This window comes from Molothrus aeneus, chromosome 7 (assembly GCF_037042795.1).
Source record: "Molothrus aeneus isolate 106 chromosome 7, BPBGC_Maene_1.0, whole genome shotgun sequence".
NCBI lineage: Eukaryota > Metazoa > Chordata > Aves > Passeriformes > Icteridae > Molothrus > Molothrus aeneus.
Genome location: NC_089652.1, coordinates 7,210,791 through 7,282,879, shown reverse-complemented (window position 1 = coordinate 7,282,879; position 72,089 = coordinate 7,210,791). Strand labels below are relative to the sequence as shown.

The 72,089-nt window shown below is 41.5% G+C and overlaps 1 protein-coding gene across 1 annotated transcript; it reads right to left on the bottom strand.

Moving 5' to 3' along the window:
- Nucleotides 1-23,937: 23,937 nt before the first annotated feature.
- ITGAV (integrin subunit alpha V) lies at nt 23,938-71,468 on the bottom strand. Its single transcript, XM_066553702.1, has 30 exons — nt 71,302-71,468; nt 67,244-67,371; nt 55,048-55,139; nt 54,435-54,549; nt 53,139-53,200; nt 51,542-51,587; nt 49,974-50,099; nt 49,244-49,288; nt 49,017-49,060; nt 48,872-48,928; nt 48,425-48,477; nt 47,826-48,028; nt 44,260-44,451; nt 44,101-44,146; nt 43,444-43,545; nt 42,669-42,727; nt 41,489-41,643; nt 39,962-40,099; nt 39,404-39,471; nt 38,028-38,175; nt 37,609-37,701; nt 36,474-36,553; nt 34,569-34,649; nt 33,565-33,670; nt 32,786-32,944; nt 31,673-31,786; nt 31,244-31,357; nt 31,043-31,150; nt 29,901-30,023; nt 23,938-29,529 (listed from the first exon to the last, which is right to left on the bottom strand). Exons 1-30 carry the CDS (start codon nt 71,466-71,468, stop codon nt 29,434-29,436), a joined length of 3,120 nt encoding a protein of 1,039 aa, XP_066409799.1. The 3' UTR covers nt 23,938-29,433.
- Between the last annotated feature and the right edge of the window lie 621 nt (nt 71,469-72,089).

The window sequence follows — 72,089 nt, the reverse complement described above, 5'->3', positions numbered from 1 at the left end:
AAATGCCTGTTATAAACTGGCATTTTAACAGCTGGAGTCAAGTTAGGAGAAAAAGAGCCTAGTTTTAACAGCTGAAACCAGTCATAAAAAATTAAAACCTAAAATGTACTCAGGAAGACACATTCTTTCAATCATTTCATACTTCTAATGAGTATCTTCCATTTCCTGCTGACAAAAAGCCTAACAAGAAAACACAGGAGAGAGGGCAAATGCCACAGCCCTCCTGCAGCTGTTGGTAAATTCAGAGGTTGGTCTGTGTGCAAAACTATTTCATTTCTTCCTCTCATCTCCTTCAGTTACAGCCAGATTAAACCCCAATTTCTTAGAACCTTGAGGTTCCAAAAAAAAAAAATTAAAAAAAAAAAAAGAAAAAGAAAAAAAATAGCTGTGCTGTTTTCACTCTCTGATAGTGAACTGAAGAATATCATTGGCTGGTTTTAGCCATGCTGAACTTTAATTAGTTCTTTCTCCCATGGGTATAGGAATTGCCACAGCATTTCCCCAAAGTGATGCTCTGCCTGGAGGGGCATTGAGGAGATGCAGACATCAGGCTGGAAACGCAGATTGAAATCCCAGGGATTGAAATGCTGGGGGTTGCTGTGAGTGTCACACACAGGAGTGCTCACTTTGTGCCCCTCAACATCCAGACACAAATTAAAGGAGACCCAACCCCTGCTCTTGGTGCCTTTGGCCTTTTCTTTTGTGCTAACAAAGAATCTCCCTGACAAGAGGGAGTTGTGTCCTGCCTGCACTTGGATTTGCTAATATCAACTCTGCCAAAAAGCCACTTTAAACTGCCACACAATGGTTTGGGAGAGACTTTTGAAAATAATTATTCCTTGCACTCCTCGAGAGTAACAGCACAGGAGCCATGAGGACTCCTCATTGTGCCTCTCTCCAAATGCTTGTGAAACAGCAGCATGTGAAAAATCCACCTGAAAAAAAGCCAGAATCCAACAGTAACAATTTTCCACTCACAAAGCCACATTGACCACAGTTTTTCAGACCAGTTGTTGCAGCCCAGTGAAAAGCTCAGAGTTTGTATGCAGTTCTGGTCCTACTGCACTGATCATTGCTTTCCAACCATCACATCCCCTGACCAGCTCCCTCCTCACAAGCCCCACATCCATGTAATGTGCAAATTTATCACTAATTTAATGGCTTTCAGTTATTAACAATGTCACAGTAACATCCAAGACACTTAATTTGCAAAGAAAATACTGCCTTTGTTTTTCTTTTTATAAATGCCTTAATTTACAAGCCTTGAACAACAATTTTAAGTCTCAACTCTGATGGAAACTGCAGGAGGATATTTTAATCTCATATAAATATATAAAAGGAGACTCAGCCCCTTTTCTTTCATATAAGACTCAACCTCTTTATGTATCCTTTCAGTATATATAAAATACACTGAAAAACCAGTTCACATAAAAATAATGAACACTTGGCTAGCTTTTTAACAAAACCAAAGCTGAAAACTTAAACAATGGATGAACCTTGTGCTTTTTTCTGGTCACTGACATGTGCCAAACACAAGTGGGTCAGCTGTATCTCAGTATTAAACAGATTTGACAGAACTCCTACAATTAGAAGAAAGAACTCAGTCCTTGCTAATTTGATTTGTGCTGCCTCAGAGGAAGGGATTCCTCTCTTGGCAGGTCCACTGGAAATGCCAACTCCTACAGCATTATAAAATGTTTCTGATAAACCTTCATACAAATGCAGCAGTTATTCACACAGAGGGGAAAAAAGGCCTTCTACTACATTTAGCTACTTCAGTCCTGATCAGTAAAACTGATTTTACTGAATTTACACCTGATTTCTTTGAGAAGAAATATCTAATGCCTGGAATTTGGCTTCATATCACTGTCCTAACTCAGAAATCCTATCACAGAATTAAGTCCAAAAACCGCTTGGAATTGCAAGCTGGGTACAAATGTAACAGTGCAAAAAAAAAAAAAAACAAACCAAAAAAACAAACTCTTAATTATGGTGCATGTAATTTGTTCTTAATTCTGCAGACAAGCATGTCATCTGGTTACCATTTATGTGAGATTTAATTACCATGGTCAAGGCTAAGGCCCTCACAGGCACCAATATGTTCCAAACTCCACAAAACTGAGGTATGGGGGTGAAAACCCACACACAGGGCACTGCCCAGGGGGAATTCCTACACATCCTGCCAGCCCTAAACCCTTTTTTTCCTCTATTAATCACCAAGTTCCTACAGCCACAGAGGTTCTGCACCTGGAAGGAGGCAGCTACTCTTCTCAAACATACAGACAGCTACCCAGTTAACAATTATCTTATGGGATGAAAGGTAATTTAATCAAATTATTCCTTAGTTCCTTCCTTCAGAGAGGACTCCTCTCACCCTTGCCCAGAGGTGTTTAAACCCATGGCAGAAAATATGAGCTGATATGAGCTCTGTGGCTCCCTCCTAACCAGGCAGAGAAATCCCAGGCTGTGCCATTTCCTTGATCTTGGCTGAGTGAAGAACCCTTCTTCCATCCTTTACCTTCATAGAACACCACATTTTTTGGCTTAGCACAATTAGGGATATGAAGGGTGCACTGATCTGTAAGGGAACAATGTGTAATCAGAATAAAGGGTTTTACTACACATCCAATATTGCAATGGGGGGTGGAAATCAATGAATACACAATCCAGACAGGCAACACACATCTGGCTTCAGTAACAAAAAGGTCATGCCAAAGCCATCCCCCTGCCCACAAACACCAATTGCTACTTCTTAAAATTACCTTAAAACTAGTAAACTACTTCCCTTAAAACTACTAAAAGTAATAGCAGTGACAAGCTACAAAAGCTGGGGAAAAAAAGAGGAAAAATATGGGAAAATTAAAACAAAAGGGGGGGAAAGATAGGGAAAAAACAATGGGGGGGAAAACGATGGGGGGGGAAAATAAAGGTGGGGGAAAATAAGATGGGGGAAATGGGGGAAAAAGAAAGAAAGATGATGGGGAAAGTAGAAGCCCCCTTCAGTTCATGAAAAACCCATGCAGATGAGGGGCAGTTGTGCAGCCCCTGAGGGCTGGGGGTGACAGTGCAGGGCCAAGCACCCTCCCCACGGACCCCATCCCTCTGTGGGTACCTCTGTTCTGGAGTCACTGGCACAGGACTGAGCTTGCTGCCTTGCACAGTGCATGGAAATGACACAATAGGTGACCCCTAAACTCCCATAACTATTTTATGGGTGCCTTGTGAGAGTTATGGTCAGGCTGGGGTGAGCTCTCTGCCTGGTTTTCAATTATGCTTCTCATAGCTATCAAATAAGCTGCAAATCTAATTAATAACCACTACAGCCAAATGTGGGCTTCATTTGTTAGCTATCAGTGCTCTTTTATCCTGTCAGACTGCATGCAGTAATTTATAGGCCCTAGTACAAATGGGCATGTACATGTACAAAGATCCTTCTAACTCTGCACAAATCATTCTATCTGTTCCAAATTGGTATCAGAAGATCTCATTTAGAAACTAATTACGTGATTCTTGAGAAGGATGTTTTATGTGCTACTCCTCTGATTTAAAACAGAAGCAGAAAATAAATAGCAGAACATTATTTGTCCTTCCTAAAATGGAACAGGAACACTGCTAAAATAAAAAATACAGTACAAGTGTTTTGGCCTGTGCAATTTTCACTTTGTCTTTATTAATTAGTTGTAAGTACAATCTGCATATTTCATTTTCTACAATTTATGACTGAACTGAGAAGCAAAGAAGCTCACGCTGTTCACAAAAGGTCTGAGAAAATTCAGCAAATACCTAACCAGCTGTAAGAATCAGGAAAAGAGAACCTTAGATTTAGATAAAAACAACACATGCTTAGGATAACAAATACAATCGTTCCACCTGGCTGCAAAAAGAAAATACTTGAATGTTGACAACTACTGACAGGCTCACTCTGCACTAAGCAGGAGGCTAAATTTGTACCAACCCTCTCCAGAATCACTCTGGGAATTAAAAACTTTCCAGCCAGGGACTCAACACTAACCCCAAAGTGCTGGGTGAAGAACAGGGGTACATAAAGGCAGACATAGACTGCAGCAATTGCTAAAAATTGCCTTATTTAGGTGGATCTTTAGGCAAAGTGGCAGCATTGTGACTCTCATTTTAAAGCAAGTAGAGGCTGCACCTTGAAATGCTCTTTGGAGAAAAGATATTGATGTTTTCCTGCTTTTAAACAATACAGATACCATAAAAGATATTTTTAAACAAAGTGAAGCACAGAGGTGATCAGCATTTGCTGCATTTGTGTATGAACAGCCAACCCACATGATCTGTACAGCACAGTTCTGAAGCTCTGCACTCCCTTAAAATACTTTAATGCAAAGTCAGACTCTAGGATGTACATTTAAGAGAAGCTTTGGCAAACATCTTTTCAGGAACACAGAGCACATTACCAATTTCCAAGGACAAAGCAGCAAAACAGGGTCTGGGAAAGTAGGACACCACAGTATTCCCACTGCCCTATTTCTGGTCAAGCAATTTCCACAGAAGGCATCTACAAAATCTCAATTACGAGGGAGCAAAAGGTAGATCCTGGGGGGAACAGGCAGTCCCTTTTACACAGAGAAAAGCTGTTACAGTCATTTTTATTGTAGGAGGAAGTTTAACCCAATCTAGTCAGATCTAGCTGCTTCCACCAAGCTCTTGCTTCACAGTCAAGAAAAAGTGTAACAGATTAGAAATTAAAAAAAAAAAAAAAAGAAATTTAGCACACTGTTGGCCATGCTTTGTCATACATCAGGCTACTCAAGTGAGCTTTTGCTGGGAAAAAAAAATTACATTCTAACTCTGAGAGTTTTTCAAACAAATTCTTTTGTATTAGCTTCAAATAATGCTTTATTTCAGATACAGAGAAACACTTCCTTATTTCACCTTATTTCTCTGATGAGAATATCACAGCTATTCTGTGACAGGCATGTGCAGACCAAAGTGCCAGAATTGTCAGGCACCTGTATATGGGTTAGGAGGAAATGGAAATTATTTACTAGAAGCTCATTCATGTCAATACATGCATCATTTCAGCACACACTACAGTGTTCAGGTGGCCCTTCCTCCCACCTTATTAGGAAAATTAAAAATAGAGCCTAAGAACACCTTTCACACACTGTTCTGACTTCTGAGTGCCACACACCAAGGAGGGGCTGCATCTCTTGGAACAACTGGATGCTTTTGCTCTTGAGAGCTGAACAAAACAATGCAGGAAGAGATGTAAACCCAACAGCCTGCTGTCATCTCAAACAAAAACACACCTGCTTTCTGCTCTGAAAACTCCCTTTCCCACCTCCTATTTCCCCCTGCCTTTCATCACGTCCTCCTTCCTTTGCAGGGCTCTGCTCAGTCTCCTTCCTCCACATTTCAATCCATCCTGGAGCCATCTCTCTGATGAGGAGTCCCTGGAATATTTTAGCCAGGGAGATCACTGGTTATGAAAAAAGACTTTTCTAAAGATGAGGTTTTCTGCAAGCCTCACACTGAAAAGAGCGGTGAATTTATTACATGAAATGAAATGCATTGAATCAAAGCCGTCAGGGTGAGCACTTGAAAGGGACACTTCTAATCTAGCAGACTGAAAAACTGCCAGGGATTTGCCTCTGGGAAATTAGCATGATCCAGAGAAAACTTCAAGGTTCTCAGTAAATTAATAGGTCTAAGACTAATTATATATTTAGTTCAAAACAGACCCCCAATGCAGGTTCATATGATAATAAAACTGTGTCAGACAGTAAGAAGAAGCTGACTGCCTACTAACACACAGTTATATATTTTACAGAAAAGAACAAAGCCTTTTTTCCTTCTTAAAGGGATTTTGATGGGAAACAGAAGTAAATAAACAAAGAAAAAACCCCAACACACCAGTGAAATAGAATGTTTATCTGAGTCACACCTTGTCCATTTTTTCCCAGCCAAAGTATTCACAGACATGGCACCACTTTTACATAGAATTAACACTGCATTTTACTGATGTTTTCACAAAAAAAGTTGTTAGTTGCATTTATTTACTGACAACAATTTTGTTTCACTCCAGCAGAATAATTATTTTTTTTCACTTTAACAGAATTATTTTCCTTTTACATTTTCAGGGGTTTATGTTTTGTACGGAGTTGTGTGCATACATAAATACAAACCTTAAGCAAACAAGAGGAAAAGAAGATTTGCTTTTTGAAGAGAGAGGTAAAGAAAACTGCAAAACATTCTTACTAGAAATCTTGTCCTTGAATACTTGTTGAAAAATATTAATTTATGCCTCATTAGTACTTAGGCACTGAGAGGATTTCCAAGGTAGCCAATAGGCATTAGGTCAGTGTAAACCAATAAACTGCCCTCCACACAGCTTTTGCTATCAGTTCATCCAAATTCAAAAGCAACTGAAAGGCAAGATGAAATTTAGTCAGGACTAAATATGCCCAGTATTCATTCAACTCTGGCAAACTTGAGCTGCCACATTTTGATCTGATATTTGCCCAGTATAATTATGTCTGTACTTCCCAACAGACATTAAATTCCCATCCATCTCATTCCATGACACACTTGTGCAGGTACTGATTGCAGCACTGCCTTCAGTTCACATTAAAAAAAAAAAAAGACAAAAAACATTTTTAAAAATGCTAACTTTTAATGCTTGCAATTATTTTAATGGATTTGGATTACTTTATAATAGGAGTGGCCTCAGTATTCAAATTCTGTGTGATTGCATAGGCATATATAGCTTTTTCAGTCTGAAGATCTGCTGTATATATGAGGACTGATCTGATGACTTATTTGAATAAATAAACAAAAATAGCCATTTTCTACAACCAGATGTGTTCTGCCTTTAGAAGTGGTTACACTTCCACCCAAAGTCTCAGACCAGAGGCATAAAAAAGCTGCATAAGCACAATAATCATTCCACAAATGTTGACAGGAACCAAATATTAATGAAATTTAAGTCCTGCAAAATCAATAAAATAAGCCAGATGATCATAGGCAGTATCCCTGATGATTACTGCTGCATAATCAATGAACACCTTCCTGGAAGGATCCTGCTTGTAAGAAGTGCAGCAGAATGCCATCAGGCTAATCCATAAAGCTACTAACCACTCACTCTCCTCCTATCCAGTGGGAACAAGCCCCAAGCACTTTGAAGTGCTCTTGGTGAGAAATAGAAAATAGAAGGAAAATTCCCCTTGATATATTTTTATGGGCTACCTAAGCAAGAGCCATGAAATTCAGACAGGAAAGCAGCCATGAAGGTTAGATGGGATTTTTTTTTCCCCTGTATTCCTTCAACACTGCATGGCATTTATGCCATTTGAAAAATTCACTGGGATAATTTTAAGTGCACAGCATGTACTGCTGCAAGGTACTCATTTGGTGAGCAGTTGCAAGATGCTTTTTTCACCATTTGTGCCTTCTTCACAAATTAAAATCAGGCTGTGTCACCACCCAAGCCAGAACATGGGAACTCACAGGACACAATAAACCTATGAGAATTAAAATTACCATAGCAACTCTGCATTTTGATTTGCTGCTATTCTGTTGAATCAGCCAGCCTGGCTCTCAGAGCTGTGGTTACTATGGAAGACTGAAGCAGAAATTCACCTTCCTGGGGCAAGGGAGACAGACAGCAGACAAGATGAAATGCTGCAGTCTGCAGAGCTTCACTTATTTAGGAGTCATTTATTTTAAATATCGTCGTCTGTAATTTGATATAAGTGAGATAAATTATTAATATTACAAGAATAAAATCTTAAATAAAATCTACCTTTCAAATTGAGATAAATTTGCAAGTGAAAGCGATTAAAATGAGCAAGCAAATACTAGAAAGAGCTCCCAAAACCTACAAAATAAAACAGCTTTGCCCAGGCATTTCAGAGGCCATTATAAGGTTATTTTTTTCATTTCAGTTTACTCACTGGCTAATATTAAGCCTGTAATGCTGCTCTTTCATTTTTTTTTAAATCACTGCCAGTATCATTTTAGCTTGCACCAGAGCTGAGGGAATGAAAATATTAAAAATTCAGTTTGTTACAGAATATTGGGGGGAAAAGTACAAAGGGAATACTATGAAATCTTCATAATACTCTATTTTAAATATGGGGGTTTTATATAAACCCCACAATATATTATACAAGAATTATATTCAAGATATAATATACATACATTTATATTCAAGATATACATACATACATAAATCCCACAATATATATATACAATAATTATATTCAAGAAAAATGGGCAAGTGTCTATTAGAGGGTAAGCCAACAATGTGGATTTCCCACTGATGAACTTTACAATTAAACCTTCTGCATTTACACAGCAAAAATAAATCAGTGAGCAGCAGCATCCTGACAAAAATGTGACCATTTCTTGTAGAGAATTTTGAATGATTTGTCAAACCTACCCTCTAACAGCCAATATACTTGGACAGAAAGAATATTCCAGTACCCTTACAACATGAATCACCTTTATTTTTATTTTTTTTAGTCCTAATGAGTCAGGTACAGCATTTGTTTTGTGGAATTCCTAGTGGTGGCTTGTGAGTGGAATTTACAGAAAAAAAAACCCTGTACAATTTTAAACACACCCTCCATTTGACAGAAGGAGAGGAAGAAAAAAATCACAGGAAAACAAAGCAGCACCTGTTCAAACATGACATTTATTGCTGTGAAACCTTCAGACAGAGATGCATCCACAGACTCTGTGGCATAATACAGCCCACAAACCAGAAATTCAAACATCAGTGCACATCATTCACTAATTGCAAAGGACAACCACTGCTGCATTCAGAGATATTTTTCAATAACAACCTGGTCTCTACCCTTGTCTGAGAGTACTTTTCTTCCCCTAAAGCTGTAAAATCTCATACCACTCCTTCAAGAAAGATATTTCTAATGCTGCTGCAATGTCTGTCTTTCACCTGCAGGAAAAGATTCTCTAATCCCTTGGAAGAAGGCCAATGTATAAGGGCATATGTGGAGGAAATAGAATTTAAAGTTTGCAGGACAACATTCCCTAAGGGTAGCTCTGTACACGTGGAATGGGAATTTTTTATTACAAGAGTTAGGAAATCCATATGGCAGCAACAAAGCAAGAGCACCCAACAAGCTACAGTCTCTTTCATATAGAAATTTTCATTAAAGTGGAGTTTCATAAAGTGAATGATGAAAAAACACAACATAAAGAATACAGAGCACCAGGTATTAGAGAAATGATTGCAGATTCCTACTCATTTTAAATGAGTCTTATTGCTCAGAGCTTAAAAGGGTTTAAAAAAAGAGAAAGTTCTGTCACATCAGGCCACAGGCTGGAGCAAAACAACAAGAACTGCACTGGGCCAAGGGTGCCGTGCAGGAGGGTGTCAGAGCTGGGTGCACTCATGGCTCAGGCACTGCTGCTCAGAGTCACCCCTGCCTGCCTGCAGCTCAGCCCCACACCCAGTGCTCCAGAGCCAGCTGAAGGCCCCAGCTGTGCTGTCTCCTGCACAAGCACAAGTTCTCCCTTCCCAGCAGATGCCCCGAGTCCTGTAGGGAGCAATGGGAAAACGGTTTAGCTCCATGGAAACCTTTCCAGGAGGGTGGAAATGGTTTTGCTGACAGCCAGGCTAGAGAACGGGGCAGTAAGCAATTTCTTTCTTCCCCCCCCAAAATACTCAAGATTCATTCAGCACCTCTGAGATGGTGCCAGCTGGACTGGGGGGAAACAAATCCCCTTAAGTATTTCTGGGACAATCTGTGCCATGGAGCACTGAAGAATCCAGCAGGCAGACTTGTCAAGGGACAGGTTTTCTCCACTGGAAGTTCTTAAGAAAAAGCACCCCCAAAAAAAAAACCACAAGAGAGGGAGAAGGAAGCTGACAACTAATTAAGAGGCAAACAGCCATGACAGATTCTTTTGCACCCAAACTATGCAGGGTGTCACAAATGTTTCACTGGGTCTCATGCTGAATTTAATTAGAGGATTTTTCTCAACCTCAGTGGTCTGTAATCCAAAGAAACTCTCTACTGCAGCCCAGTGAGAGTAAGTTTTCTCCTTTGCTCCCAGAAACAATAGAATAAGCATCTGTGATGTTTATCACAAGCCATAATTCATGTTATTAACAGTTTTTATCATTCTAAACACATAATCTACCAAAATCCTGCATTTACCCAACATAAAACTACTCATTTCTCCTGTTCAGTCACTTAATGAAATGCTTCAAAACAGAGGAAAAATATTTTCCACAATTACATGAAGAAGCTTTTCTTAATTCCATTAGAGCCTATAATAGGTGGAGAGGGCAAGCACCTCCTTTTTCATCCCAGCAAAACAGACAATATTTTCAAATATCTTGACATCATTGACCTTCTCTCCAGTACAGCTCAGATTAGCACGTAGAAATTACCAACCAGATTTGCTACCTCACAGAAAATGACTTCCCTGAGAGTGTTCCAATCAGTTTCATTTGGGAGCCTTGCTCATGCAGAGTCATTAATAATAAATAGATTTGGTGTTTTGCCAAGATTCATAACCAGTATCCATTTCAGCAGACTGAGCCAACTGCATGCATCATACTTATGGAACAGCCCCAAATCTGCAGCAGAGGGTGTAACTCCACCTTGTCCCAGTTCTAGCATTAGGGGAAGGCACATGAAGGGCATGAGCCTTGGTTAACCTTGCACAGGGAAGGTTTTGGGGGCCCTAAACAACAGCCTTCCCTCTCCCAGGAATTTACCAGGGATAAAGGGCCAAGAGCTCTGTTGAGATGCATGGCAGGGCAGCAATTCCCAACTGCAGGCAAGGATCTGACTGGACAAGGGATTTGCTTCTCTCTCTAAGGACAAACAGCCGTGGGAATAGGTTGTCCAGAGAGGTTCCCCAATCCTGCAGCCTTCCATGGCCTGACAGGAAAGAGCTCCCAGGTGTGAGGTCAGTGCCAGCCCTGCTCTAAGAATGGCCCCTCCAGCCTAAACACCCAGCCAGACTCTCAGTTACTCTCAAATCACAGAAAATAAAACCAAGAAGTATCATCTTCACCTATTTCAGCTGCTAATTTGATTTTAATACATTCGGAAAATCTGTCTGGAAGTTTTACCTGGAGTACACCATCCTATGATAATTCAGGGCTCACAATCTGATGCAAGTTCCATGCTTCATTATGGAAAATGGGGTAAAACATATACTTTGTCTTGCATGGCATTACATGATAACTCTTGCAGTAAGTGAAAACAGTAATACCAACGATTCTGAAAGTAAAATCAGTTTGAGTAATGAAAGGGCTGCTCTGACATGAAACTAAACCTGAACCCTGAAAGCTACATGCACACACCAGTGGGAAAATTCAAGCATTAAATACAGGTAAAAGATTAATGAGAAATAAAGAAAATAAAAGTATGTGAAATACAAGAAGACATTTCAGAAAAGGCAGAGGTACTATTAAGGACCACACTGAAGCAAACAAACAAAACCCACCTAAATTCAGCAGCACCACAATGAGTCAGTGCTCCAGCTGATCTGCCTACAGCCACACTGTGTTTAGTGAAAGCACCCAAGCCAACACTCAGAGGCACAGGCTGGAGCCCTCATCAATCCCACAACACTCCACAGACCCCAGAGCACTTTTGGGGTGCAGTGCTCACATCAATAATGGCTTTCAACCAACCACAGCCTGCTGGGGACATGTTGAAGCAGCTCTGAGATTCTCTGTTCTTCTGTTTCATGAGCTCCTCATGCACATGGCTCAGTGCATGCCTCACACTCATCATAAGCACTGCAGCAGGTTCAACACACACAGAAAGCCCCCAAAATCCCCCACCACAGCTGGCATGCAGCTTAACTTGTGCAGCTGCCAGTGGCTCAGGTAAGGCCCACACCAAAACCAGCACATTTCTCAAAATGGGGCAAGGAAAAATCACAAGGTAGAGGGACAAAACTGGTTTTTGCTCTCTAATCCACCACAAGCCACAATTTATTCCATGTCATCTCAATGAAGGCCACCTCTTGCCTCTTCCCTTGGTAGAAGTGCAGTTTCTTATGTACCTGGCCCTGTCAACAGTAAATGCAGAATGCTGGAGAAAGGGTCATGTGGAAGTGCAGCAGGAGGAACTGACCCTGCAACTGCCTCATTTCCACCTTGTGACAATTGTGCCCTGAAGCCTGACTTCTTTCAGACAGCAGAGACTTTCTTTGAGTCCACAGGATAAAGCATAAACAGGGAAGAGAAAGGACAAGAAATTGAGGGGAAAGAAGGGTTCATGCCTGTCCTTGGTGAGACTTAGGGGGCTTATGCACACACAGACAGGCAAGAACATCACTGCCAGGCCTATCCACCCCAGCAGGGCACACAGATGGCTTCCAGGAGCTACATCAGACAGGGCCACACATCACCAGGGTGATGCCATGCAAGTGCCACGAGCTACAATGCACAACCTGCTTACAGCCAAAGGGCACACAGGATCTGGAAAGTCAGGGGAACTGGTCCACCTGAGACTGGAGGAGACCTTATCCACATCCTCTACAAACAGCTCACAGCTCCTTGTGAAGCTCACAGCAGATGTTTTTGTACTGGCCAGAAGTGCTGGGGGCACACACAGCCCTGCACGCTGGCTGAGAAGCTGTGCTAAGGCAGGAGGTGCTTTGGAGGGTCCTCCACACACAGGACTGCTCCAGAGCAAGAACCTGCTCACACAACAGTCCATGAGTGCCCTGCTGTATGGAAGATCCAAGAGTCATCCCTTCCTGACCTAAATCCCCCCAGATTCCAGGGCAGCAAGCTGCCCAAAGGCTGCCCTCTGTAACCTGGTGTAGATGTGAAAGGGAACCATGCTCCCTGCTGCAGGCTCAGAATTTGGAAGGACTGCCCTCTCCCTTTCCCAGGAACCCAGCTCTGCTGACAGGGTCTGGAATGCCTCTCCCAGCTGAGCACACCCTGAGTGAAACCTGCCCTACTAAACACCAGGCTTAGGGAGCTCTGCAAGATGAATGCATTCTCTTCTACTTTTCCAACCCCAAATTCCCTAGCACAGCTTCCCCCAGCAAATACCCTTCCCTAGTGCTGGTTGTAAAGCTGTGCACACTCATACATCCTCCCCTCAAGCCTGTGCTGGCAGGAAAATTGTTCTCAAACCTCGAGTTTTCTGCTACAAGCAGTGCCAGAGAAGCAAGGCAGGAAATGCAGCAGCTGCTTTGCAGCCCCCTGAATGCAACTCCTTGCAGCCATGTGTGCAAGGGGGCAGTTCATGCAGGAGCTGTGCTGGAACACCCCTGGCAAAGCCAGGACCAGGCAGGGGGAGCTAGACCTGATGGTTTCAACACCCCTGGCAAGCCAGGATTAAGCAGGAGGAACCAGACCCGGTGGTTTCAACCTGCTGAACACAAGAAAGTTATTTGAGAATAAAAGAACTCTGATGGTTCAAGGGAAATGGTTGATCACAGAACCTGGGTGCTCCTGCAGCACCCCAGGGGTAAAACCTGTGATTCAGGAGTGAAACACAGTCTCAGGAGCAATAAAGGGGACACATTTGCTCTGTCACATTGTGCCTCAAGTCCCCACTCATTACAGATGGATACAGTGATGTAAAAATACGCAACTTTCAAGACAACAAAGTAACCTGTGCTGTTTTGCTAAGTTTGACACACCAAGAATTGAGTTTATTTGGAATAGACTTTCCTCTCAGATCCTTGCCTGTGTCTTCAAAGACTTCATCTACTGAGCTAGTTCACAGAGAAAGCTTGCTACAGATCCCCAGTGACCCAGATAGCAGCTGCATTCCAAATTCTCAGCCTGACAGTAATTCTGTGAATGTTTTTACATAGCAATTGCCCTTTGATGGTGCACTTTCTGCCAACAGATTGACAAGAAGCAAACTTTAGCAAAACAAACAAGAGCTGCAAAAACTACCACCTTGCAATAGGCACCTTCCTGCCATCATTAATCCCTCCTTTCCTGCCACTTCTGACCATGTATCCATGGGCCCTGATTCCAAGAATTTGGAATTTCCTGCCACTTCTGACCATGTATCCATGGGCCCTGATTCCAAGAATGCCAAAAGACATTGTCTCTCTCAACAATTCTCAAAAAGACATTGTCTCTCTCAGTTCTTCACAATGAAAGCTACTATCAAGGCAAGTTTCCTGAAACCAAGCTTTCTGAAGTACAGAGCATGATGCTGTATAATGTATTACAGGTTTCAGTGAAAGCAAACTTTCAGCTCGGGAGAGATGTCTCTCACTCTTCAGAGCTTCTCAGTACCCCTGTGTTTATGCAGATTCTCTTCCTAAAAAAAGTAGCACATATTTTTTTCATGCGTGCTTTACCATGAAAAACCCCAAATTCCTCTTTTTCTTGTGTTAGCAAGTGAGTGACCTATATCCTGGAGCACGTGCATCTATGAATATTTCTTTTTCCTTATTCATTCCCATTTCCAGCTGCAGATGCTTTATCCCCTCTCAGTGTCCTAATGCCCTCGCTGATATTTGGTGGCATTGCCAAGTCCTAGAACAGCACAGAAAGCTCAGACATTTAAGAACATCATCTCCAACAAATCAGGACATGTCCAAGTCTTGCATTGTCTCACCTGGCTGAGAAGCCACCATTGGAAATACCAGAGCTGGGAATCCTGAGAAAAATGAACAGCAGATCAAAGGCCATTTTCTGAGCTGATTTCTATAGGTGGAGTTATCTTAAACCACTAAACCATTTGGCTGGGATGTGCGTGTAACACTTCTATTTTCAGGGAAAAGAAACCTTTTCCCTGACACCAGTTATGTTCCAGTATCCACAGGATAAGAGGGTTGTGTTGCTGCTTGTATAAAACAAAAATAATGCCAGCTCTGATCAGAAGCCTCTATTCAGACAGCCCTGGCTCCTTGAGCAGCAACTGTATCCCACATAACTGCTGAGCCATGAAAATGACTGAATTTCCTTCCTTACTGGAATGCTAAAGAATCTCCCACACAGCTTTTAATTCCTCACTCATTTTCCTGTGGTATCTGACTGCAACAAAAGCTCTAAAACAAAACTGGATTGATTGCTGCCCTACTAATCCCCAATCCAGGGACTTTGGGGACAGCGAACCATACAGATTATTCCATCAAGTGACAAAGAAGACAGTCACACTACACCATGGGGTTAAGTGCATTATTATGTGTTATTGCCCAAATTCAAACCCAGACAAATGGAACAAGATATCAGAACCAAATGCTCCTCTAAATACCCAAGTATTAGTATCAGCTACACACCAATATTCAAGTCATTAGGAAAAATATTCTACAGCAAGAAACATGGAACACCATGATTAAAAAAGCAGTAAATCACACAAACATGTTGTTGTTTTGGAGAAATGTTTCTCTTTTGGTGTCTCAAATAAAAAGGAAGCATGAGAAATTCTTCCTGATCATTCCAGTAGGAGGAAACTAAGCCACCATACAAAAGAGTTTAGAAAACTCTGAGCCAGAAATGACTTGTCTACAGCACAGCTTCACATTAGGCAGCCACTGATCATCACATGCAGGCAGACAGTGCTGAGACATGGGCTCAGACCCAAATTCCACAGGCAGCATCCAGGCAGTGCATTTGCCTCCAGCAGGTAAAAAAGTAATCTCTGATTTTCTTCTGCATTTGTCAACAATCACATATTTATCTCGTCTGTCTCCACTAACAGGGGTTTGTGTATTAACAAAAAAATACACACAGCAATTCTAAATCCCCCCTCTCCTTTGTTCAGCACCACTGTTAGCTGCTACAGAATTTCACCCCACAGAACCAAGCTAATCTCCCCACTGCATGCAAAGCTATCTGCTTAAAAAAAAAATTAAAAAAAAATCACAAAAATCAGGACAAATTCCTTTTTCCCTGAATTCTGGACCAAGAGGCAGATTGGGCACGGTCTATAACAAATAACAGGGCAAGGATTTTCTTGTTCATGCTGGGATTACAAAAGGTACAGGGACTATCCACACTTGGGGAAAAAAACCCCTATTTTAAAACATTGTTCAAGTCTAATTTAATGTGTCAACATGGTAAAACCCCTCCAAGATGAAGCTGCTGTATGTCACCCTGTGTAAAGTGACAGTTGCCACTGACACAGCTGCTTTTGCTGCAGCTGCTCATTCAGTGCATGCCCCAGAGCTGATACAGATAACTATCACTTATTCAATTAGTGGTCCCTGCTCTATTTATAGAGCAATATCTGCATTAGAAAGGGAATAATAATGCCCCACATCAGGATAGCCCAAGCCTCATGAACATTAAAAAATGTAACTCTCAGCTCCTGTGAAGAATGCACCTCAATAAAGATAAAGAAAAGGGAACATGGAAAACAAAACCAGATTGGCCTGGATCAGAGCCAGGACTATAATTCACTGAATTTTGTGCTCAAGCCTGCTGACCTCAATGATGAATATCTGGGGCTCCCAGAGGTTTCTCTTCAATTGCTCCCGCTCAGCAGAGCCCAGATTTCCAAACTGCCACAAGGAAAATGCAAAAAATCACTAAGAACAAGGAAGAACCAAGGCAGGTTCTCCACTCCAGCAATCACCACCCTAAGCAGAGAGGCCTGTCTTTCTCACTCTCCAATTTTTTTTATTTTCTTCTTTAATTTGGAAGAATGCCTGTATCTGTGAGGTGTGACAAGTCAGAATAACTCCATGAACTGCATCCCTCTTGGATGTGTTCTCTGCCTTGTTACAGAATTTACTTATTTCTCTTGGCAGTGGCAAGTTTGCTGCTGTTTTCACGGGAAAAAGAAAGATGAACAAAAAGTCATGAAGTGCCACTACCTCCTCCCTGCTGCACTTCCATGTCAGCACAGAGTGTGCACCCCAGATTCTGCACACAGCTGTGCTGACTTCAGCATCCCTCCTCAGCCAGCACAGCAATCCCAGCGGCAGGAGCCGCTTAATCCGGGGGGGAATTGATCTGTAAAACGCTGTAATGAGCTTCGACAGAACAGGGCCATCGATAGGGGAACACACGTCAAAGGGCAGCAGGCTGAGAGCTCCAGCCCTGCCCTGTGCCCTGCCGGCCAGGCAGGATAAACCTGCTCTGCTGGGCAGCTCTGGGGTCCCCATCACCCTGCACAAACCCAAATTCAGGGAGGATAAACCTGCTCTGCTGGGCAGCCCTGGGGTCCCCATCACCCTGCACAAACCCAAATTCAGGCAGGATAAAGCTCCTCGTTCACCATCACCCTGCACAAACTCAAATTCTCTCCATCCCCATCACCCTGCACAAACCCAAATTCTCTCGATCCCCATCACCCTGCACAAACCCAAATTCTCTCGATCCCCATCACCCTGCACAAACCCAAATTCTCTCGATCCCCATCACCCTGCACAAAGCCAAATTCAGGCAGGCTCCTCCTTGCCCTGGGGTCCCCATCACCCTGCACAAAGCCAAATTCAGCAGGCTCCTTCCTCCTGGATGGCAGAAGGCAGAGCTGCCTCCAGCCCCTGCAGCTGCAGGAGTGGCCCCTTGCCCTGAGGGATGGCTCTGCTGGAAAGGCAACAGCCATTCAACCCTCCTACCTGGCAGCTGTGAACCATCCGTTGATCATTTAACACAAAAAGACATTAGTGTCCATTATAGATATGTCAGGAGTCCTCTTCTCCCTCTAAAAATGTCCAAAATGTCAATAAAGCAAAAATTGCTTACATGCTTTGCTGAAATGCCGCACAAAAAAACCAAGGGTGCTCAGTAGCTTCTTCAGAGCAATAAAAGTTTCAGAGAAGCAATTAGTTTATCTTTTTCAAAGTCTACCATTGGCTTTTTTCTGCTTTTATAAAAGAAAAAAAATTAATCAAGATCATGTAGAAATCCAGCCAACAAGTGAAATAAACCTTTATCTATATGTAAGCCTAACATAAACAAATGCTGACAACCAACTCAAATAATAACTTTTAACATTCATAAATTGAGAGTGATCATGATGAAAGCTGTGGACTAGGAGACACTTTCTGGACTCTCATACCTCAGAACCTGTGATGCCAAAAAAGCAAATAAAAGAAAGCAGCAAGAGCTGGGCAGGTGGGCCTGCAAAAACAACAGCAAACCAAGAGAAGAGGCATCAAAATGTTAGATCTCAACAAAGACCTTGGCCAGGGCTGAAGGAGATAAGGTAACAGAGCTTCTTGAAAAGAAATCAATACCTGAAACCAAAGAGGATCATTGAATTAGAAAAACTGTCCTTCTGGTTTTGGTTTTTTTTTTTTTTGGCACTCAATTTTTAATGAGCAAAATGTTCACTGCCCAAGCCAGAAATGCTGCCAATGCCTTTTAAGTGGTGTTTGCTGGTGATTAATGGTATATTCTACGAAAAGTATGATAAGAAGCAAACTAATGAAAAATCATCAGAGGAAATGAAAAAAAAAAAAACAAAACAAGGACCAAGATGTTCATCAAATGCTCTTCTTCAAAATGCTACAGTTTTAAATGTTTGGAAGACAATAATAAAAACAAACCCAAACCCACACAAAAAAAAAGACCTGAAGAGTAAATCAAGGCATTTTGGAGTGTATAAAGAAAATTTTAAGACTCTGTTCATTTTCTATCAAATCTAGTTACTTATCCTACATCTTAAAGAATTTGCAAGCAAATACTGCAATTTAATATCTTTGCTTGTATTTCCTAATTAACAAATATACTTCGGCAGCTTTGCAAATTGGCTTCAATTCAGGAAAATATTAACCATCTGCCTGAAACTAAGCACATTTTATACCTTCCTGAAGTCAGCTGGAAACAGAAGCATGCATGCCTATATGCTAAAAATGAAACATATGCTCCAGTGATATGCTGAAATGGAGCCTTGGTGTTAAAAGGTCTTAATTCATGCTTGAAACCATCTTGAAATTCTTTGGTGAAAGGCAGTATGGCAAGAAAAATAGTGGGTTTATCCTCATTTGAGCCCCTAAACTTCAGACTATACATATATTTTTTAAACCAGATGACAGTACAGACACGTCATTATTCGCTCTGGTTCTGCAAAGGGGTACCCCCAAATTATTTGGCTGCAAAACCAAGGCCTGAAGCTGAAACATGCACATTATTTCCGTGCTCTTGGGTAAGCATCTGCAGAGGGGCTGCAAAAACTAACGAGCTCAGCAGCCCCATCACTCATTTGACAGGCTCAAGATGCTCGCACACGTATCAGCTGGGTTATTTTTAAAGCGACGCAGGAATATACACAGAAATATACACGGAAATAAACACCCGTCCATGAGACACGCACATACATTTCTATTCCACGGACGCTCGGCTGTCTCCCTGGGGCCATTCCTGCCAGCCAGCAGCAATCCCTGGAGCCCCGCTAGCCAAGGTGCGGGTCAGTGCCCGCTCCCGGGGGCAGCAGCCCCGGGTATCGCCGGGGGGAAGGGGGATGCAGGGGAAGGGTCGGTACCGGCTGAGGGTTCGGTACCGGATGCAGAGATGGGGTCGGTACCGGCTGCAGAGGAACGTTCGGTACCAGGTGCAGGGAAGGGGTCGGTACCTGATACAGAGGAGGGTTCGGTACCTGATGCCGCGGCGGGGGCGCCCCCGGGCAGCGCCGCTCGCTGCTGCTGCGGGCGGGTGGCGGCGGCGGCGGCGGGGGGCGGCCGCCCCATCACCATCATCATCACCATCAGCACGGGCAGCAGCGCGGCCGCCAGCCCCGGGAGCAGCGCGGAGAGGCGCCCGCAGGTGCCCGGCATGGCGAGCAGCCCGCGGGCAGCGGAGGCATATTGCGGGAGCGCGGCCGGCGCAGCGCTCCGCACCCGCGGCCCCGGCTCTGCGGCGGCGGCGACGCTGCCCGCCCGCCCACCGACGTGCCGGGGCGGGGCCGAGCGGGGCCGCCTCCCCCAGGTGCCCGGGATGTCGCCGCCCCCCTGCCCCCGGTGCCCGGGATGTCGCCCCCCGCGCTCGCTGCCGGCGATACCCGGGGCAGCCGCGGTGTCAGTGACCCACGGAAGCACGGAATCCACTGGGAAGGCTGGGAAAGGCCTCCGAGGTCACTGAGTCCAGCCTGTGGCCCAAGAGCGCCGTGTCAAGCCCTGAGGGCCACCTCCAGGCTGTCCTTAAACACCCGCAGGGATGGTGACTCCACCGTGGTGACTCTGCCGCCTCTCTGCGCAGCCCGTTCCGATGTCTGATCACCCTTTCTGGGAAAAACTCTGCCTAATGTCCATCCCAAACCTCCCCTTAAGCTGTGCCCTCTCGTCCTGAGCCCATCTGGCTTCTGCTGCTGCTTTCAGGGAGCTGCAGGAGCGGCGAGGTGTCCCCTGGGCCGCCTTTTCTCCAGAATAAACACGCCCGGCTCCCCCAGCTGCTCCTCATCTCACTTGTGCTCCAGAGCCTTTCCTTTCTCTGGCCTCACAAACACATGTATACACATTCCAATTTTACGTTTGTGCATCCTTAATTCTAAAAAATGCATTCAGGAGAGAGAGCTAAAATGTTTATTCTCTATACTGCTGATCGGTGGAGTGTTGGGTATCAGGAACTGCTGATAGGAATAAACACGATAAACATGCACACGAGGCAGGGAGATGGCTGCGTGCAGGATCAAGGCTTTAGGAGATGTAATGTCATTTTCAAGGCTGTCACAGCGACTGGAGCACACGCCTGATGAGGGAGCTGGGTGTATCCAGCTGGGTGTATCCACACAGCCCAGGGTGGGTAATGGAAAAACCACTGCAGTCACAGCAGATAAAGCTGGGGAAAAAAACCAAAACCCGAGAAAAGGAGCACATCCAGACAAACCAAAGTGCCCAGAGCAGGCAGCCCCACCTGTGTGCCCGGGAGCTGAGCACACACTGGGATCAGCCCCAGGGGCTCACACTGCCCGTGCCAGGATTTCAGGGAGGCCAACATCCCATTCTCCGTGAGCACTTACAGAACAGGTAAACACTAAATCTTCAGTGGATGTTGAAATGGTGAATGGAAACTTCTTTGGAAAGTATAAAATTATTTGAATTGCCTTTGAATAAACAGAGATCAGTCAAATAAAAGGTTTATTTTAGACACTATAACATACTAGGCCAAATCCTGTCATTTTCAGATCGCAGAAAATTTCTTCATTGAAAGAGAAATGGAGGAATAGAGTCACAAACTGTAGCAGGGTATAAATTTGCCCATACTGAAAGGAAGAACTGACAGGTTACTGTGCATATTTTCAACATATCTCTTATAAAATCTGAAAAAAAAAAATATTTTTCCTTATGCCTCCAGTCATTCTATACAGTACAAAGTAATTATTTCACTGCCATTAACAATGACTTGAAATATATTTTGGACATAGAAAATACAATTTGCTTTTATTGCAGTTGATGATAGTCCATTGGCACCATTTTGGAATAGTCACTGCTTGCAGGGTAGTGGGAGATGCACATTCTCCTCAGCAGGTACTTCTCAATACTATTCTTTATTGTCAGTCTGTCAATCTCTTTTTTCTTAATCAGCACCAAAAAAAAAAAAACCCTTTGCCATGAAAACCTGATTTCATTTTGACTTTTCTTGAAAGGCAGCAAAGGACCACAAAACCCAGACAAATAAAACAACCATGTATTTCATGTGAAACTCCTCCAGGAGCTCATAAAGAAAAAAAAAAATCTCTTTTTAGTTTAGCAGACATGCTCAGTGCCTATTTGCTTAATTAACATCCTCTCACCCAGCTTCCTAATTTAACCTTTTATGTGGGCACTGGGAAGGAAGAGTGGCTGTTCCTGCACAGCCACTCTTAGAGCTGAATTAATTTTGGATTCCCTGCAACTGTTTGTGGTCCCAGGTGGAAGAAAGGGACCTGCAGAAAACTTGCTGCTGCTGCTGCTCTGAGCTTCCTTTATTCAGGAATTTGTCTGGTGACTGAGGGTGTGGCAGATCACAAATTCATTCCCAAATGTTTGCAGACATGAGCTTTTAACAAGATATAAATTATTTGCAGAGGAATAGTTGAACCAACTTGGCAGCTGGAACGTTTTAAATTAATTTTGATGATATGAATATGCACAATTATTCATTTATAAAGTTCTGGGGGGGAAGAAATCTGTTAAATGTGTGATAAAAGCTTTCTTGAAAATGGCTCCAAATGGGGAATAACATGTGGAAATTAATTGTCTGTATTACATTTAGAAAAATTACTAGGAAAAATCAGGGTACACAATAACATTAATTTCAGCAAAAAGACAATCACAATCAGGATTTTCTTCTTAAACAAATTTTCTTTGAAGAAATGAAGGTTTGTCGTGATTTATTTCAACTACCTGAGTATTCTCTTGAGGAATTGTGTCCAGCAGTAACTCCTGCAGTCATTAAAGGTTGTTACACACTCCTCAAACTGCAGAGAAGTTACAACCATTGCCATCAACCACTGAACTTGGCATCTGCTGTTGTGCCAGGGCTGAAAATGTGTGCACAACTGACACAGAAATGTCAATCTGTGTGGACTCTGCAAAACTCTCAAAAGCAGTGCCACACAGGCCAGGTCTGCACGTAAAATTACAAATAACGCCAATTACAATGGGGTATTTTACTGTCAATATTCTTCTCACATTTTCAAGATCTGTTTTGCGCTTTTGTGTCCTGCAAACCGAGTCTTAGCATGTCCTGTGTGTTTGTCAAGAGGGGTAATAATTCAGCACCAGGCTTTCAGGAGGTTTATCAGGAAGATGCAGTGGAACAGATTGATTGTGAAATGCCTTGTGAGAAGATGGGCAGCTGACAGCACTAACCTCAATTCTTTATGCAGATCAGACAATCTATTGATCAGAAATTCCTATAAATATTTTTTCAAATTATTTCCAATTGTTCACAAAGTTCTTGAGAATGTCTGAAACGGGGATTTAAAAATATTAATGTACTGATATGCAGTGAAGTATTAATGTATTAGCAATTAATTTACAAACGAACTAATGATCAAAACACACAGTGAAGCATCATTCAGGTGTGCAAAGAGCCAAAGCACAGCAGCAGAGCTCCAGTGGAGTGGAGTAAGTGCAAATTACCTCGAGGCATGGGCCACCATCTTACCTGAAGTGGCTACACCATAAAATGGGAACTTGAAAAAGCACTCTGTTGCCTTGTTCCTGTAATGAGACAGCTGTTGTCACTAATTTCTCAATAATAATATATTAATTTGGAGCTGCTAGGCAGATGCAGTGCTCCCTGTGCTGCTATCCAAGTGCAGGTATCTTATTTAACAGGAACCAGGCCTGTGTTGGCTGCAGGGTGTGTTGAACAAAGGCTAAAAGCCACGTTTGGCTTTTAACAAACATGTTTGCTGCTGTCGTGTTTCCTACATCAGGTACAGCTACTGTGACATCAGTGGGAGTTGTAAATAAACTACAAATATCAGATTTTCATCTTTTCTGTCTCCTTTATCACTCTTCCCTTTAGGTTGACAAATTCTCTACTAGCAAGCCAGGGAACTCACTAGTTCGGAGTTTTTCTGAAGTGTTCACAATCACATTTATTTCTCTCTGTTTTATCAATAAAACACACTCATGTATGCCTTTATTGTGACACAAAATATTGCTGTCACCCCACTCACACAGGTGAGTATGACTGGTAATCAGAAAAAATGTAACACTGAGATAAAATGAGACTAAAAATACAACAAAGAAAGAAACTCCAGCTCTCTGAGAATTTTCCTAACCTCAGGACAAGATGCCATCATTTTCTACAGCAATTTGGTACCTATAAAGTCTAAAATATTTATTTCTGGTATGCAGAAATTTCTGCTGGTAATCAGTTTGATGGTGATAGAATATAGTCTGTGACTAGATCATTTTTCTTACTTTTACAAGATTTTTTGACTCAAGATGCCACTTGAGGTGCGAACCTAAAAGTTGTGTAAATGTAAGGTGTTTTAATTAAGCACGTACTCGTGGAGTACAAACATACATTATGAAATATTTCTGGTGAATTAAATGCATTTAAAAAATACAGCTAAAAAAAAACCAAACAAAAACAAACCTACAACAGAATTTCTGTTGATTAAGAGGTATTTTATTCCAAAATTCTAAGTATCAGAATCAAATCAATAATTACATTTTTCAGTTTACCCAATCATAGTATTTTGAAATTGTATATATATACATAGAAAAATACAACCTAATAAAAACACTCAAATTTGCCTTAGGATGAAAAGAATGAGTTAAAAAGCAAACCATAGCTTTAATAGCTATATATTTCATATCAGTACAAAATTACTGTGCCACAATACCCACTTCTTTGCACAATTTATAATTTAAAACAAAATAAGGTGACTTCAAATGTATATTGCTCTCCTTAAATGTACCGAAGACCTTTGAAACAAGTTCATAGTAACTGAAAATATTCCCATTTATGCTGCAAGTATTTACTGCATGACAAAGAAACATAAAATGCAGCACTCTCATTAGTATGTAAATTTTCTGCTTGTGCAAATAATGCTTTACTGATTTAATGCACGAGCAAACACAAAAGAAAGGCAAAAAAATCCATTATGAAGAAATAAAATGTTACATTTTCAGCATATGTGTATCATAGCAAATACAGGTTTCCTTCATGGACTAGAAAAGCAAAACCTGTACAAGGATTTTTTAAGATGCAAATGCTACATGAAATCTTTCATTACTTTGCAAAAGCCAAGGGTCAAGTTATTCACCTTTAATGCAGCATATCTGGAGAAAGTCATTGCATGAAAGGTTAGATTTCCTGTGCTGTGTTAAAATTCTACACATTGGGAAAAACCAGAACTAAATACCACAACCACATGAAACAGCAGTAGTACTACAGACTCAACCCCATTTTCCTATAGCCTCTACTCAAATTTTCCACCATGGCCTTAAAAAGCTGGTCCCAGTTCTGAAGCACTCACGAGTTAGTAGTGGACACACTTTAGAATATACACCAAGCTTCACCCAATGTGGGTGATCAAAGGCTTCCAACAGCATTATTAATTAATTAATCCATCGCCTCCAGTGAGCACACTGGCTCTGCAAGGTCCTCACAAAAAAAGGAAACACCACGGCCCTTGGGTGGGCAGAGGACTGGCAGTGAGCCAGGCCAGACCATGGCATATTGCACCTGGGGGCTGGAGACTCAGTGCCAAGGAGTTCAGATCCCACAGGAGCCACAGAGCTCAGCAACAGCCATGGTCCCACCCAAGGAGTTCAGATCCCACAGGAGTCACAGAGCTCAGCAACAGCCATGGTCCCATCCAAGGAGTTCAGATCCCACAGGAGCCACAGAGCTCAGCAACAGCCAGGATCCCATCCAAGGAGCTCAGATCCCACAGGAGCCACAGAGCTCAGCAACAGCCAGGATCCCAACTCTGGCATCTGGCTGTGACAGGGCCACTGCCAACAGAGCTCGGCACGCCTCAGGAGCAAACCAAAATTATCTCCTCTGGGCCCTGCCATCACCTTTTTTAGCTTTTGGAGTCCTGTTTTTCTGTAATAAAATATCTATTTTTTTTTTCCAACTCATTAACAGCCAGCAGCATTGGACACAAAGAATCACGTTCAAAGGGTCACGTTAGGCTGGACCAAAGACAAAACCTGGTTTTTGTCTTTGGTCCAGACTAACCAAAAACCAGTGTAATGCTGCTCTGAGACTGTTGGGGAAGGTGGAGGAAAAAATACTCTAGGATTCTGTCAGGGTAACCAACAACAAACCCAAATGCTGCAAAAAATCCAAGTGCAGCATGATTCCTTCAAATCACCAAGATTATAGCTAAAGTATTTTCAAAATACCCTTTAAGACTATTTAAGCATGGACTCAAGTTTAGAAACAACTAAATATTTAATACCTTTGCTTGGATTAAATGTTTTATAAAGAAAGAGCACACATAGTAAACTTTAAAAAGTTTCCACAAGCATTATGTGAATTGGAAATCAATGTGTAGATCAAGATTTAAAACAGAAAAAACCCTGATAACTTGGCAAACTTACTCAAAGATTTCAAATTATGTTGATAAATAGAGCCCATATTTGATTTTAAAGTCATGCTTAAACAAAAGCTATTTCCACAATTTCATAGTTTCTTGAAAGAAATGTAAACCTATAAATTACGTTCCTTGCTTTACATTTTCTAAATATTGTCAAATATAGTAATAGATAATATGCATTCTGTAATATAAATCACTTTTCAGTATTGATCATGAGATGCTGCATCAATTGCAAACTGGAGTACTTACATAATTTCATATTTCATTATAAAAGATATAGCTCTTTTAAAATGTTTTCATTGTCTAAATAATTACACAGCTGTTGATTTTATAGTCATAAAAAATCTGCTCCTGAAACATAGCTCTTAAAAGAAGGCTAATTCTCTGTTACTGTACTTGTATTTTTTAAATGCTTCCAGTATGCACCTTATGCATACCAATTTCGACTCAAAGGCATTAATTTCATTCTAAAATACCTTTTCTAAAGTTTCTTTAAAAGCTTTAACATCCTTCTACAGCACTTGCTATAAGAATACATCAAGGCCTGTAAGTTAGTATAAAATTTATATTGACACAAGTACATACATAATCTGGACTCTTATTGCTGAATCTAGAACACACTATCAAAAGTTTCCTGCACCCCCATTCAGGAAAATTTCCAGTTTGGAATCTCCCTGAAACACAAATGCTACTTTAAACTGAATTTGAGGTGTTACACCTATGCTCATTAAGCAACCTGTATACTCCATTTACATATGCTACTGTGGTCTTTTGAACCTAACTGGAAATTAATGGACATGGAAGAAGCAACTATTTGTTTTCATCCTTCAGCAGAAGGCAAGAAATAAAAATCACTTAAATAAGTCTTATTTTATGTAACTTCAAAAATGGAAGATACTTTCTATAGCTACAGCAGTTGTACCAATAAAATGTACCTTCTTATCCTGAAAATCAGCAAAAAGAGAATTTCCAGTAAAATTAGGATGCAATTAGCACTGACATTAGCAATGCTATGGTATCCCCTCCATGTGAGCAGGAGGAATCTTGACCATGATTTTTATTTAAATACTCTTTTTCACCTCCTAATAAAGCCTACACATGCAAGTAGTCTAATAAATTTCAAGTCACCATGGAGTGTACATGTAATGAAAGCACACATGGAGGAATTAGAGCTATAATCTGTCTGGCAGTCTCTTAAACCTCTTACCCTACTGAGATTAAGACTGAGTAAAACCAAGCTCCTTGCACACAGATAATCAGCTGACAAAGCATGAGAACCACAAGCCCATGTAAGAAACTGAAAATGCCAAAGTCACATTTTGAGGCCAGGATCAAAGCCTGACTCCTGATTCTCAACTACATTACTAGTAACAATACTAAAAATAAAGACAAAAATAAAACATTGGCCACACTGAAGACCTTGAAAGCAGAATCATGCCCTACATCCTTTCATGTAAACTAATTTTATCTAACAAAGTGTCTAAACCCAACCCATGTAAATGGATAAATATGCAAGCCTATATCTGGTGAACATACTGGCCCCTCCCAGACTCAGTGCTCTCAGATGCCATCGTGGATCAGCAAGTAAAAATGGACTTAACAAAAGCCATTGGCAGATTTTAAACCCCTGAAAGGATGCAGAAATCAGAGTTGAAACAAACTGCTCATTTCAGAAAATTCTGGGTTTAGTGAGCACTGCTGTATTTATGGGGGAGATGCAGCTATGAACAGAAACCCCAAGGTACAAAACCAAACCAGAGATTTTGCCCTTTCAAGAGCTTGTCTACATAGAAATCTCACTGGTGTAAGAACAATAGAAGTCTTCCTTTGTGTGCCTGACTGCACACAGGGAGTTTATAGTGTAATTTATTCTCTTTTTGGGAAAGAGAATAAACATATCTCATAGAAGGCACCTTAGTAATGGTTCGGGTATGTCCACTGTAGGATCTGTGCAACCTGTGGCTGCAAGCTGAACAACCTCCTGCTCTGCAGTTCCTTGTCTACTGAAATGCACAGATAATGCTCTTGTCTCAATCAGTGTAAGAAGTTTCCTTTTACTACACCAATGGTGAGAGAAATAAGCTGAGAGTGACGTAAACCCATGGCTTTAAACCACTGACCTTCTGGTATGTTCAAAAACCAGCAATGGATCAAAATACTTAGTGTCTTTTCTGGTAATGAAATGCATTAAACATAATGAAATGTCTTGTGCAACGAAATGTCTTGTGCAAAGAAACATGCAGGGACTGAAACAATGAGTGAATCCAATGAAACAAGCCCATGAAACAATGAATGAGTGAAATGAAACAAGCCAAATCAGCCTTTACTTTTTGAACCCTTGTGCACTGCCAGCTCTTCCCTGCTTCATTTGACTCACTGTTCTCTGGGGGCAGGAGGTGAGGGAGGTGTGAGTGTGGCTGAAGTGCAGCTGTAATCCAGATCCATGGGTGTGGCTGGCAGAGAGCCTGGTGTGAACAGCCCCTGTGTCACTCCATCCTGCACCGGGGCATGGTCAGGCAGGGAAAGCGAGGACTGACAGCTTCCCTGCAGTGCACCAGGTAAGCTGTGCCACACAGTGCCCCTCCAGTGCTCTGCTAGAAACCAAAACACCAGCCAAGTAATTTACAGCCTTCACATCAAACCCTGCACAGGTGTGACTTGTGGGCATCCAAGGTTTTCTCACACACGTCTGTTGGCAGCCACAGCCCAGCATCTTGTCCCTGGCGGGGCATGAATGCATCCATGGTGCCAAAAACTGTGGAACACCTGGATCCTGCACTGTGGAAATACACAACAGAGTCTTGGGATCTTGCCCTGAATCTTTTCCCCAAATCCCACAGAAAGTACATCAGCCCCAGATTTCTATCCCTCACTTGGTGCTTGCAGGCTCAATCCCTACAGTAAGAGACCCAGGATATGGAGAACAGCATTTGTAAGGTCTGGAGAGAAACCACAAGACAGATGACTGGTGTGCAGAACAGGTATCAGCTGTGAATGATTCCACTGAATATTTCCTATTTGTTGAGCAGGAGAAAAAAAATCATCATCAGAGCAAATGGGTAAAGAACATTCTTCAGTACTGTAAAACAAGCTACATTCACCTTTTTTTTTTTTGTGCAACTGACTTTCAAGAGCTAGGCAATGAAATGTAGTGTACTCCAACCAAAACCAACCATGGAATCCAGCCAGCACCTCTGGAGGCTGTTGGCTCCAAGGGCAAATGCAGAATCTGGGTAGCAATTCATGGAAGAGTCAGTGCATGAACCAGAGAAGATGATGTGTCCTGTGTCCCAGCAAGCAGAATCCCAGCACTGCTGTCACTGGAGTTTGGCCCAGGGGTCAGTGCAGATGTGTTAGTGGCAGGCAGGAACAGCATTAATGCAGGAGGGAGGTGTAAGTGTTTTGCCCTTGTTTTGCACACAGTGCTGATGCCTTCTGAGACCAGCAGCTCTGCTCTGGTGAGTGTTTGCTCATGAAGGGGGAAGCCAATACTTGTGACCAAGATGTAGGCAAGTGTACACTTCAGAATGTCTTACAGATAAAACTCTGCTTAAGCTTCTGATGTTCCCTCCCCGTTCTCATGTGGTTGCAGCTGCTCTCTTTCTTGCTCTTCCTGAGGTGGCCTCACACGTTTGAAAAAGCCCATCTGTGATTCAGGGAACAAGGAAGAAATTGCATTGGGACTTGCAGAACATACACACATCCTTTCCCTTTCCTTCATGATCAGATCTTAACTGATTAAGCTGTCTTTTCACTCTCTTCCCTCATTTTTGACCTCCAAAGAAAGTAAATATCAGTTTAAAACTAAAACTGAGTTCAGCACCATCATAGACATGCGCTTCTATTCAGCTTCTTCCTGACAAAGCTGAAAAGCTTTTACAGTTATTTCAAAAACTTAACAGATTCAGATGATATGGGGAGCAAGGCATTTCTGCAAAGTGCCAGTACTCTGTGAAATAATACATCATTAGTAGGGAAAAGCAAATGATACAAACCCCCCCCAGACACAGGACTTACCCTGTACATGACAAACACTAGAACAGCCAGGAGCAGCAACCCTGCTAGCACAGCCAAAATGATAACCCACACTGGCACAGGCATGGGCTGTGGCTGAATGCCCCATGTAATATTTGTAGCAACCTGACAGAAAAACACAATAAATCACATTTTGCACCACAGTGACATGCTGAGTTCATCCATGCATTTTCAATCTTGTATACCTTTATCCTATCATGATTATAATCTTAATCCAGTATAAATTGCTTTTTCTCTCCAGAATGAATGAAAAGCCATAGATTCTTGGTGACATAAAGACTTCACTGACCCAAACTTAATAGGATTTTAAAGTTAAATTATAGTAGGGGGTTGGGGATTGTTTTGCCTGGGTTTTCTTTTTTTTTGCAATCAGTGGTAATATGGCAACATGTCTTCTGTAATTCTTGATGGTTTTCAGTCAAATTTAGGAATCTGGAAATATTTTGGAATTACAGACAAATAATTAAGGGATTTTTCTTTTTTGTTTTTTTTTCCTTAAAAGGCAGTATACTTTGAAACAAAACATCAACTCCACATGATGTGAGAGAAAAAAGCCCCAGCTAATAACAGACATTAGAAACCATATTCAAAAATAAGTTAATCATAATAATTTTCTACCTTTTCCTTAAGATCTCTTAATCCCATAATGCTTACCAAAAACTTTCAATTTGCCAGCCCAAATATATCTTCCTTTCTGTTTGCACCCTGTCTCCTTTCCCTTTGAAACCCCCTGAGGCACAAAAGGTCTTTTTGTTCCACCCTCACATATAAAGTTCATATATAGTGCCTCATATAATATAATGAAAGTTCATTATTCCAGCTGTAAGTGCTACTACAGTTGAAAACAAATTTCAAATAAAATATTTCTCTAGCAATAATGGCATTAAGAGGAACATGAAGACTGTTCACCATCATTTTTTTCATTTTCAATTAAATCTTTCAAGCCACAAATATTGTCAACTCCAGTCTGTTTTTACCCTCAACTCTACGTGCACAAGTGAAATAAATACCTGAAACAAATAGCTGATAAAATTAAAATGATATCAAGTCATAGAAGTGTTACTCAACAATAACTGTCTTTGCACCAATTCTGAAGTGATTGTATATGTATGTAAATGACTTACAACTGTAGAGTTGTGAATATCTTCAAAGGAAAGGTTCTTATAAGGGAACTCTATAACATTGAAGGAAGCAGATGATTTGAGAGAGTAGGAATGATTCTGATTTTCTTTCTGTGTAAGAAAAGCAAAATTAGTATTGCATATGGGTGCAAAAACCACTTTAAATGTTTTAGAAACAGCGACAGAATATTCCCAGTCACTCACATTCATGAAAGTTTGGGTCCAAAGGCGTGATTTTAAATACAATATTGCACTTTTTCCCCTCTCCAGGTGGCCAACTTGACAGACAATCTTTAAACAGTCAGCAGTTCCACAGCCCTGTGTATAAAAATAGGAAGGATGTTCCAAGTGTGAAAATATTTGAAAAGTCCTTAATGGCACTACTTTACCCATATACCTGCACTGGCAAAGCACCACAAACTACTGAAATACATTAAATAACCTCCACTATTGGATAATTACTTATAGCTGGCAGATACAAAGGCAGTGATAAGGCAATAAGTTAATTTCCTATTAGAGATTATTTTCCCAATCATGTTTAGGGAGTTAAAATCTCCCTTGCACTTGTTTTTCAGGACTCCTGGCAGGCCAGGAGTGCAGGTGTGTTGCCAGCAGCCAGTGCTGGGAGCTCACCAGGGTATGCACGTCCCCCTCCACGGCAGCCACGTCCCTCCGGCTGACGCGGTGCCCGCGCTGCTCCTCCCTGCCAAGGGTGTCGTTCCTCTCCTCATCCTTGGAAGCAGAAATCTAGCACACACCAAGGGAACACAAACAGTGGCTCAGCATACTGCAGGCTTCAAGCTGAAGGCCAAGAAAATACCTCACTGCAAGTTTCTTTCTATGCTAGCTATACTTCAGACTCTGGCTGAAAATAAATCACTGCAAATGGCAGAGCAGAAGCACAGGAACTTTGTATTTATATATTCATTGATGTTGCTTTTTGGTTATCAAAGATACACAAGCATTCTTTGTTGTTCTACACACTGAATATCTTCCCCCAGCCCTTTTTTTTCTCTTGAACTAACATACTGATATTTTCCTGAACTAACACACTGACTTCTTCTTGAACTAGCACACTGACTTCTATTGCTTGTTCTAAACTCTCCTAGGAATCAAATCTCCTTACACTCAATTAAACTTGCTGGGTTCTATCTGGTGTTTCTTTGCCTTGTCCAGCCCAGGAAAAAGGAGTTTTTTCTGTTCTGTAAATCCCATGTTTTGCTGGCGGTGATAGCTAAACCCTGTTGTCCTTTGTGGCCTTTGGATGAATAGATAAATTGATCCAAATTGGATGAATTTATCCAATTGGATAAATAGATAACTTAATATTAAAAAAACACCATTTTCTTCCAAGAAACAAAACCCAGAAAATGTACATAAACAGTCCAGAAGTATCTGGCTTGTTTTAGGTTTTAGTTCATGACCACATTCATTATAATTCCATTGGTTTGGACTTAAAACTCATATAGAACAGCCTTGAAGTTAAATAAAAAAAAAAGAAGAAAACCCCATAATAAAAAGAAACAAGACAAATTGATCTTTGAGTTGATAATTTTCAGCTGCTGTTCACCTTTTATTTCACCTGCTATATACATTGATAGGTAGTGTGGAAAAGTGTAGATTTATTCATCGGCCACAGATGAAAAACTACCTCAGTTTGTCATATTCTCAGGGATTTGGCTATTTTGAGTACTTACAAAACAGCCAAGCAAACTTCATTCCACTCAGAGGGAAAGTCCTGCTTACCTTAATTTTCAGTGGGTTGATTTCCATGTCAGAAGTGCAGTTCATGGGACCATCAATTTCATACTGCACAATGTACAAGAGCGTGTTGTTTTTGTATTTGTAAGGCCACTGCAGAGTCATCATCACCTTGCTGAATGCACTTGGACCATTGTTTCTCAGCTGATTATGAAAATAAAATTTACAGATGTAAATAAATAATGCTACTCTCTCTGTTAATGTGCATATAATTGTTACTTTATATTTGAGCCACAAATGTGATACTGCCACTACCCCCACCCCCAACCACTTATGGCAACAGCATCAAAACTTTACCTAAAAGTGCTAAAACTTTTAACTATTAATATTCACACAGTTCTCTTGGTAAGTTTTGCTTAATTAAACAATCTAGATTAAATCTGTGATAATTCTTTAAAGGAAATTTTAAATACTTAATTTTTTTCACAGCAAAAGACTTCAGATCAGTGATTCAGAACAGATAGAATACAATAATTTTCAGCCATTAGCCATTCCCTGAGTTCATGTTACTTCAAAAGTTTTATCTAGATTTCAAAAGGCAAGAAAATAAAATATGTGTAGTTATGTAGGTAATCAAGCCCTGTTACAATATTTTCAGGCATTCCAACCCTTCTTGGATATACCAGTTATTGGCCCAGCATTAAAAAAATAAAAGAAAAAAAAAGAAAAAAAAATCCTAATTGACACCAGAGAAAAGCTACACTAAAAGATTTCTTTTCATTTATCACAGAACCATGTCACAGAAATCAGCAGTAATTCCACACCTCATAGATGTGCTGAACTAGAGGCCCAATGTCATCTTCTGTTTCAGGGTTCTCCTTTGGCTGCCAGTTTGCAATGGGAAGGAATATGTGGTCAGGGGACGACACACTAAACAGCAGAGCAAAGGAGGTGTTATTAGCAGGCATGAAAAAATAGATGGGATTCTCTAGAACATCTAAAGGGAAAAATCAACATGCTTAAAATGTAATCTCTGCTCCTCCATCCTCTACATAAAACCTGAAAGAACAGAAGTGGTTTGAGTATTAAATGTTCAGTTCTGTTCTCTAGGTTAAAAAAAGATAAAAGACACACATGTAATCCAAACAAAACCAGTGTGAAATATTGTGATAATGAGAAATATTGGTAGAGCCTTAGCAGTACAGTCCTGAGAGTAATTCAGCCCTGAAAGCAGTGAAGGTGCCAATCATGCTTTTCCAGTGTGACATCCCCCACCTCTCAGATACTGAACAAATTTGTCACAATAATGAATGTAGGGGAAAATTTAAAAAATTATGACTCAGGAATCAAAGTTAACTGGTCAAGAAAGAGGACTTTTAGGTGGGAAGTAGAGATGATGGAGTAACCAAGTCATTACAATATTAATACAATGCTTAAGACTGAAGGATATTACAAAATTAATTCTATTGAAACTTCAACTTTGGTTTCAGGGGTTTTCAGATGAAACCCCAGTCAGTTTGTGGAGGAGAAAAGTGACCTGCAGAAATGTAAAACTACAAACGAGAAGGGGTGATTTTTTTTTCTTCTAAAAATATCTCTAGTACTGGAGACACAATATTCCTTTTTGGAATAAATTTTGTAATTATTTAGAATTATTTAAGATCCAAAAGTCCAAAGGCTGGTTAGAGAAAACCATATTGTCTTTATGATTCAAAATTCCCTAAACCTTCCTGGAAAACTTATGCAGACCTGAAAGGAAGTTCAGTGAATATAAAGAAGCAAATGTGCAAAGCTCCTTAAAAGTGTTAATTAAAATAGTATTGCTTACCCTCTAATTTCAACAGCTGCTGAAATAGCAAGGTCAGCCTGATAATATGCTACTGGGCTCAGGTTGTCATACAGGTTGGAACTGCAGGGAAAATAAAAGGTAAATTCTTAAATGAAATAAGCAAGGTATTTAATTAATAAACCCTCCACACTTGAAAGTAATTGCATGTAACATAGGATGGTTCCTGACCCCCTGTAGGAAAGCATAGTTGCTAAAAACTATGGATAGCTTTTAGGATAAGATTCCAGCAAGTTCTCACCTACATGCATGGAGCCCCAGCCTCTGCAGAGTGCGGGGCAGCCCCAGCAGGGAGAGGCTGGTGAAGGACACAGAGTTAATGCTGACTCTGTCCTACAGCTCTCATGTAAGGAAATACAGGGAACACACCCCCTCAAAGTGGTGCTGGGAGCAGAGTTTTGATCTCCTTTGACACATCTGATTATCCTGTCCCCCAACCAAACACTTTCCTTTACAAAGAATCCTGAATCTTCCAATTATTCTTCCCTGCTGCTGTAATCAGCCAACACCTGCAGCAGTGTTTGCCTCCTGACCTGTAAATACCTCACTCTTTTAGAGACTAGACCTGCTCTGCTAGGAACTGAGCCAGCACTGCAGATCCAGCTTTGTGAGTTTAAGCCAAGCAGTGTGATCCCTAAAAGCTGTCCCAGATAATCCCTGGTGATGCCTGTCACTGGGAACTGTGATTACTCTGTTCCATGGCACCTCTGCTCACCCTTCCTGCACCCACCAGTCACTGAAGGAATTTCCTTCCATGAAAGGCCTGAAACACTTCAGGAACCTCCCTCCTCTTCCATCAGGAGACCAGCATGGCTTCAGCAGCCTCCCTGACTGCTTCTGACCCTGGGACAGCAGCGTGTGACTGCTGCCAGCCTAAGGAAGGTGACAGACACCCCAGAGCAGATAATTTCCTGCAAAGAACAGTCCCATGCCACTGGCACACCTTACCAGCTGGTGGAGAAGGGAAAACTCAGCAGAGAGCAGTGGGAGATCAAAGAGATATTTCATGTGCCAAGGCCTTTGGTTGGTATGGCAAAACAAGCCATCCTTAAAATAGAATGGCAGCTTTAATCTTTCCTAATCCCATAGATGATAAATGCATATGTGGATGAGATGAGTTTATTCACTACATTTAAAAAACAAAATCCCTTAAATGGAAAAAAAAAAGTGCTTTTGGTCCACCATGGGGAAAAACCAAAACAGGTGTATTCATACTGTCCATTAAAAACAACATAAAACTGCATTGGCTAAAGATAGTCCTAATGATCACATCTCCAACCTTAAATATCATTTCCAGAAGTTACAAATTCAGATTCATATATCAGATTTATATGACAGTGCTCATCTGATTACTAACATGAACACTACTGTTTTGTTCCATTTAGTTTTCAGGCTCTTTCTGGCTGGCTGCTGTGATGGTTCACATATTACAAACTTAAATTCCATAGAATCTTCAACTTTGGTGTCAGGGGTTTTCAGGTGGAACCCTAGTTAGCCTAAGGAAGGTGACAGACACCCCAGATGTTGATGGTTCACTGCAGGTTGCTTCTGCTTGGACTACCCCATACACTGCCTGCCCTGAAAGACTCTCCTCCCCTAAATACATAGAATTCAGAAGGAATTCAGAGTTCAAGCATCAGTTTGAAAAGAGGGCTATAAACCCAAAGCCATTCTGTGGCACCACAAGTGCCAGCAGAGCACAGTGATGTGCACATACAAATATTGTTAATTTTTTCCCGTATTTCAGGAAACCTAACTCAGTGTGGTTATTTTTCAAGCCATCACAAGGCAAAGACAAGAGAATTAGGCCAGAATGATGCTGGCTTGCAGTCTATTTGCTGTGTGTGTCCTCTCCCAGGGGAGGTTCATCCTCAGGGATTTCCATACCTCCGGATCTGCAAGTCAAACTTGACAGAGGTGTCCATCTCAGACTGCTGGTGCACGCTGAAACGCAGGCCAGCCAAGAGCTGGGGGAAAAAAAGCACTGTGGTTCAGTTGGAAGCACAATAAAACACACATGAAAAGATTCTCAGTGCTATTAGACTCCAGTGAAATTGCTTGAGACTCCTGGTGATGAGAGAACACACACACAGAACTGGCAAATTCAAGTTGTCCAGTTCCCCCAGGCTGGAAATGTGCTGCCCTCTGGCATGTCCAGCCAAGGCATCACTGCCATAAAATACAAAATAAGGATGGTATCTTGCTCCCCACACTTACTTCAGCCATTCCTACACATAACTGAGCCTCCCCAGGTGCTGCAAAAAGTATTGTAATCTAATGATTAATTTAATGATTCAAACTTAATTCCCAAGGTTTGGTCTAAGTCAATTCATATTTGCTTTAACATCTGTGCTTAACATCTGTGCTTAACACATGCTTAACACAATCTGTGCAGTTCAGCTTGATACACTTCAAAAGATTTTGGAAATAGTATTTACTCATCTTATACAAGATGGCTCTTGGAAGAAAAGCATCATGAAATTGTTATAATTGTGACTGACTTTCACTTCATTTCTTCAGAAAATAAGACTTACTATGTCATGTCACCTTAAAATCTGTCTCACTAATAATTTTTTTAATTCTTCCAATTTCAGCTACATTTGGTGGAATTGCAGAGGTTTCAACTAGACAAAACTCTGTCCTTCCTCATGAAAGTCGGCAGAAAAGAGATGAACTGAGAGAAAGAAGTGTTGTGAGCTAGCTCTTGATTATATCCTAAAAAATACATGTCAGATAAATATAAAAAATTCATGAGGGACCAAAGTCCATTAATTCCACTATATAATGAATGAATGAATTCTTTTGAGTTGCATCACAAAACTCATGAACACTCCTTCCAGCCTTTAATTTAGCTGAAAAGTTAAAACCAACTACCTCTGTACTAACCAAATGAGGGCAGCTAAATGTCAGGTGTAATCTTAAATTCCTGGGAGAAAACTTCCTGCCCAAACACTGCTGTGATTAAGGAAAATGCCACCTGCCCCCTGGGTGACTACCAGACACCTGTTGGACCAAACCTTACCTTAGTTCCTGCTTTCATGGGATTGCCCAGGTCACAAACTACCATGCGTGTCTGGTTCTCTGTTTTAAAAGCACATGACAGTCTGGCCAAAGCCTGCAATAAACCAGAAAAAAACCACTAAGGAATGTCATTCTTTACATCTGAGCACCTGGATGAAAGTCTGGAGAGAAGTCTTAGATATGCCATATTAATTTTAATATCATTTCTCAGCCGAGTAATAAAATGAAATAAAATCTGAGTATGGAAGACTCCAAGGAGAAAAATGTTTCTGATACAAGACAGACCTGTTCTCAAGGTTATAAAAGAGAGGGGCTTTGAAAAAATGGATCATTTTTCAGTGCTTTGAAATAATAGAAGCCACTAGAGATCTCCACAGCAGCAGGTGAAGCCTGACTCCTGAGAAGCAGCCGGGATTTTACCTCATTGTTGCGAACGACGCCGATGAAATCCGCCTGGGGTGGAACCACGACGAAGAGCTCTGCTTCATAGGCTCCCTCCCCCTGGTTCTGGGCACTGACAATCAGGGTCAGGGGGTTGTCATCACCAATGTAGATCTGCTTCTGGTCACTGCAAGAAAACAGTGTGAAAATCAGTTCTGCACCGGGGTTTCGCGTTGCATGGAAGTGGCTGAACGTAGAGAAACAGGAGACATTCTGAAATGTCAGGAAAATATCAGAGAAATCTGGAGGCAGTGCCTTTGTTTCAGGAGTGTCAGGAGAGCTCTAAGGTACTTTCAAAAAACCCTGTGCCTACAATCAAATAGATTAGGTATTACATGGATCAAGTAAGTACAAATGGAGCAAGTATTACATGTTCTTTTGTGAGAATCTTGCCTATAAAACCACAAAACAAAAAACCACAAAGACCTCTTTCTCACAAGGAACAAATCATTATGGGCACCTAAATCCCTGTGCACATTTTGAATTACAGGCCCACTTTGCAGAGGTACAAGCACATATTTATAACAAAACTCAAGGGAAAGCTCAGCTACACAGAATAGAGCCAAGATCTCTGCAATACCTTTGGTTTCAGACACAAAGAGATTATCTTAGCAAACAATGCATTTTCATTTCACCAACTACAAGCATACATCAGGGTATCTGCACTGATGTCAAATGTTATTGAGGTGCTTGCATGAATTAGTGCTTGTGAAGTGTCCTATCTACAATGTGCATATGCTATAATGCATTAAAAAACAGATTATGAGATAATACAGCAAGAGAGGGTTTAGGCCACACAAAGTAAAAAAAAAAGCTCAGGCTCATGAATGAATTACCACTGACAAATTGTTTCTTTGTTTCAGGTTTGATAAAAGATACTAGCAATACCAACAATTTTTTTTTCATACATGTGACAAGAGAGCCCTACTCCTCCCCTTGCTGGATAAAATCACATCTTCACGTGTCTATCTAAGATTAAACAACACAACAGAGATACCAGTATTAAACAACACAACAATGGCAGCTAGCGGTGGTTTATTCTCACTACACATGTCCAGCTTAGCAAATAAATAAATAAATAAATAAATAAATAAATAAATAAATAAATAAATAAATAAATATGGCCTACTTATAGTGGAGGCTGGGGTGGGAGTGGTGCATTACATGCCAAAGACATTAGGTTCCAAAGCAGAAAACAGGTTTTCATTAAAGCATATCAGCCTGAGTTTAGATTGCATACAATCAGGAGTCCTACTTATCTCAACACATCTCTTAAACAAAAGTATTACCAGTTACTGAATTTTAGACCTCAGGTAGGGAAATTGTTTTTCCTTGTATTTTTGTCATGTATTTACCTTTCTACTGACACCTCCAGCTTTGGTTTGCAGATGTTATCATCCCCACAATCCAGCAGAATATGGGCCTATGGAAAAATCAAACACATACTGTTGTAATAATTCCTTCATTTGTTCTAACATACATCTTCAATAATACTGTTTCACCAGCACATTAAAAGAAATTCCCCATAGCTGGTTATGAAATGTTTTCATGCCATCAGTCTCAGAAGAGAACAAATGAGTTTTTATATGTGGGGGTCACTGTGCCTCATCCTGCCCTACTGCAATTCTAGGACTTCACCTTAACCATCCTTCCATACTTTGAATAATCCCTTCATATTAAGGGATTGCTGCTCTTTACAAACAAATGTAAAAATTTGTAAAAAAGGGCAGAAAAACGATTCATATTACCTTAATAGAACTGCAGGGGAAAACATAATGTACATAAAGCAGCATGGTATGAGAATGGGTGAAAGCCTTCAATATTAACCCTTGCAGGACCATTCTAACTGATTTTCTCCCTGAGATGAAGCAATGCTCTGGGCTCTCTGATCCCAGGCTGTGTGAGCAGGGTACCTGTCTGCTCATGTTGGCAGGAGTGAACTGGTTGAGGATAGGGTGCAATCCCGTGGCATCTGCAGCTGTTCTGTAATCCAGACGGTATTCCATGAAAATAGTGATGGGAGTCAGCTTGTCTCTGAACTCAGATTCATCCTGAGGAAACCAAACATTTCAATCACAGTTCAAATGGAGAGGCCAAAACATTAAAAATTCTGAGGTCTTTTCAAAGCAGAAAATCTCCTGGCAGAAAACCTGCACAATTTTAGCAGTAACATGTTTCCTGTTTAAAACATGGAAAACTGGAGCACACAAAAATATGAAGTCATGGAAATCCAGTAGAGCCTTAAGGCTACACAGCTCTGCTCTTTTCTGTCAGACCAACCTCAGCTTGCTTCTAAGATCCCTCAGAGATATTCACCTTTGGACTTCAAATTTTTCCTTCCTGAAGTTATTACTTGGCACTTGGAAGTTGCTGACTTTCATGCTGTTCATTTGAAATTGTTCTGCTTATCAAACGTTGATCCTGCCTTTCAGAGAACTTACAGACTTACATCTCTTAGCTTTACATCTGCCACAGATTTGCTCAGTGTAAACCCTGCTTCCTTTCTGAGAGTAATGAAAACTACTGACTCTAGCACAGCTCACTTCAGGATCTTATTGCAGAAGATGCCTTCTGTGGGCAGAAGCTTATTGATTACCTATAGTCTTAAACTGGTTTTACACACTATTTATGATCATTTCACATAGGTCATGTGTCATTACTGTCTTTATGAAAACGTCAGGTGGAAATGTGCTAAATCTTTACTAACCCTGAGATGTCTAATTCTGTATATAACCCACTCACAAAAGTCAGGTCAAAGAAAGTATTACCTGCCCTCCATGAAATCCTTAATGATTGCTAGCATTTTTATTTGGTTTTTTTTAGTGGGAAGCAAGGATTGTTTATGTTTGATTTATAAGTGCTCAGAGATAAATCTGAGCTGCATAGAACTTACATAGCTACACACAATGGTTCTTCTACTGATGAAAACTTTCAAATTGTGTTAGCATCTGTTCACATTTGTGAGGATGAAAACAGAAAGACTGAGAAAAAGCAAACTTAGTACTTCAACTTTCTCCATCTCCTCTGCTATTTGCTTTTTTTGGCATGTCAGTTGCAGGTCCATATTTTTCTTCAATTTTTAACCTCCAAAGTAGAGGGGACAACCTCTGCTTATTGACTTTCATGTTCCTTGGAAATTATGACTAATTTGGTGCCTGGATGGCTTATCCAAGAAGTCCAGAACAAAGTCCTGAATTGAATTTCCAAGGCATTTAGGGACCAGGACCTTAGCCACAAGAAGATTCATCATTCATGCTGCAACAGCAGCAGTAATTCAGGACAGATGTATGCTTTTAGTAATTTCAGGTCCATCCACTGAAAACAAAGTTTTTTCCTAGCATTTTTTTCTTGTTGTTTTTTCTTTAAACACCTAACACAATGAACTTATAATAAGACAAAGCACCAAAAATTATTTGCCTGGAACATGAATGGCTGCTTACCCTCAAGAAGGCATCGAGTTCCTCGCAGTTCATTTTGCCCCCCTTTGTAATTGTCATGTTCTTAGAGTGGCTGGGCTGTTTGCTGTGCAGAAACAGAGCTCTCCTGATGGCTCCTTTCTGCTTCAGCTTGTCCAGCAGCAGCTCCACCTGGAAATCTGGCCAAGCCAAAGGGTTTGGGTTAGGGATGCTTCATTCCATTAAACACAGAATTGCAACACAATTTCTGAATTCCCTCAGAAATTGAGCTGACCACTGATTTCAACTACAACACTAAGCTAGTACTTGCCCCTCTTAAAACCTCCAGTTCTTTCCATGTAAAATCTGTCACTACATTAGTTCTCAAGCACTGCTGCTGTCCTAAATTGGATTCTGCTTTTTCCTTAAACACTGGAAATATTTAAGAACACAGATACACTTATAATCTGTAATTGCTGTAGAACAGCAAGAACTAAAGTTAGAATTTTTTTCCACTAGAAAATTTAAAGCAATGTTGCACATAACATTTTATTTTTAAATGCTATTGTTAATCAAATTACTTGAAATATTTGGTATAGATAATAAAACTTATAATACATAACAGATATTCATATGAGCCTCTGTCCAAGATCACACCACCTCTGTACGTGCCACAGAAAATAAGGAAAAGATTTTTAGTGAGTAGACAAAACCTGATTGCAGCAGGCTGCTTGCCACACTACAAAATCTCTTGGAGACAACTTAAACACTTGTTTGAAACAATCTTTTCCTGATTCTGATCTGAGAATCTGATGAAAAAAGTCACTGCTATCAATCAGAAAGTCATAATCTCAACAGGATGTGACAAGTTCCCTGTGGCTTGTCTGTATCTCTCAGGCCCAGCAAAGCACATACTTGAATATTCTTGTCTGAAACTCCCCTCAATGAGACTTACTGCAAATTCTGTAGAACACAAAAGGCTTTCCAGGACTGGTTAACCACATAATTGAACATATGTTTAAAGTCTCAGATATGGTCAAATGACTTCTACAGCACTGCAGCCAAAAGAGCCTGCTGGAGAGTCCCATGGATGTGTACATGCCATGCCAGTGGCAGCATGGCTGCAAAGGGCACCCAGCTGTTTGTCAAGAAAACAACAATGACCAGTGCTCATGTTTGCAAACAGTACAACAAAAAATCCAATTTTTAAATGAGCAGAACTTACTGAGTGAGTTGGGGAGCTTTCCTTTGCCGTCCGCCTTTAAGCAGAACTTCACTTTGAAGCTGTTTGGGAGGAAAAAATTAATTTCACACACTTTTTCTCTCATTTTCTTCTAAAATTCCTCACTATTTATTTCTGTTCAGATGTATCCTCTTTTTGAGACTCTAGCTCATTCCCAAAAGCTATTTTCTACTGATGGAAGAGAAACTATAATCTATTAACAAGTAAGCAGAATTGCAGAAACTGCAAAGTTCTGGAGTCTTGATTCATCTAGGGACAATCACCTGTGGACTGGAATGTTTACTTCTGTAATGAAATGTGTCTGATATTTAAACCTACCATACTGACCCTGAAAAGGAAGTTAGCAGTAGGAAGGGAAAGTGGGTTGGGATAAAAGCCTGGGAGCCAGAAGCAAAATCAGTTTACAGAGCAGATCACTGCCCCAGTGCGTTTGCTAGTGGGTAAAAACACTGCAAACACCCTGGGATGTGCTGATGTCTTGGGAAGGCCCTACTCTGCTCAGCAGGGATACCTGTCAGTCTCTGCAGGTTTTGAGACTCAGTCTGGCATTTACTAAAGACAGGGCTAGTCCTCCAACTGCTGTCAGAGAGTTCTTATTTCGTATTGTTTTCTCTTCCAGAAAAATCTGCTTGTCCTTTTTTTTATTATTATTAGCTGACTAATAATAATAGCAAGAGACCTTTCAAAATTGGAAGCTTACAAAATTAAAACCCAAAAAGTCCCTCCCCTCAAAGGGAAACATAGATACTCTGCTTACCAAGAAACTTTTACATCTCCCAGTGAACAGGCTTTGTTTTCTGGGTTTAGAATGGTTGGATTAACTTCCAGGGCAGCATTTACTCTAATAACTGGTCTTGCCCTGCAAAGAAAACATCCTCTTAAAGAGCCCTCAACACCATGTTTGACAATGCCCCCCCATCAAATTGTGCAATATACACAAACACACAGTATTTAGTGAAACCACAAGAAAAACAAGTAACCACTGACTAAATGAAGCTTTTCTGTGCCTTTTCATTTCCATCAGCCACAACATGGACAACTGTGTAAAGAGGAAGTCCTATCTACTTATAGCACAGGCCAACATGTTCTCCCAAAATGAGCAAGCTGGGATGAGAATATTGGGATTGCAGTGTAACAGCTTGCAGCTGCTGTGTCAGAATCTAGAAAACTGTCACTCAGAAAGCCTTGAAGACAGCTTATTAATGTTTTTTCCTGACTACATATTATTGAGAAAGATGAATTTTAGACTGCAGATAGGCTTACTCAGTAAAAAAAAGCAGTATAGTGCTTTTTCACCTCCAGAGGTTTGGATGGTGGAGTGCCAAATTTTCAGACTTCCCTGATCCTGCTTCTTTTTGTGGCTCCAGAACCCCACTGAGCTTTCAGTCAGGTACAAGCACAGAGGGACCCTTACCTGTACAGAACAGCTGTGTCAACACCAAAGGCTCCAACAATCAAGTCTAGAAAGAGAGGAGACACACCACACATTACACCTTGCTTTGTGAAATCTGCCGTTTCTCAAGGGTGGGGCTGCTACTGAGTTATTGCAAAGTGCCATTTGGGGGCAGAGGACCTGGGTATCCATTTTTGTCCACATCTGTGGCTCCTTTCAGGGAGTACCCAAAGCTGGGGGGCATAGTGCGAGCAGCCCACTGCCCTTCCAGGATCTGGGACGGGATGGCATTCAAACCACTGGCTCCTCCATTGTAGATGTACACCAGTCCTCTCTTGTCCTCTCCACCATATGGTGCAGCAACTGCAACGTCTGAAACCAAAAGAAGAACCATCAACGTCACCAGACACAAATTAGAACACATTTGTGCTTACATCAGTCAGTAATTTCTGACATTACAGTTTCAATGTGTGTCAGGATAGGAATGTGCTCTTTGTTGATGGAGTGACAAAATTATCTTTTGTCCTCTCACAAAGGAAAGAAGCTTAGAAGTTTCTCTCTAAGACACCTCATAAAACTTTGAAGGCTTCACCTCAAACTTAAAGATAGCTAATTAGACAGAAGCCAAAAAGTCTCACCTAAGCAATTTACTAGAAAAAGAAGAGAAGAAAGAAACTAATTGCTTTTGTGAAGAGTTTTACCAAGAGCAAAAACTTCTTGCACCTAACTCAGTTTTTCTCTATTTGTTATTTTGCCTTTTATTAAAATTTTTGGTTCTAACACTGCAACAGAAGCCCTCTTGCTAATTTTATGCCTCCAAAAGTAGCTGAGCTATCTTGAGTAAGTAATAGACTTCCAAAAGCTTATAAGACCTAGCTCAAAGAGGCAACTATTACTTGTCAGTAGGGAGGAAGTGCAACCACCCTTTAAAATGCTCATCAACATTTGTTTGTTTATTACTCCTTTTATTTGTTCTGTTTTTCCTTTTATTATTGGATGCTGTTTTTTGTACAAAGTATAAATGTTTAACAAGAACACATCACAGCCTTTTGTGGGGAGAGGAAGGGGAGAAATAGTTCTACAAAACCTTCTCCACTTTGGTGACTTTTTTTGCAGTGGAATCATAAGGATTTGGGATGATTTTGAGATTATTAAAACATGCAGAGTTAGTCACTGTGGGTGCCAAACCACAAAGCTAAGTGTGACTCTCTTCCCATTTCCTTTTCATGCTCATGTTCCTCCAAAGGGTGGGACATATTAATAATTCTGGAAAATTTAAATCATCCTAAGCCAATGGTAAATATTCAAATCCAGTCTATCCCATAGCTTGGCAGCATGCATTATGGAGAACTTCCAGTTAGTGAAGTTATTTTATCTCTTAAATTTAAAAGTACTCACTGTTAATGATTAATAAACGGTAGCAAACAAAATGCTAATTATACTATCTGTAAGGACAGCTTTAAAAGTGCACATATGATCTAATTTCAACATTTCCACAGACAGTTCAAGGACCAAACACAAAGCACTACTTGGAATAGTTATGTTTCTCCTTCCCCTTTTCTGAAATTTGAGAAAGTTTGATGAAAAGAATAAGTACTCAAAAGTTTACAGCTTTGTATTTTTGACTCCTATTTACAAACTTCATGAAGACAGTAAAAATTCCTATCTTGCACCATGCTGTGGTGGAAGGCATTTTAATTAACACTCCCAAAATGAGGCAGAGCAATAAAACCCAAAACACAGACTAAATAACAGCAAAGTCATTTGAAAGAGGCAGCTTTTGCTATGATTCTCTTTCCTACAGTGTATTCCAAATGTAAGTATGGTGGAATCAAAAAATGTTTGGGATAATCTCATCAAGTGACTGGAATTTTGGCTGTCAGCTCTCTGATGTCTTCTGTAAATAGTTGCAGTGATATTACATCTTCACACTGATTCTATGTCCAGTTAGCAACTAAAAAAGTCTCTTTCAGTTTCAACTACACTGTGAAATTATCATCAAAAATAAAGTGGAGCTACCTGGGAATTTGAAGTAACCATCTATTTTAATTTTTGATCTAACAGAAAATACTTAGCTTGCAAGCAGAATGGAAAAAAATGAAGTTTTTTGGTGGAACTCAAATTCCCACTACTCTTCAGGCAACACTGGAGTATAACGGGCATTAAAAAGCGTTCTCCCTAGGACTCCTGGAAATCTCCATCTTAACACCATGTGATTCTTGTCTGCTTTACTGTTTTTCATTCCTGTCAGAAAGTAACCAGAAGCTTGGGCAAGGGGTTTGAGAGTCTCAGCTCCAGTTGTGTCAGACTCAAACTTCTCTTCCAGTTACTCCCTCAAGACACTCAGCTCTTGGTGCATCTGGCTGTAGCTGCTATGCAGTATTTCCAAACTCTTCCATTTTGAATAGTAAATTAGAAAAACCAAATCCTACTCTTCCTAATCCTATTCCTAAAAAAGGAAGATCTTTTTTATATGAACATTTTTAAGCAGCAATCTGAAACCAAACCTTCTTTTCTGTCATCATTGTGTTTCCAGAGAGGAAAATGGTCTTTAAACAACAGAAGGAGGAAAATTATATTGAAGATGTCCTAACAGGTCACAGTGGAGAGTCAGGTATTTTATTGAAGTTTCTATTGTGGTCACAGCTTAGGAAACAATCAAGTGGTCAGTGTAAGAGCTAGAGCAGTCCATGTTGTGTCAGTGGTATAGTCTCTGCTCGATGCATCCATGGAACTCCTGTTGGCATTCCTGGGAGTAGCATACAAGCATCGAAGGGAGTCTAAACCTCAGCGTCCCTCACTCGCTCACGGCTACAGCACTGAGGGTTTGTGTGCAGGATCCACATTCTCTGGGCTGGCTGGGCTCCCCTGGTGCCTTGGGCAGGCTGACCTACAACAGAGACTAAACTGAGCCCTAAAGAATAAAGTAGGGATTTTTTAGAAGGCCTCAATGGATCCACCTTGGGCAGCACAAGAGCCCAGCCAGGGCTACACCCAAGATGAACCAAAATGGTCACAAAATGGACACCTGGTCACAGGGTCTCTCACTTTTATAAGTTCTGGTCCATTTGCATATTGGAGTTAATTGTCCAATTGCAGCTTTAGCCCATGCCCATCCTTCTTGTTTTTCTCTCTTCAGTCCATGTTGTTTATGCTCTTGGGCCTGAGATTTGGATCATTTGTCCTTGGTCCCCAGCTAGAGAAGGAATCGTTACCATTCCCTAATATGAAGCTCAGAATTACACACTAAAGCAGTACAGAATCTGAAAAATATAAAAGCTAAAACATGAGGCATCACTCTCCACAACCAGAAGATCCTGATCAAGATTCAATATTGTATTAGCAGGGAATGCCTTGACAAAGGTAGGAATGATGCATCTGACTCCATGTTCTCAGAAGGCTAATTTATCACTTTATAGTACTATATTATATTAAAGAATACTATACTAACTATAGTAAAGACTACAGAAAAGATACTTACTGAATGTTAAAAAAAATAATAATGAAAACTTATGGCTCTTTCCAGAGTCTCAACACAGTTTGGCCCCAATTGGCCAAAGAGTTAAAACAGCTCACACCAGAATCCAACCAGGCAATCACCTGTGGGTAAACCATCTCCAAATACATTCCACATGAGCAAAACACAAGAAAAGCAAATAAGATAAAAAATGTTTTCCTTTTCTCTGAAGCTTCTCAGCTTCCTAGAAGAAAGATCCTTAGCAAAAGACCATAAATCAACATCCTACCGTTGAAGCCATCCTGATCCAGGTCCCCCAGGGGTGCGATGGAGCTGCCGAACCGCGCAAAGATCTCAAAGCCGTTCAGCTTTGCTGTCTGGAACCCTCCCGAGGCTCGCTGAAGGCAGATGGTTACCTGGCCAACCTCCTGAAGCTTCCCGTCTGAGCTTCGATCCATGAAAAGAGGGGCTCCAATAAACAGATCTGTGTAACTGGACCAAAACAGGACAGAGCTCTTCAGCAGCAGCAGGAAAATTCACTCTCTTCAGCACTGTTAGCTCAGCACTGAAGTCAACGCTCAGATGAAAGCTAACTATCTTTAAATTCAGCTGAAAGCAAATATGTATTGACCAAGTAAGCACAAATATACAAAAAATTAATGGGCCTTAAGCATGTGAATATACACATGAATAAATGTAGATAAATACAAAAGCAAATGTTAAAACAAATGTGGAGTGTTAGCAAAAGAGTCATGCAGATGTGTTAAACCAGCAATGAAGAGAGAAATCTAGGTTGTGGGAAAGACCTTTTATTAAAATGTTGTTTATTTTTCTTTCCAGAAACAAGTTGGGTGGCATTGGTGAGAAGAGAGAGAAGAGGGCACTTACTTGTCCCCGTCGATATCTGTGGCAGCCACTGAATACCCAAAATAGGCAGCCATCTGGAAAACAAAATTCAAACCAAACCCATGAGTTGTAGTGATACAAACAAACAACTTTACACAAATCTGTACACAAAATACAGCAGAGAGATGATAATATATGCCACAAATTTTTTTTGTTCCTTTCCTTTTTGTTTCTCTTCCATACTCTGTTAGAAAGCAAACCCATCAGTTACTTTTCCAATTTCCCCTTTCATGATCCAGTCTCTTTCCCAGCTCTCAAAACAGGCAGCATTTCCTTTATTTAAATAAGATTAGAATTCCCTCAGACTTCATAAAATGTTGCTTTGGCAATCAAGCCAGTAATATGCAGACTATTATCTAGTACCCTAAATACTGCTGCAACACAGGAAAGGCTTCCTGGTCACCCACCACAGCCAGCAGAGCCACCCACCTGCTCTCCAGTGAAGTTGTGCATGGAGGACATGTTTTTCCCATTGTAAATGGACACCTGCACGTGGAGAAATACACATTACAGCATACCAGCAATAGTCACCTTTTTTATTTATTGTAAACTTTATTGTTTCAAATTATTTTACCATGCCCAGAGTTCTTGCTGCCCGTGGGACTCCTGATACAAAGTCTGAAACATAAAGCAAGACACAGATAAGAGTCAGGTCTCAAGGCACAGTGACTGCTGAACAGAACAGCTCATTCCTAGCACTTGAACACTCACTTCCTAGCATTTCCCTGTGCTCTGTACCACTGGTTTGGAAGATCTGCCCAGCCTATTACCATGATGTTCTTACTGAAGCAAGGGGCTTACCTTCGATGCCATCACCGTTGAAGTCTCCAACAGCCACTGAATAACCTGCAGAGACAAGGTCAGGCTTTAAAAACTTTATTGAACCTTTCATCTCTCTTTACACTTTTCACAAGTGTTTCTGTGCACAGTCTTCCTCTCTTCATCTTAAAATGCACTGGTATAAATATTGCCTTGCAGCAGCTTAGACTATGAAAAACTCCAGGAGTGGCTGTAACTCATCAGTATCCAGGAATTTGAGAGCAGAAGATGAAAATTTTAAAATTATTATCCTGGGAATTGTCCTGGTACATCCTTGCTTTTTTTTTCCTGAGCCTGGTTAGACATACATGAAGCAAAATGATGATTTCCCACTCCTCATTGTTTTTCTTCCAAAACATCATTTTCTTTTGTTTTGGGAGGTTATTTAGAAACAGCTGCTTTTAAATAACAAACAAACAAACAACCACCTATGTGACTAACCTCTCACATAAAAATCATACATTTGCCATTCCCATATTCAGCCTGAATCACAGAAAATCATGAAAACACTTCCATTTATTTTGTCATCGGGTGCTTTTTGAATCAAGCCTATGGCAAAATAACTACAATAAATAACTACATCACACACAAATGAGTGCATTTTCAGGAATTCACTCCCTTGTTGTCTGTTAGATGTGGAAATGCCAGTTGTGTGGTTTAGATGTTGGCGGGGAGTGTTGCAGGTGGAGGTTTCTGGTTTCCCACCACGTACCCAAGTAGCTGTCATCAAAAGCAGCACTGGCAGGCCTGGTGGCTAACTGGTCATCGTACTTGGTGCTGTAGACCTTGGAGTCATACTTGGCCACAATCTCTGTCACTCTGTCAGAAATCAGCTGGCCTAAAGAGAGAGAAAAGAGCTGACAACCACAACCAGAATTCACTGCCCTCAAAAGCAGCGGCTCTTACACAACACTGACCAGAGAGGGGCCAACTGCAGCAGAACCAGGAAGGACACAAGTGAAAATATGGATCCTACTCCAGCAAAAAACACGTTCACATATTGGATCAAAGGCACACACAGAGTTCTCACTGAAAACAGAGATCAAACTAAGGCAGGGGTGAGATATCATACACTCATGGTTCTGTAGAACTGAGCCCTGCTGGTGCTCCTGGCTCAAATACCACAACAGGAGGGCCTGTTTTGGCAGACAAGAAGCCAATAAAATGGACAAAAATGAGACAAGCACAGTGTATTGCCATGTTCTCCATTTTCACTTCATCAGCCACTAGGTGGTGACTCTTTTACATTCTTTTCTTCGAGTCTAAATTCAAGCTTGAATCACCAAAAACCCCCATTCAGAATGGCACTTCACATACATATTCACATGTGTATGAAGAGAAAACTCCCCCTCCAGCAGCTCAGCATGTGGAATAAAAGTTTAGGATGAAAAGTCTTGTTCTCAGAAGCATACTAGTGTCATCTATTCAAAGCCAAGTGGGCTTTTTTTGGTAGTAGTAGAAGAGGATGAGGTTGTTTTGGCAGATGAAGTGTCACTTTTGCCAAAAAACTATAAAATAAATACAGAAACCTGATTTATATGATACTGCATCTGCAGTTTAGCTTTAATAATTCGATTTTGTTTGTAATTTAAAACACAGGACTGGAACAAGCCTCCTGTGCTGCTGCACCTACATGTAGGCTGGCATGATACAGAAAATCTATTAATAATGTTAGCAGCTCCATGAAAAAGCAGGCAGCAGAGTTTGGCAGCTGTGTCCTGATTACAGCAGCACCTCCTTTGAACAGAGAGCTGCAGCTAAAGGCTGAATAATCCTGAATCCCACATGAGAAAAGTATACAGGTAATGCCAGGTAGAGGTAAAACGTGCCCCATGGCACAAACCAATTAAGACAAATGCAAAACATCTTTGCCATCAGAGGAAAACAATGAAATTCTCTTTAGAGGGGATATTTGTCATTGAAAATGCACTCTTTGTGTGTCAAATTATGAAACGTGTACATAGCAAAACAAAATATGCTAAAGGAAACTTTTCCCCTGCTGTTGAAAACAAATCCCATGTGCCAGGAAAACGCCCTTCTAATGATCATGGAATTATTTAAAACACAAAGGTCATCTCTGCTATCTATTACTACAACCATTATCTGTGGTTGCCTTGATTATTCAGGAGATATTCTTAAGGACAAAGGAACATTTCTGTCAGTTTTCTTACTGACAAAGACTCTGACAGCAGCTGGAAGACTGTGGATCAAAATGAGTGAGAAGATAAAGAGAAAAATCATAAAGGTCATCTTCTCTGTGACTTAAATGACATGTCTCACCTTGCCAGTAAAAACTTCCAGGTCCTCCCAGCAGCACCCTGTCTCCCTTGGAAGGGAAGAAAATAAGGAAGACAGAAAGAAAAATTAAAAACACATGAAGCACATCTAAAGCCAGAAAACACATCCTGTGTTTGTGGGAAGAAATCCCATGTATGTACATCACTGCAGCTCTGCTGACAACCACACATTTTCCTTTTTGAAGGGGTGATTAATTAGAAATGCATCCTGTAAAATGCTAACAAAAACCTTCAGTGACTATTTCACCCATTTAGAATTCTAGGCAGAATTCTGTTTTTATTTCAACAGACACTTCTTCCCCCGTAAATGTATGGCAACAGGAACACAATTAGGAGAAAACTCAGTGTTACATCATGTTTTGGGTGAGTACACAAAATAATGTCATCTTCTGCCTCTGCCATTTTCTGTAACTTAACACTAGAAAAGCTTAATTCAGAATAACTGTGGTGTAATTCCCCCACTCCATATTTCTTGGCACAACTGCAATTCACAAACCATTTGATGAAACTTTAACCACCTTAGCTATCCCAGGGCTGGGAATTTGCTCTGTAAGAATTGAATTAGGCCATAGGCTTTGCTGCATAATTAAGCCACTTCTTCAGGTTTTAATCCTAAAAACTCCTGTATTCACCACTCAGAAAAATCTAGGTCAGACATTTGGAGATACACCCTGGCTTGCCCACTCTGAGGTTTTGGATTAGAGCCCAAAGTTGGTTTAAACTGGGCCTGGAATCTGCACAGTGACCCTGAGGGTGTGTGCAAAATAACCCAAACACTCACAGCCCTCTCCTGCACTTGGCAGTTTCCTCTGGAGGAAAACCAAGAGTGGCCCTGGGCAAAGAGTGATGGGATATGACCTCATCCTTAGATGTGAGCACCCAAAAAAAGCCACATCACAAACAGGGCTTGCGTGGTCTTAACACGTCCTGACTCTGCTGAACCATTTCACTGCACAACGTAAAACACCATAGTACCTTCTCAGATCTGTGCACAGTTTTACTGTGCTTGGACTTCAAAAGTAATTGTGAATGAAAAAAAAAAAGAGCTAGAACAGGCAGGGAGAGCACAGAAGAGACACAAGTCAGTAAAACAGCCCTGTACGTCTGCTGGCTGATGAGAAAATCAAATATGATTCACAAGCACATTGTTCACCAGCTCCCTGAGTTGTCATTCCTAGAGAAACAACAACAGCTATAACAATAGCTATTACACCAATGCCAGGTCTCAAAAATCCTGACTATCACACTGAATTCACTTGAGGACCAGCTGCAGCAGAGGGTAAGGCAGGCAGCTGGGAAAGCCCATTATTTGTTCAGGACATGGTTCCTACAAGAGGTGCAAGTGTGCTGCTCTGAAGATGTAGGGAGAAAAAGGTTTATAAAAGCTCTTTAAGTGGTTTCAAGTTATTTTTGGGTTTATTCATAAATTTGGTTTGGTTGTGGGTTAGCTCCCCACCAGGAACAGTAACATTTGGTTTCATAATAGCTGTGATTCTACGTGCTCTGTATCAGGAGGGTTTGCTAACTTGCAGCTGTCTGCTGACCCACAGAAATGACAAAAAAAAGAAAAAATCACATACCTTTGTGAAGTCAATGCTAAATCCACCTTGACAAAATCCCTGTCCATCTGCATCAATAGTTGCTACCAAAGGAAAAAAAGATAGAAAAGAAAGAGGAGAAAAAGAAATCAATAAAGTACTATCAGTACTCCATCAGTTGCAGCACTGCAGATACTTTACAATGCATCTCCCTATGTAAACTTGCACTCCTAAACTTGAACCTTGGAATACTTTTCTCCTTAATCAGTATTTTCTCTTTATCAACAAGTCCCAAGCAAATGCTGTAACAATTTCAGGGCTGGCCTAATAGACATGTAACATTAGCATGTGCTCTAGCCTAGCACAAACAAACAGCAACCCCATGTTCCTTTGTGTTTCATCTTCAAAAGTCTTGGGGAAAATGTATTTGCAATTTCTATTCAGGAAATAAGATATTTGGAAAAGAGGGGATAATCTTTTTTCTTTTGGTATGGAAAAGAAAGCTGAATTGGCTTAAAACAAAAAGAACATATCTGGCTGAAAAAATTTCTCCATACTGAGAGCCATCCCAGCAAGAATTGTTATAGCTGAATCAATTTTAGGATTATACAGCTTCAGAGTAGAAATGCTGGGAGCTCCTTCTCTGAAAGTGTGACTGCTTAATAGGCGTGATTTAATTTAATACTTATTATTTAACTTCTTGTTATGCTGGACCAGGCCGGATTTTATTCCTGCTGTTCACAAATGATATTCAGCAAATAAAAAGTCAATCCTAACTTCAACATTCAAGTTTTAGGTTATAAACTTCTAAATAATCCAGCCCAACCAGAGGAAATAAATACAAAGCATTTGGAAAATAAGACTCCAAATGTTCAACAGTTGATATAATTTAAACAATGCATCACTACAGATGTATACACATAGGGACATCAGAACCTATTTTGGCAAAATCTTGTCTTCTAAAATGAGCTTGCACCTTAATGTACTTGAATAGTGATAAAATACTTGAGATTCATAAGAATTCCAGAGTTGGTCTTTGAAAAAGCACTTGCTACATAATTTTGCTTGAGTGATTACCACAGAATTGGTCCCTTCAACAACAGAAGCCCTCAAGCCCAGTGATTCTTGGACCTAAGATTTTCCTCTGGCCTACAGTAGAGAAAACAAGGTCTGCATCATGGACCTCAACAGAAAGAGAATTCAGATGTCTGGATCTAGTTTTTAAGTTTTGTTCTCATTGCTATACATGGAAGGGAGAAATTCCACTCCAAAATGTACACAAAATGTGACACAAGAGGAATTCCAGGGAGAAAAGCAACCCAAGAGCCCTATACTCACTTGACCTGCAGGGAGCATATTCCACAAATTTTGACCCAGCAAGCAGGTAACAAGTTCCTACAGGCTCTCTCTCTTGTTTTGTTTCAGTTCTCCAGTGGTACAGTGGGGCACAGGCCTAGGGAAGAGCACACCACAGTGAGGAAATAAACTCCTCTTCAAAATACTGGTGGGTAGCAAGTAATACAATGAAATTCCAATTTTCTACAGAAAAGCAACAAGAAACCTGGCAGATGTGTCTTGTGTTATTAGAGGAGATTTATACTATCAGCAGTAGGGCAGAATTACCTTCAGTTTGTACTTTATAAACAGCTAATTTATATCAAAAATTTGAGAAATAATATTTTCTTAAAGCAACAGCTGTGAAGTGTTTATCAAGAATTTATAACATATTCTAACTCAAACTAATTTTACTACTTTCCTTAAAACTGGAAAAGATGCTCCTAGCTTTGTTTATAAGGAGTTAAGCAAAGCTTAGCTAAGAAATTCTGAAGAAAAGAAAATTCATGCTGATTAGTGGGATTTTGTTTAAATTCTAAGTTATCTGGATCTCTTCCCATTTTCTTCCACTGCAATATCTCAGTACTGATTCATCTGAAGGGCATCAAAGACCTACCAGGATTTTATCATTTTGGGATCTCACAGAGGCTCCAAACCACTGATGAGACTTAAATTCCAGCGGATCATCAGGAGCAAAGTCTCTGTTACCTACAAAGAAAAGAAAAAAGCAGCATAATTTCAGGAAATTACAGGAACCTGTACAGCAAAAATGAAAAAGAAACCCCACACTAAGCCATTGGTTTTGATGCATACAGAGAAAACCAGGAACAGCAACATTGGAGAATATCACACTTTGATGGAACCAGGCTTTAAAAATGATTTATTACTATTTTTTTATATCAAGGGCCCAAACCAGCTATTTTTGCACACAGAGCCTTGGTACAATGGTGATTAGTTGTGGGAGCTCCAAGTTTATAGCGTGTTTGACAGCCACACAGTAAATACCTCATAGCTGAGATATTTGACTTCCAAGCAGATTACAGCACTGCTCAAGGAGCAGAGCCAAAGCCCTGTTAGCTCTGAAGCTTCTAAAAGAAATATTGCCTCCATTAAATCATGTGAGCTTTGGCTAGAATCAGGAATGAGCTCCTTCTCCTAATTCCACCAAGTGGTAACATCTCTATTCTGAGTGTCAATGCAATGCACAAAGCAGGAAATTTGCAAACTTAAAAAAATATGGGGAAAGAGAGCAAGGTAAAGACTGAGTCATTTGCACTGGTGTCTGTTCCATGATGCTGGCTGGTAGAAACAAGCAGTACTTCTGCAGGTGTGAGTGCTAAAATAATAGAAAATATATAGCAAATATATACTTAGCAAATAATATAATAATATGTAATATATATATATATATATACACTATATATATATATATATAAAATAGTAGAATTATTTGGTGTTTCTTCTGTACTTCCATTGGCAAAATGAGGCACTCTTTGCCAGCATAATGAGAAAATCGATGTAACGCTTTGAAAAACATACCTTTGCTCAAAGTTCCCTAACTGGCTGGTTTAGAGAGCCCAGAACTACAGGAATGGATGAGGCAGCAGCCACACATCACTTGCAGAGTGCCAGGGGATCCCCAAACCCAGCCCTGCTATGAATCAGTGACTGTGGCCACTTGGACCAGAATTTCCCTGCTTGTTTTACACCTTGTAAAGAATGCTTTGTCTGCAGAGATTGTGTTACTTCCTTTAGGAAAGTCCCACGGAAAAGACAAAAGAGATTTTAATCTGCCGACTCAGCCAAAGCAAGCAAGTATCTGGACTATTTTTGCTCTCAGATTAGAACTACACAGAAACCAATGCCAAGCACATTGCAACACAGAGAACTATTGTGGTTTTTTCTAATGTCATCAAAGGCAACTCAAACCTCACCTCCCTCTATCACCTCCCCTCCATCTCTTACTGGGCTGGTGCTGAAGGCTTGGAGGGTCAGCACATCTGCACAAATCTATGTACATTGAACATAAATCATTGCTGATGGTCAGCACATCACAGATTGATGTACATTCACCTTTATACTGTCACCCTTGTACAGGTTAAAATGTAGCTTGGAGACCTGCATGCTACCTTTTAATGGCACAGAAAAACAAACCCAGATCAAGATGTTTTCCAATTAGGGAACTATCTCTGACACACACACATTTTTCCTGTTCCTTGTCTTTAACTATGGATATCCACCCACAGACAGTTTTGCTCAAAGGCATGACTGGGTGAGTTTCAGATGAAGCTGCCACCCAAAGGGGCAGCAGTTCCCATTTGCTTCTGTCCCCAGGTTCATTCCTGCTGCCTGTGTCTCTCTCGGCACTACTCCCCCTGCTCACATCATGAACCACCTAAAAATGAACCCTCCTAAAAAAGTATTCAGCAGGATGAGGTTCCAACCCAGCTGACTGCATGGGGAGGGGAGCAGTGCTAAGAGGACAGCAACACAAGGCTGGGAACTATATCCTTTTTGACACCAACAGGGATTTAAAAGTGGTTAATTCATCTTTTAACCACACCCTGGGTTACGTAGCCTGGAAAGACAGGTTTGGCTTCTGCCCTCTACTTCTCCAGCTACTTTTGAATACAAAGAAATGTCTCAGCTCTACTTGCCAAACACAGCTTTAAACAATGTTCAACTTGGGGATAGTTGCAGAGTGGCATTTTATACTTTTCTGTTGGATACTTATACGGCACTATGTATGCATGGCAAAAATGAACGCTTGTAGAGCAGTTTCACAGTGTAAAGCAGAATGCTATTGTCCCAGGTACTATAAAGGTGTCTAGGATGTAAAACCTCCCACTTAAGTTTAAAACAACAGGCAAGAAGTAGAAAGAAAGGCTGTGTTGTAATAGGGAGTAAGCAGCTATTCTGCATTATCAGCCTGATTTTATCTCAGCTGTCAAGGAAATTAGATCCTTGAAATCTGGGCTGAATAATAAGAATAAAAAATCCAGTAAAAAGAAAGGCAAGTCCTGGTTACTGGTGCCACCTGCCCATGGTCTATGCTGCACTGGAGAAGAGGGGAGCCAGCAGAACAAGCAGCACAGACTGCCAGAACAGCTCCTCTCTGCCCTTTCCCTGTGCACCCTTCAGCTGCCAAGAAGGATCAGTGTCCAGGACAGCAACTCCCTTGGTGTTTAGGGGACAAAAACATTTTTCTACAGTATTAAAAAGCCCTGATTCAGCTTTAAATTGAGGCTAATGTTAGAAATCTCTATGTATCTTTCAGATACAACCAGAAGCTGGCACATAAAAACCCCAAATCCCCAAAGCGGAAAGCAAACGAACACGACCACAAAGATAATTGTGTGCCAAATGGAGTTTATGTGCCAGATGTCATGACTTCAGAAGCCAGCATCATCATTTCTGAAGGCCTGAACAACAAATGAAGAATTCTTACAAAACCCCACCACCCCACAGAAAAATGTGTTCCATGAGGCAATTTGGCAAGCTGGATTTTAGTTATTTATAGCACCTCTATTGTAGAAACATGCTGCAAACATCTCAGTCAAGTTGCCCTGTGTCAGAGCAAACATAACAAAGCAAGATGTGCTATAAGGCTAAAATGCCTTAGAATGGGTTTTTCTTGTATTCAAAGCTTCTTTAGGTTCTTTAAAGCTTTAAGTGAGGGGGTCTTAGGGGGAGGGCCTTGAGTTCAGCTTGAGAATGGCTGCAGCACTGGAAAGTACACGAGGACAGAAGATCTAGATCAAGTGGAAAATTTGTACATTTGAAACACAGAAAGAAGTCTCAGCTAAAAAATTGATACAGGCTAAATTTGATGTTAACGCTCCATAAGAGAAGAAAATTAACCTTTTTTTACCTATACTCACTCAGAATTCTCCCCAGGAAAAGCTGTGCAAATAGATTATAAGCCTTTCTCTCAGATCCAAAGAGAAATTAATTTTATGAGGAATTCTGGAAAACACCAACTCAACAAAAATCCCCTCGCTTTAAACAAGAAACCATTCGAGTTTTGCTTCATGACTGGGAAAAACAAACATTAAAACACTTAAATGTGAGCCCTCATTGAAGCAGTTTTAACCACAGTTAAATATTGAGCTACTTTATACCATAAAGGAGATGTGTCATGGGAAGGTACAGGACTGACTTCAGCATTTGCAATAAAACACTGACTTTGCCATAAAACACTTCTGTGTTTTATTGCAAAGAAGAGCCTGACTCGATTATTATTTTATCTTTGTATAACTTTTAGTGGTAGTTATATAAATATATATATTAAAAAAAAAAAAAACCCAAAAAACAGTACCTACCTTAAATGAGCCAAACTGTCTTACAAGTAAGATTTAAACATCCAGAGATTTATAAATCCAGCCCAATGCTTTGATGTATTATAATCAGCCTTAGTACTATAAGGGTTCTTGTAGCCTTATTGTATTTCTTACAGCCTTTTCTTGTATTTCCGAAATTTCAGAGTATCCCAAAAATACCCTACACATGTCTTTAAGCCAATGATGTACATTTTAATCACAGAATCACAGAATAGTCTGGGTTTGAAGGGACCTTAAAGGTCATCTCATTCCAACCTCTCTGCCATGGGCAGGGACACCTTCCACTAGACCAGGTTGCTCAGAGCTCCATCCAACCTTGCCTTGAAAGAGCCTTTAAAAAGGCATTCAAACAAATATATCTAGGCAGGACAAACTATATTCTGACTAGATTAATTGCAGAAAACATTCAGAGTTTTTATACAATGTCATTTGTCAGACTAAAATGCAACTGCTACAGGGACTTGCACTTGATGGGTCACTAATTCCAGGATTATGTCATATGGCCATGGGCTATTATTTCTAAAGGCAGCTTCTGCCCTGGTCTTTCCTTTGCTCCTTCTGATTGTAGCAGGCATCACATGATGATTTTACATGACTCTTGCAATAGGGAAAAAGGGCTGACATGTCAAGTCAACTGTGCTGTGTCTCACAAGGTTACTTTCTAGGTGGAAGGATGGGCAAGATCAGAATTAAAATTAAAAAAAAAAAAAAAAAAGGTGTGTTGCTGGTGGACCACTGTCTCTTTACCACATTCCCTAGGATTTGAACTGAAAAAATGAAAATTAATGTGGAGAGATGCTGGGTAGAAATTGCAGAAAAAGAAAAGAAATCCATGTTCCAAATATAATAAAAATATAAGAAATCCGTGTTCCAAATATAATAAAAAGATCACTTTTTTTTTTCAGTGATGGATTTCTTTGAGCTATCACCTTTGGATAGTTGGCTCCTTCTTTTCCCAAGGTGAATGCTATCAGTTACAGGAACAAAAGAGTTACTAGGAAAGTATTGCTGTTGAGTAAGTGGATCCAGTTGTAACTTGCAGCCCGCCTGTTTTTATGGTAATGAACAAACTGAATTAAAACATCTACCCCCATCTTCAGACAGACTTAACAGAGAAGATCATGAGTCAAGGGGCACTGAACTGATGCAACCTGGTTCAGTGTCATCACACTAAAAACACCTAAGAAGCTGTAAAATGTAAATAGCCATCCAATTCACAGACCTCTCCTTAAAATAAATCTCTTTGTAACTAAGCTGATTGTACAGAAATGAATTTGCCCTTCTAGGTGAAAGGAAACTGCAGCTAGCCAAAAGACAAAGCTATAAAATATGCAAGAGCCCTCTCTTCATAACAGGAGAACTCTATGCAGTGTCAAGTATCTTCCATCCATCATTACAACCAAAATGGGAGCGATTTCAGCCTCAGCTGAGGCAGCAGGAGCAAGCGAACCCGAGCTCACCTTCCCTTGAAACTGCCCACGCTGGGAGGCAGCCGATGCTTTAGCAACCTTGGTTTATCCGCTGTGTTTTGCAGTGACTCAGGCAGAGGGGAATAGAGACCTTCCCACTACTCCCCTTCCCTCTCCTGAGGTATGAACAGCCACGTTTTCCCCCGGGCAGTGCTGGAACAAAAGCATCTTTTCCCTTGCCTAACAGAAGTAAGCCGCCTTTATTTTTTCCAAGCCGTCATCCCCCTGCGAGCCAGCCACATGCAGACAGAGCCAACAGTGTTCAGGCTGGACTCTAGCTAATCACTAAAGCATGAGCAGCTCTCTGCTGTCAGCTCTAACAGCGTGGGGAGGAGTTCCATAGGTTCTGCTCCTCTCTTCTGCATTCAGAGCAACACCCGGATCCCAAGGCACGCTCCGCTCACCCAGCACAAGGATAAGGAAAACAAGCAAACTTCAGAGGGACTGAGCTAATGAGAGATTTAGCCAGATAAAAATCAATCAATTTCACCCCCAATCAATGCGTGGTCTTCACAAGATTTATTGCTTTATTGTTGATGAAATCAATGGTCTCTGAGATTGAAATTCCCCTGTGGATTCTGTGGTGATACCAATAAAGCAATCAGCCAAAAATAAAGCAGCACTTTGTTAGAACAAGCTATTTTCAAAGAACACTGACCTATCCCACACTTCCTTATTTTGTTAGTGGAAATGATGGAGTTTTGAACAATTGACTGTTTTGCACAAATGATCAAAATCTCCAGAAGGGAAATGTAAGCTCATGGCACCCACTGCAGCCATAACTTCATCAGCAGATCTTACCGGGGCAGTGCTACAGCCCAAAACTGCCTGAGGCAGTTAAAATACTCACTTCAAGTAAATAGGTCACAGATAGATCCAGCCATGCCAAACTGGTGGTTTAAGCTTCCAAACAAAGCCTCCTATTGTCTTGGATCACCCACTCGGGGGATAGAAAAAAAACAAATCTGCAAATGTAAGGAGTCATCAGGAGAGTTCTTTACAAGGGCATTTCCTTTGAAAAGTCTCCTTCTCCTCTTTAAGCACAAAACAAAATATCCAGTCTCCAAAGATTTATATCTAAAAGCATTTAAGAACAAACAATTTCTCTAAAATAACTTTGTTGCATCAAAACTTGGGAAGGAGGAAGAGGAGGCACAATACAAGGGTCAGTGATAAAACTTTCTCCAGGCAGAGACCACACTGAATTCTTTTCCCAAAGCAGCAAAAACACACCACACTTGATATACTCCTGGATTCTAGTATTCAGCAGCTTCTGCAAGTCTCCCCAGCCCTGAATTTGGAGCTCTGCTGCAGAGAATGAAAGCAGCAGGGAAAGCTTTCCCCAGGAGGAGGAATGACCACTCCGCCACGCATCCCTGGTTTACCACAGGTCTCAGAAAAGCAAAACAATCCATTGTCTGAACAAGCAAATCTTCCTAGGCTAAACACAAAATCTGCTCAAGAAATCTGCAGTTCATTAGCATAGAAGTTCAAATTGGTTTTTATGAGCATATTTTCCTTTGTAACAGTTCGTAGAGCTGTCTGCATTTCATCAGATGATTCTAAATGCAGCAGCTCTCGGGGCAGCCTCAGGACTGCACTTTATGGTGCTGACATAAAGAGCTACAGTTTCAAGTATCTTGTACTGCAGCAGATACATTTCTCAACTAAATTTTTAAATTTTAATTCTTAAAATAGCAGCAGGTAATAAAATAATTTGGTCAAACTTTTATGAAAAGCCATAGACACATGCGGAAATGCTATTTCTACCAAACCATTTCCCACTATTCTTGACTCATAATGAGCTAGAACCTCAATAAGAAAAGTAAAAGAATATAAATAATTATGAAGATTGTCTCATTTTGAAAAGCAAGCACATAGTAAACCTTTGATTTACACTAATTTGCCACATGTGCAGCCTGGTTAACCCCAACTGGTTACATGGGTCTCTGAATCATTTTTTGTTTGTTGAAGTGAAAACTCAAAATGATCCTCTAAAATTCCAGGGGCAAATAATGGAGGTATTTATCTAGACAGTTAGCTAAGTGTATCAACCCTGCCATTCCATGCATGCCTAACTGTAAAACACAGAAGTAAAACACAAAGATGATGTGTTGATTTTCCTAAAAAGCAAATTTGGCCATCCCTCTGCTCACTGGTTCTGTTGTCTGGCTCAGTGAGCTTCTGAGCCTCCTGTGGCACGGAAAAAAAATATGTTTACTTTTCTACACAGAAAAAGGACAGCTACACAAAGTAAATTTAACTTGTGCAATACCCTTTAACTTTCCAGGAATCTTTTTCCTGAGGAAGATTATGGAAGCACTATTGGCAATATCTGGTACTGCCCACGAAAAATTTGCTGTGCCAGTCTGTGAAGGGAGGAAAAAAGGAAATGGAGACCGATACATATTTAAAACGAATGGGTTTGGGCCTTGGCTTCAGAACTGATCAGAAACAGAAAATGGGCTGCTTATTAAGTGCATTCCCTTCAGAGTTTACCCACAAGAAATATGTTTTTCCTGGAAAAAGCTGTTAAGCAGCTGGCAGAGAAAGCCAAGTGTTAAACTTTCTAAGAGAGGAACCACATCTCTGGGCAGTCTGGTAGAAAGGGCTCAGTCAGGTGTAAAAGCAGTTTTTCCACTATTTGCTTCCCCAGATACTTTCACTATTTGCTTCCCCAGATACCTTCACAAAATTCAGAGCATTCCCCTATTTCGATGGATTTAAACAAAAAAAATCTAAATTTTCAGTCACAACATTATTCAATGTGGAGAACAGATAAGAATGAATGAAGATCAATATTTACCTTGAACTACAACCTGTGATTTTGGTTACTTTGAATGCAAAACATCTTGCAGAGGGGAAAAGATTTATCATCATTGCTTGTGTTTATGAAAATTTTGAAGAATATGCTATCTTGAGAATATAAATTTCCCTTCAGTGTTTGTCCTGAAAAAATGGGGCCTCCTACACATTCTGAAAGTCTGAAAGTTAACTGGGACAGAGGGGAAAAATTCCAAGTATTTTACATAGCAATTGAATTGAAATTGTGGTCATGCTTTGTCGCTTGTAGAAAGAAGTCAAGATATAGAAGAAAACCAATGCCAGAAATTTCAGTTTTGTGTCAGAGGCACCTTCACTGCTGAATTAACAAGGTAAACAGGAATAAGGTTAAAAAGGTATTTAAATCAGACCTGTTTCTATCTAGACTTGCAGGAAAACCTATTAAAGTAACAGCAGCACTGCTTCATATTTCAGTTTTGCAATAGGGCCAGCAGAGGTGTGCAGGTTAGGAAGCTTGCTGTGGGGCTTGGGTCCTTCTTAACCTACTACCTTGAGGTGCTCCTAAGAGCAGAAGCCAGCCTGAAACACTTGCCTGATGACATTAGAAAGTCCTTTTTTAAAAAAAAAGTATTCATTTTCTAGCCCAGTGACACAAGCACATGCAGCAGGGCCACGTGCACCCCTGAATTTCAGGGCAGGCTCCACCACACGCGTCTGTTATGCCACTTTCACACAGTCACAACTGTGTTAAATCAAAGCCAACTGATGTCACTGCTGAAAGGCTGAGCAGCCCCACAGCAAAGCATCTTTACATTTGGGAAGTGTTAATGTGCCATATAAACATTTTGCCTTCCAAAGCCACCATATATACCAGAATGTCAAAAGCAATTAGTGTAATGTGCACAGAAACACACAGACAGAATATTCTCCAGTGAATTTCACTGTGCTGAGAGATCCAGGAGAAGGGGAGATTCCCTTCCACAAATTCTACCTGCCCATGGCAGGGGGTGGGAGCTAAATCGTGTTTAAGGTCCCTTTCAATCCATACCATTCTGTGATTGCATGAAATATATTGCTGTTTTAAATGAGAAAATATGCTGTGAAAGAACATTGCTTTTTTAGCCAGAGCTTTAAAAATTATAACAACTGCTTTGGTTTGATTTTGGTTTTTATGTTACAGGCTGATGGGAAGGGTGAAAAAGAAAATATGAAAAGGAGGGAAATACATGTAATTTCAGCTTGAGAGCTCCATAAATGACACTGCACAAATGGACTCCCACTCCTGACAGAGCTGAGTGGTCACCCACAGGAAGGAATACACAAAGCAGTAAATTCTGTAGTACAGGAGCTATCAGCTCAATGACACTTCATATCAGCTTCCTCCAGGGCAGCTGGGGTGAGGGGAAGTGCAAGGGAGCAACCAATGCTGCTGAACTTCAGGGCTGGAACAACTCTTCCAAAGGCTATTCTCCAGCAGCTGGTACCTTCCCTCCTGGGCTACACAAGAGCTGTGGCATTTGATCACACAAACGACCATGCTGGTCTGCAAATATGATGTTAAAGCCAAAAGCAAGAGCTTGAAAATAAAACCCAGCCCTGTCCAGCCAGTGAGCTCAGCATGGCCATTGTACAGATGGGGAAGAGAAATGGACCCATAAAGCTGTAGAAAAACTTAAATAAAAAACAAGGTATGTTTAAGAAGAAATAGTCCTAAACAAGAAGAAATAGTAATAGAACAACATATAGAGGAAGAAACCCTGCTTGCAGGACCTCTGTAAACACCTAGTCTCATATTTATTTGTGATAAAAAAATGGGAAAAAAACCAACCCTACACAGTCAGAACAAGGCTTATTCTTTGCTCCTTTCTCTTGCCACTGTTCCCTCTGGCCTGCTCTGGCATTTCCAGCTGTGCTACCTGGCAGAAGGGAGCAGGAGCAGGAATAGGGTCGTGACTCCTGCTAATTACAGGGCACCCAGCTCCACTTACAGAGTTTGGCATCGTCAGGCAAACAGAGGAAATGAAGGAAATGCCACAAGGACAAGCATTCTCATTATTCTCCCAGGTCAGATTTCTCACTGGCTGTAAGCAACTAGAAAATTATTCTGAAGAAACACATCTAAGTAATGATGCAGATCCTGGTTTTTCCAGTGAATCTGGGAGGGAATAAAAAATCTGCCTTGTATGGCAGAGCTAAGCAATACCTCTGGAATTACAGATGGTATTGCACAAATGATGAGCAGAGATGGATGAGCCTGGGTTCCTGCAGAGGCTGCATTTAGTCATCTACAAAAAGCCCCTTTGCATCAGCACCACAAGTTAGTGGTCAGATCTTCCACTTCCTGTTTCCCAAAGTGGGTCAGGAGCCTTCCCTAATCCCTGTGCCCTAACAAGGCAGAGGCAGGGGCAGGCAGGAGCAGCAGCTCCCAGTGCTGGCACTGACTTGGTCACCAGAACACAGGGAATCGAGCATTGTGCTATGCACAAAGAAAAAGACATTTTCTTTTTTTGTCTCTGAGCATTCATTATTTTATCAAGCTGAAATACAATGCCCCTTTTCACCAGGATAATAATTGACAAATGCATTATTCCTCCATTCATTGCCTCAAAGCTGGAGTGTGTTAAAGCCTGCCTGAAAGAAATCCTCTTAAGCCTTCGTGACCTGCTATTTTTACTGTTAAATTTCAAGCAATTAACATGGCTGTACCTTAAAGGAAAATGACAAGCAAAACACTGTCTGTTTGCCCAGGAGCATGTCCCTTAAGCACAGACATGCAGGAAAGCAGTGTGGCCTCTATCAACTCCACCTGGCACATGGAAAAGCCTACTGCAAATGTTTACAGTATAAACCCATAAATATACTGTAATTCCCATTAGAAGATGTGTTTAGAACCTACGTGCTATGATATTAATGATGATTATTAACTAGGGACATTCTTCCTTAAAAGTACCCAAACTAACAAAAAGCACACTTGTATTCTAGTAAACAAGCCCAGAGAACAACAACAACAAAAAGAAGATAGTTGTAATCTGGTTTTGCTGCCTTGACACTGATGCAGAAAAAAAAGTCAGACTTTGCAGCAGATTAGAGATTTTTAGTAATCTGACAGATATGCTCCCACAGAATGATATGAGAGAATGATAAATGGGTGAAGGAATGATAATGCCTTGGGGTTTGTGGGTGCCATTGCATACTTTTGTCCTTTTTGTTTTTTGCAAGGAAACTGGTGGCATAGTGGTTTCCACAAAAAGATATGAAGATTTCAGAAATCTGAACACCAACAACCTTTTGTGGCATATATTGACAGTGAAATTGGAAGAAGGGCTTCTCCACTCTATTGCACACTATTTAAAAAGGCTGCATCAATCTAGCAATTTTTAGGCTGCCAAGTCAAAATACTGGCAGAGGCAAGAATGAATTAGAAGCAACCAGACCTTCAAGGCACAGGTGTTTCCTCTGCCTTACCACATGGGTCTTGCTAATCCCCTGCCGTGACATGGGGAGGTTTTTCCGCTGCCCCGAAACAGGCTGTGGAAAACAGGATTCAGCACCGAGTGGCTGGAGCAGAAAAGCACATGCAGAGCATTCTCATGACCTGCCACAGCCTGTGGAAATCACTGTGTGCACCAGAGCATGGAGAATGACTGAAATGTTTCATGCCCACACTGCTGCTGCTCAGCTCCTCTGTGCTTCAGCGATGGGTAAGGAGTGCCTATGACCTGAGTGCTGCCATCACAGAAGCCACAAACACTGAGAGGAAAAAAAATTTAAAAATATTTTTTTCACGGTTTTTAGGCCAAATTCCTGTTTTCAGATGAAACTTTTGGGTATTTCTGCCTAAACCACCTTTGTTGATATTGAAAATCATCTTTCCTCATATGACACATTCTTAATAGGAAGAAAACCCCTCGGGGTTCATTGGGAATTAGGTTGCCAAATGTTTTAGGATTGCTGGAGAGTACAGAGGATAAATATAAATAGGTTAAAACACAAGAAGAATAATGTTTGCTCTCTCAGGCTTTCAGCACATACCAGGGACAACCATTCCAAAAGAGAGGAGAGGAAAAGGAGAGCACAAACAAGCCTTGAGTAGCTGCCAGTCAAAAACAACCACATTCACACTGACCATGGAAAAAATCCCACAGGGACCTGAAACCTTTCTGCTTCCCTACATCAGAGCAGAGGCATCCCATCTCGCCCACAGTGACCCACACATTACCTGTGGCATCAAACACAATGGGCTGGCAGTTCCTGTTTGAGTTCCAGCTACATTTGAGCACCTGCCCTCCCTCTATGATGTTGTGCTGGCTAGTGTTGGCTTTTGGAGCTCCCACCAGAAGATATGTCCTGCAGGAAAAAGAAGAAGCAGAACAAAGGTTTCAGCACCTAAGGCACAGCTGTTATAACTTTATGACATCTGAAGAGGTTAATAAAGCAGAAGTCTTGCCTGCTGTAATCTAAATCCAACTCCAACTACTCTCAGTTACAGAGAAATTCATATGAGGTTCTCTTTTCTGCATGCAAAAAAAAAAACAAAACCATTTACCAAAAGAGGAAAAAATATATGACAATTTTAAAGTATCCAGGCCTCCTTAGGATTATATTTTAAATGAGAGAAACACCTTTCATATTATTCTTTTTTCCTTTCAAAAATATGTACGTGTACAGCAGCAGAGGAAATTGTGCACTTCTGTACCTTAGGAAAGCCATCAGGTGGCATAATTTCTGTTAATTTTGTGAGTAAGGGTAATTCAGGGAAGTCAGTCAAAAATGGAAACAATGTATAAACAAAGCAGCAGCGGGCTGGGAGCTCAGCGTGTACTGAACGTGATGAGTCAGCCCTGCCTGAGCAAGGGCTCTTGCAAAAACAGCCTCCAAGTGCCAGCCACCCCGAGCGACAGCTCTGCATGTTAATGAATCCTCACCCACACTCACTGCACACTCATCACTCTCTTACTAGCATCTGCTGTGCTTTTCTGCACCTCTGCCTCTCCAGACACTTGCTCGGTGCCCCCCGAGCAGGAGCTGCCTGCACTCTGTTCCTGCACAGGTGGCAAAATTCAGAAGTGCCAAACTAACAAACGGACTGAGCAAGGCTCTTGGTGCCTCCCAGGACTTTCCAGGAGCCCCAGCACCTCTAGACCCACTTGACACATCAGCACTTGACTGAGAAAGTCAGTGTGAAGCATGAAGTCATGCTCAGAAGACAAAATCGAGTGCTTGCTTTCATCAGAGTGAGTCTGCTCTGTCTCTTCCCTTTGCACTGCTGAGGAGGGAACGCAGCTTGCAGGAGCAAGTCTTGTCAGGCACTGCAGTTCTCTGGTTTGCAAGCTGGGTTAGCTGAACAAGCTGCAGGACTGGTTGGAGAGAATGTCTACAGGCAGGCAAACCCAGGCTTATCAAACTTGCTCTGCTTTTCAGAGCCCTCTCCAGGCTCCTTTTCAGTAAAGAGATAAGCATAGGTATAAACATGGAGCACCTCATCAAAGCTCAGTTCACGTGAAGATCGACCAGTTTTCAACCTGTGTGAATTTTCAGAACCTTAGAAATGTCCTGGCATGGACCCTGATAGAAAATCCAGGCTAGCTGGCAATCCATTTATTTTCCTTAGTTGGCATTCTTGGACTGTCTAGATTTTTAGAAAAGGAATTTGAAACACTTTAATCAACTTAAAATCAGCTCTCTGGGCAGAACAGAAATGCTTAAAAATTAACATTATAATGCCAAGTAAAGAAACATATCAATTATTATAATTACAATCTCTTAAACAAGTTGTAGCTTACCTCCCATTTTACTCTTGTACCACTGACTTTTGGGAAGTCCCCCAAATGAAACACTTGTTCAAAAGATTTATTTATTCTCATTCTAATTATATATTTTAAATTTTTCTTAAGCTAATATTTGTGGTGAAGTTTATTAAACAGGAATATAGGAATCATTTTGTGGCTCCACAAAGGTCTTCTCCCCAAATTAAAAAAAAATGCACTTTCATCATCAGAGTCCAAGCAAGCAGGCTTTGCCACAGCTCTTATAATAACATGCAAATTACCCAAATTCTTAGAAGTCTCCAATCCACATACTTTGGGAAAGAGGGAGTAGAGGGACAATTGTATTTCCATGGGAATACACCAGCTATGCTTTGATACTGCCAATTGCCTGAATCACGTTCCTGAACCATCCACCCCATCCCAACGCTGGGGCAACACTAGGAGTGTTCTGGCACCTCTGGTGTGCCTTTCCAGGGCTTTCCATGGGCAACAAAGAAACTGGGCCTTCCCTGGAGGTGCCTCCTGGACTATCAAGTGCAGCTCCTCTGAAGCAGAGGGTGTGTGAGAAACCTGTTTCATTTGTTATGGAGCTGTGCTCCTATGAAAGCTGCGCCCACTGTCAGGCACCCTGACACAACACCACCACTTCCACTCCTGGAATGGGACTTTCATCCTGGATTTCTAAATATGCTTCAGTTTGGCATCCAGCAGGTCAAAATAGACTGTGAAGCAGCAGCTTGAGCATTCAGGAACTAACAGCATGCCTTTGTTGTCAGGCTAGGCAATCCAAACAGCTTTAGCCCAAGGAAACTGACTTTAATCTCTAGTACTGATGTATAAAACAGGTGATGAACGAAAGCTCTAAAACAGGTGATGAATAAAAGCTCACCAAAGCAAAAAGAAAGGCATAAAAACCATGTGACACCCCATATGCCTGGACACTGCATACAAGTATTTCTGGCTATTTCAGGAGGCAAAATATCAGTGTCCATAGGCATAAACTGAAAATTGAACTCCACGAGAGCCCGTTCCTGTGAAAGTTGCAGAGCTACTTGGGTCAATTATGAACTTTAATGTAAAATAAAGTGTTTAGCTTAGCAGGTACAAACAAAATTTTAGTGATGACAAAAAAAAAAAACCAAACCCAAACAAACAAGGAGAGTATTCCCTTTGAAATATACAGAAGCTTTTCATGCTGCCTGACAACCACACTGTTTTCTTTAACAGCAGTGCACTTGGAGGTCAATAGTTCTTATAAAAATAATGGAAAGGTTCCAAATAGTGATTTCATGGAGAGCTGTGTCACATAATTCCTTATCAGAAAGCAAGGAAGAAAGTTTACTACATCCATTTACCAGTCTCTTGATAACTCTGCAGCCACACATGTGGACTTAAAAATAAAGGGCGGGACAAAAATAGAAGCTTTTTTCTTTTAGTACCAAGACTTAAGATAGCAGAGAAAGATGGTGCAACATGTGCAAGTTAAGACAGGATGGCTTCTAATATATGTAAGTAATAAAAAAATGCAAACAAAGCTAGATGATGTACTGCAGAAAGACTTGCTCAATAGCTGTGAAATTTGCTTATAAAGTTTTACAAGCTAAAGATTAAGGGGGGAGAGAGAATATCCCTTCAGCAGGATGAAAGCCAGCAGCTTTTCCAGTCTTACAGCCCTTAAGATGGGAGAGGAGTGGGGGAAAAGTGACAAAAGCTGGATGTTACTGTAAGCCCGCATTTCAGAGCCAGAGCCTGATTCATTCTGGCAACACCGAGTTAGCGAGGCGAGGATTCAAAGGTCTGAAACGCAACAGCGACTATACACTGCCTAATCTTTAACATGAAACGGGAACATATTCAGGAAGCAGACGTGGAGAGTGCTTACATGGAACTTTTCCCTCTCTAGACTCCTCAGCAGCTCGGTGACTCGCACAGACTCACCACAATTCAAACACAGCACTCCCGCAAAGCACACTCAAGGAGAGAACAGCAGATCTTCTGAAACGCACGGGACGCAGCTTCAGGGACCAAAATACCATAACTGCATCTTTCTACACCGTATTTATCACCACCATCATTTGCGTGAGACCAGGCTATGCAGAGAATCCCGCAGCACAAGGTTCGTGCCCCGCCGGAGCCGGGGATCGGCTTTGGTGTCCCGGCCACCAGGGCCGCCCCAGCGGGGCAGGGATGCGGAGCGGTCCCTGCCGGGCACCGGCACCGGCTCCATCCCCGCTCCGGGGCCTCAGCAGAGCCGCGTCCCCTCCGAGAGCCGCCCCAGCGGGGCAGGGATGAGGAGCGGTCCCTGCTGGGCACCTCCGGGCACCGGCACCGGCTCCATCCCCGCTCCGGGGCCTGAGCAGAGCCGCGTCCCCTCCGAGAGCCGTCCCGGCCCGCCAGGCACCGGCTCGGCTGCGGGGGCAGCTCCGCATCCTCCGCCCGGCTCTCGGCCGGGACAGCGCGGGGAGCGGCTCGGCGGGGCAGGACGGGGCGGGACGGGACGCGCACTTACGAGAGCGGGTCGGGGGCGAAGAAGTCCACGGCGAAGCCGAAGTAGCTGCCCGCCGGGCCCGAGTAGACGGCCGGGCGCTCCACGTCCAGGTTGAAGGCGCTGCCCGGGGCCAGCGCGGCGCCCAGCAGCAGCAGCAGCAGCAGCAGCATCGTGGCCAGGCGCGCCATGGCCCGGCCGCGCTGCTCCGCGGGCGCGGCTCTGCCGGGAGCAGCGCCGGCCCCGCGTTTCCCGCGGCGGGGCGGGGAGCGGAGCGCAGCCACTTCCCCTTTCTGGCCGGGACGGGGGCGGCAGGAAGGAGAGGCGGCATCATGTGGTGCCGGGGGCGGGCCCTGGGCGCTCCCAGCCCGGGCCGCCGCTCTCTTCCGCCGGGAGCGGCCGGCACCGCCCGGCACAGCCCGGCACCCGCGGGACTGCGGCCCGGAGCTGCCCTCGCTCCAGGCATCCCGCTCTTATCTCCGCCCGAGCCGAAGGCTGGAGGAAAGTCAAGGAAAACATTTCTTGTGACGCTGATGAAGCCCTGGCACAGGTTGTCCAGAGAAGCTGCCCCATCCCTGGAAGTGTTCATGGCTAGGTTGGATGGTGCTTGGAGCAACCTGGGATAGTGGAAGATGCTCCTGCCTATGGCAGGGGGTGGATGAGATGGTCCTTAAGGTCCCTTCCAGCACAAACCATTGTACCAGCCTATGAAGGAGTGCTAGAAATTTGAAGAGTGGGAGACGTCCGTGTGTGGTCTTACCAAGTCTGTTTGGCGAACCAGTCTTTTAGCAAGTCTGAACAGTCTCTTACCA

What these genes read in the sequence shown, in the direction of transcription:
- ITGAV (XM_066553702.1), bottom strand. Translation starts at nt 71,468, where the DNA reads ATGGCGCGCCTGGCCACGATGCTGCTGCTGCTGCTGCTGCTGCTGGGC. An exon ending in ATATGCTCCCTGCAGGTCAA is followed by an intron (nt 53,201 to 54,434) that starts GTGAGTATAGGG and finishes TTCCTTTGGTAG; the next exon opens with CAACTATTGATGCAGATGGA. An exon ending in GCGTCGTTCGCAACAATGAG is followed by an intron (nt 37,702 to 38,027) that starts GTAAAATCCCGG and finishes GGTTTATTGCAG; the next exon opens with GCTTTGGCCAGACTGTCATG.